General features: G+C 38.3%; 4 protein-coding genes across 4 annotated transcripts; all 4 read right to left on the bottom strand.

Annotated features, from left to right (window-relative positions):
- Nucleotides 1-1,691: 1,691 nt before the first annotated feature.
- Nucleotides 1,692-6,841, bottom strand: LOC146310472 (alcohol dehydrogenase 1-like). Its single transcript, XM_084741765.1, has 8 exons — nt 6,739-6,841; nt 4,301-4,402; nt 3,919-4,060; nt 3,412-3,499; nt 2,939-3,164; nt 2,463-2,723; nt 2,012-2,144; nt 1,692-1,884 (listed from the first exon to the last, which is right to left on the bottom strand). The coding sequence occupies exons 1-8, from the start codon at nt 6,754-6,756 to the stop codon at nt 1,742-1,744; spliced, it is 1,113 nt and encodes a 370-aa protein (XP_084597891.1). The 5' UTR covers nt 6,757-6,841; the 3' UTR covers nt 1,692-1,741.
- Nucleotides 6,842-9,813: 2,972 nt separating this feature from the next.
- LOC146310471 (alcohol dehydrogenase 1-like) lies at nt 9,814-15,940 on the bottom strand. Its single transcript, XM_084741762.1, has 9 exons — nt 15,815-15,940; nt 13,777-13,878; nt 13,409-13,550; nt 12,561-12,648; nt 12,085-12,307; nt 11,227-11,487; nt 10,867-10,999; nt 10,167-10,305; nt 9,814-10,076 (listed from the first exon to the last, which is right to left on the bottom strand). The coding sequence occupies exons 1-9, from the start codon at nt 15,830-15,832 to the stop codon at nt 10,043-10,045; spliced, it is 1,140 nt and encodes a 379-aa protein (XP_084597888.1). The 5' UTR covers nt 15,833-15,940; the 3' UTR covers nt 9,814-10,042.
- Nucleotides 15,941-19,412: 3,472 nt separating this feature from the next.
- On the bottom strand, nt 19,413-24,968 carry LOC146310470 (alcohol dehydrogenase 1). The gene is made up of 9 exons (XM_084741944.1): nt 24,821-24,968; nt 23,792-23,893; nt 22,812-22,953; nt 22,570-22,657; nt 22,188-22,407; nt 21,830-22,090; nt 21,530-21,662; nt 19,997-20,135; nt 19,413-19,889 (listed from the first exon to the last, which is right to left on the bottom strand). Exons 1-9 carry the CDS (start codon nt 24,836-24,838, stop codon nt 19,856-19,858), a joined length of 1,137 nt encoding a protein of 378 aa, XP_084598070.1. The 5' UTR covers nt 24,839-24,968; the 3' UTR covers nt 19,413-19,855.
- Nucleotides 24,969-32,992: 8,024 nt separating this feature from the next.
- LOC146310469 (serine palmitoyltransferase 2-like) lies at nt 32,993-63,115 on the bottom strand. The gene is made up of 12 exons (XM_084742845.1): nt 62,711-63,115; nt 57,196-57,390; nt 54,744-54,898; nt 52,885-53,033; nt 49,915-50,039; nt 47,681-47,774; nt 46,108-46,213; nt 44,097-44,316; nt 42,900-43,026; nt 39,570-39,705; nt 39,167-39,296; nt 32,993-33,865 (listed from the first exon to the last, which is right to left on the bottom strand). Exons 1-12 carry the CDS (start codon nt 62,864-62,866, stop codon nt 33,746-33,748), a joined length of 1,713 nt encoding a protein of 570 aa, XP_084598971.1. The 5' UTR covers nt 62,867-63,115; the 3' UTR covers nt 32,993-33,745.
- Between the last annotated feature and the right edge of the window lie 8,974 nt (nt 63,116-72,089).

Raw genomic sequence — 72,089 nt, 5'->3', positions numbered from 1 at the left:
GATCCACCAGAGTGGATGTTCAAGGCACAAAGGTAACACTATTGTTAGCCTTTGCTTAGTTTACTTTGCGGCTAATCCCCTTCATTCTTCTGGCAGATGGGAAATAACAGACAGACTGACAACAAGACAGACTTTGACCTTTTTTGCCCCCTTGTGCAGACATGTTGCAACAACAGGGATCCTCAACCAACACATAGGCAAATACTTGGAAAGGAGTCCTACAAGAGTCACACAGAACTCTCCAGTGTCTTCTGTTTTGTCTTTTACAGATTGTAAAACAGTGTGACTGTGACTCTTTTACAGTTATTTTATTAGAACTAGTATTCCAATAAATAGCTAGATAGATTCACCCTGCCCTTGATATCCTTCCTGTAGTACTGTAAACACTCCCGCTGCACCATAAACACTGGGCCGAGCAGTGGAAAAATCCTAACAATCCTTCCAGTTTTTCGTATCCAGAACAGCTTAAATTAATTTCAAAAAGTTGCTGAGAATGCATGTAGTTAGCTTGCTTAGCCTTCCTGCAGTTGCCAGGCTGTTTCACAACTGGCCTCTCACACCCAAGTTAAGGTTTAGTGCAGAGTGCTTATCAAAGTTCGCACCAATCACAAAGACAGGCCCTGCCTGTGTGGGCCATATAAACCCGCTCTGCTGATCTTTCCACTGTGTACAATGCTCATTTCCTCCCTCTTATCTTTTCACAGGGGTGAAATGAGTGTAGTGACATAAAAGTGCAGTATAAGACATTTATACAGTTTGTTTCTTCATAGGAATAATAACTTAAGACTGTTCCAACAGGGATTTAGAATCAAGAAATATAGTTTGCCAATATATATTTCAGTTTGAGTTAAATTAGATTACAGTTTGGATTAAATGCTTTAGTACACGCTACAGCCTGTATTGTTGTTTTTTCATTGTGGTCGCACTAATTGTGAAAGATTGAATCTAGGTAACCACAGTAAATCTAGTGTGTGTAAACATGAGCGAGGATAAGGACTTTAAATTGATACAACTGCAATTCTCAGCTTCTATAACAGAGAGCAATCATAAACTGCAATTTCAACATCAGCAGTTATTAGGTAGTTATTTTGTATCATTTCATTTAGTGTGCCTGTTGTTTACCTGCAATATCCTTTCCTTTATTAGAAATTCTTCAAGAAACAGGCACAAGCACTGCTCGGGGACAAATCCCAGAGCCCGTCCTAGCAGAATAATTACAATGCTGTCTACCAAGTTAAACAAACGTTGATAGGATTTAGATGGTTTGAGTAAATCTGAGCTTAAACTATTTGACGGACTATTAAAACATAGTGTAATGGAGCATTCAAAGACATGACAGACACTGCTGTGTCTTTGACATACAACACAATGAAACCAGAACACAAACAAGGAAGCCACAGAACCCATCTGTTTAGACCTTTTATTCTGCTCTATAAACACTTTGGAATGGTTAGCTTTTCCTTATATGAACTCTGCAGATGTTTTTCACAATCTGCACATAATTCACTGAATGTTCCAGGTCAGGCAGATATTCATAATATTTTTGTATACCAGAGTGGAAGATTACTGAATTACTTTGGCGTCATCAAACGCATCACAGTGGTCTTATTGTGGAGAAACATGCAGGACTGTCCGGATGCTGTGGGACAAAAATATCAAAGATGTGAGCAGACCTGCACCTGTTAATTTATCTGTGTTGTTGAGTCATGAATGGTGGAGAAAGTGCAGGAGGAGCGTAAACCTACCATTTGCCGTGTTTCATCAGTTCAATGGCATCATTGACTTGGTCCAGAGTCATGTTATGAGTGATGAACTCATCCACCATTATCTTCTTGTCCATGTAGGCTTTGACCATCTGAGGCACAGCATCCCTACCCTTAAAGCCTACGGTGCAAAATGAAAAAAGCATTGAGTCTTATCCAGGATACAACTAACGGGAGAATAGCTGAACATAAGCCCTCAGCCATTTAGTTAGCAGAGACTCCTAGTTTAGGGGTCATATTTGTCTCACCTCCGAAGGCAGAGCCCTTCCATGTGCGTCCAGCGATGAGCTGAACAGGTCGAGCAGAAAAGTCTTCCATGTTTGTCCAGCCAACAATCACGCTGACACCCCAACCTTGCACACAAGATTCCAAGGCACTGCGCTAGAAGGAGAAAGTCATGGGTTTGTAATCAGAAGGTTGCAGGATCAAATACTTGGACTAACTGGGGAACTTTCACAGCCACTGAGTTTCTGCTTGGAAAGAGAGGGTGAGATGAGCAGTTTTTTAGTTGGTTGCAGTCTGCAACCTCACAGCACTACATCCTATGCAATGATCCTTTAATGATTGGCACTCAGCTCCTCTTTGTTAACTGAGCAAATGGGCTCAGGTGACCTTGATTAGAATAAAGGTGATTATTTGACTATTTAGGTAACACCTTTTCATCATTGTTTTGATCCAGATTAAATCAAATCACCCTACCATGACTCCCACATTTCCGACACACTCCAGGGAGAAGTCCACTCCTCCGCCAGTCATCTCAGACAGCACTTGACTGATGGGCTTATTGTGATCCTTGGGGTTGACAAAGTCGGTCGCACCAAACACCTTGGCCTTCTCAAACTTGTCTGGATTGATGTCAACAGCGATGATCCTCTTGGCTCCTGCAGACTTGCAGCCCATGACTGCAGCCAAACCCACAGCTCCCAGGCCAAACACAGCACATGTGGAGTCCGGTTCAACCTAAAGAAAAACAGACTTTGGTCAACATGGTAGTTAGCATTGAACTTCTTAATGCTCCATACAGTAATGATCAATGAAAAAGTTTTGTGCCCCAAAATAAGTGATTATTCTTTCCAGTCTGGGCAAGAATATTAATTCTTCTTTCTCTTCTTTTTTCATAAAGAAAATCCAAGTTATAATAGATAATAATGATTGCATGAAGCAAATATACACACCTTAGCATTGTTAACTGCTGCTCCATATCCTGTGCAGATTGCACAGCCGATGAGACAGACTTTATCCAGAGGGGCAGCAGGGTCAATCTTAGCCACAGCCATCTCGTGAACCACAGTGTACTCAGAGAAAGTACTGGTTCCTGCAAACTGCAGCACACTCTTGCCCTTACAGGTCAGCCTCGAGTCTGATGGTGCCAACCTATCATGATCACCAGTGGACCTGGACCTGGACCAGATTTTTTGATGTAACAAACCCAAAACAAAATTGAGGGCTGTTCTTGTCCTATTAGAGGCTTCACTGAGTACTTGAAATGGGATTCAAATTTTAAAAAATCTATAAATAAACAAATCTCTAGCAAACAAAACAGCAATGGGCTGGACTGTATGAACACATCAAAGAGAAATTAAATGAAAAGTTGGGAATGAACAAAAAATTGAGAGGAAGGCAGGAGATGAGTGTGTATTGAGCTCACCATGCTTGCTCACACTGGTTGGTCTTTGGGCTCTTACAAAAGCGACATTCTCTACACTGGGCAATGAACAGAGGTATAACTTTGTCTCCTGAAAGACAAAAAAAAGTCAAATGAGTTTCAGACCAATTTTAATAATAGAGTAAAAACAGTATTAGCTGAATGACACATATAATAATAGTGAGCTTGAGACTTTGGTCACTGGTAACTTTGCAAAAAGTCAACTATGAATTACTTAAAACAAATATGTATTTCCTTTGAATAACTTTGAATGCAACCCATATGCATTATCTTTGTTAGTAACTAGTAAACTACTTGTGCTCATAGACTATAGATTCTGATTGTTACAGGTGAGCTGTTCACAGTTTTTATACCAACCTTAGCTAAGCTAAACATGTCACAGCTCTATTCTCAACATGTAGATATGATATCAATCTCCTTTTATCTCACCATTAGAAAGAAAGCAAATAAACATATATACTTCAAAACGTAGTACCATTTGAAACTGACCTGGCTGAAGTTCAGTGACTCCAGACCCGACACTCTCTATTATCCCGGCTGCCTCGTGGCCAAGGACTGTTGGGAAGCCAGCTTCAGACTTACTCTCTAAAAGATGGTGCAAGTCCGTATGGCACACTCCAGTGGCCACAATCTGCACCACAGAGTGTAGCCAAACAATTAAAACATTAAAGACAATTTAATGGGAGTGGCTAGTGAGTGTTCAGTCTCAGTGGGTTCAGTGGGTTATGAGCTGCACTAAGAAAGATTTAACAATATACATCTGTGACTACTGCTGTATGATAAAGTGAGACTGCTGCTGAGAAGAGTCAAAGAAACACATGCAGTAGCACACTGTGTCTCCATGTGTGTTCTGGTAGTGGATGTCTCTCACCTTGATGCGGACCTCGTTGGCCTGTGGTGGGGCGACCTCAATCTCCTCAATCACCAGAGGCTTGTTGGGCCCCCAGGCCACTGCTGCCTTGCACTTGATTACCTAGAGTGACACCACATGAAATTATCCAGTGCGAGGTATGACAAATACTGGGGACTGCCGCTGTTAAACCATATTAGGAAGGGTAACCCAGAGGTCTTCAATGAAGCAGTGGTTCAAATCCCATAAGAGAAAGTACCAATTCTGATGACAAGCACTAATGACAGGAATATCTACCTGGACTGTCATAAAGTTGTTGGACTAGAGTGACACGAAAAAACAAAAAAACAAAACAAAAAAGCCCTCACCTGACATGACATGGAGATAGCACTGAGTTCAAATCAATGAGATGCAAGATGCATGACACAGTTCCATGAGACAATTCCTGTGCAAATGACCTACATGTCTGTTCCAAGGCCCCTTCACAGAGTAAAGAAAAATTGTTGCAAGACTTGTTGAAGAAGGGGTGGATCACACCATCATGGCTGCCATATTCATTGCTTGTGGTATGCCTCTATAAGAAAGACGACAGCTTGCAATTCTGTTGCAGCTTCAGTGACTTCAACCACAAGTCACTTCCTGATGGACATTCCATACCAGAGATCAAGGATATGTTGGGTGCATTGGCTGGAAGTGTAAGGCATACCGCCAAGGCTTCCTCGATGAAGTAAGTCACCCTTTGAACTGGATGAGCTCCCATCATAAAGTGTTGAACCAGTTTATTGATGCACTCACAAAACCTACTGTCCTTGGATATCATGACTTTACCCAGCCATGACATTGTGATGCATCTCAGGTTAATTTGGGCACTGTTGTTTCAGCGTTAGCAGCGGAAAATGAGGCTAATAGCGCACGTGAAAAAACAATTCAGATGCTGATGAACTGTCTCGGACATTGATTGATGAGCATTGATTACGTGAGCAACTGTACTGCTGAGGCCAGTCAAGAGGCAATCAGTACATCCATGGAGACTGTGATAGTGGAAAAAGGGAGACCCTTGCCAGGCTATTGTTGCAGACCACTCCACATCCTGAGACTCGAGAAAGACTCGCTCCAGCACAAATCCGCAAGGCTCAGGAGAAGTATGAAATGCTATCCTCTGGATGACGTACCATACACTGCAGTCTCAGAAATCTGAATTAGGCCTGCACAGAACTCAGTGGGGTGAGTTAGAAGCAGACAATCCTGACTCAGACAATGACTGGCCACAGCTGGTGAGACAACAACCCCAGAGGTACTGACTTATAACACATTCAGACAGACGTTCTTGGTACAGAGAGACTGGATATACTGTGTAAATTATCCATACAGCAGAGAGCACTCCATACATTATACTTGGGTATCAGTAGGTGGCAGGTAGGAATTAATTAGCTCTTAGACAAGAAGGACATGAAGATGAAATCTAAATACTACACATGTAAATGTGTAATTAAAATAGTGGTTAAAGTGTTGTAAATGATAATGAAATAATTATCATATATAACACCATTTGTGACAGTAAACTTAATTCTGCAAGTCCATAATAATATTGTGAAATTATTATACTAAAATATATCGTGTACACAATAAACTGTACAGCTTAATAAGGAGCATAAAATCAGTAAAGTAACTTACTATAATGACCCAAAAATATAATGTGTACAGTAACTATGGTTACACTTGTAACATAAAACAGCAACAACGATTGGTTACATTTAGAGAGTGAGCATCTAATGAAATTAAAACATGTTTTAAAAGTTATTGTAAGAACTTTAATAGCATTATTGAGTAATCGTATTGGTACTTGGTATCAGCAAGTACCCAAATGTAATTACTTGTACTAGATCTGAAAAAAGTGGTATTGTTGCATCCCTAATTACAATAGAGGAGATTTATTAGATATTTTATCTTATTTCAGACTGCAAGAGTAACACCAGATGAGAAAAATTCAGAGAATACAAATTTTCTCCCTTCTTTACTTTTCACAGTTATAATAATACTCTCATTATCATTGTATTTGCTGTCTAAATCAATGCCATATCATAAGCAAACCTTTTGCTGTAGGCCAGCACAATATGCATAAATGATTACAAAATTCCATCCATACATAAGCAGGAATGAATTAATAGTAATTAATTAAAACATACTGCACAGGATGGCACTGAAACACTTTTATAGTGTTGTGATTTATGAGTTTGTTGTTACACCATTCTGCGCTGCAGGCACTGAATCCCTCTTACATTCACAAATCTGAAATGTGAACTGCACCCAATACAGTAGCACAATCAATGAAATTTTATGAGATACCATTTCACTTTTTTTTGTTGTTTTGTTTCATTATTGTGTACACCACCCTTGTAATGTGTGTATAAAAATACATCTGCGTAAACATGAGTACCCACATGTTGAATTATACTTACCTTACCAGCTGTGGCCATTTTTGCTGCAGAGATAAGAACAAAAAAGCGAGAGATGAATTATATGAGGACTGCAAGGACAACAGCTGCTGCACATGCATGGGGAGGAGCCAGGAGGATTGTGTAATGCAGCAAAATGGGCAGGGCTTGTTGTGAAGCCTTGAATTCCCTTCAGTCCAAATCTAGGAAACAGATATCGAGCCTGGTCTGAATAAACATGACTGAATGTGAATTTCTTCTGACACAGTAATTGATAAAACAACCATTTTCATATCACCGTCATACTTTCATTAGTTATAGAGACTTGTGTATGTACTTGTGTACTTATGTACTTATGAATGAGAAAAGAATAGTTTTCCATTCCTTGCTGAGTGAGATAAGAGGGCACAAGGTACAAGGTAGATGAATTTTACAGTATAGAGGTTAAATGAGGGCATACACACATGCACGCACACACACACACACACACACACACACACACACACACACACACACACACACACACACACACACATTTTCACAACAGATGAGGAGTGTGTGGAGCAGGCTGGATACAATTTATAAACGGAGATAACATTACATTTAAAACATTTGAAATGATAAATATAAAATTTGAAATTGGCTGCCAAAGACATTTGAGTGGCTGTTAATTTACCTGAGTTCAGTAAAATATCATGTATGTGTAGAAAACAATGTATACACTTCAGTTTTATATAAACTGAACTACATATACTCTGTTAATTAGCCGGCTTTAGAAGGCCTGGTAACCTGATTTTTTTTTTATCTTTGGACAGAGCCAAGTTAGCTGTCTCCACTTGTCCTTAGTCTCTATGCTCAGCTAAAATAACCAGCTCAGGTGCTGGATAAGTTTTGTGGCTGTGCTTAGAAGGGGAGGGAGAGACGAGCTAGATGCCTCTTACATCCTACACACAGGTGGAGGTAATATTAGTAGTGTAAACATTATATTACGATAACAAGCCTACTGTTGTGGCTCAAGGTAAAGTAAGGAGACAGTCACAATAAAGAAGTTACTTTTCTTTTACAACATATGAGTAGAGATTATCACTGTAAAGGTGCAAAATACACCGTGGGGTTGGACGGTGCACACTGAATGCGGAAAAGCCGATAAGTTTCTAGAGGGAGCTGGTCTTTATATGGTGTAGATTAGTAAGATCACTCTGCATTGTACACTGAAATGTCATCATATTGTTATCTGAATGTTTTTTTTTTGTTTTGTTTTTACAAAGCAGCTTCAGCTGGTCTGGTATAACTCATGATAAAAACTCTCTGGACTTTTAACCCATTCAGTGCTGTGGTGGAAGTAGCCTTGATTTAAAAGGATGACAGAAAATGCTTTCTTGCTTTAGCGTTGATGATAGTTTTTACACTTTACTCCTGCACAGGCTCAATACTAGAAGAGTGCACTCGGTAGATTGCAGATCCCCAGCAGGCACCAGGTGGTGAAGCACCTACTGCAATGCCACCACAACTGTCACATGCAATCAGTGGAGATTCGTTGTGTTCCCCCAACATTAACATGACCCCCACATACTGTGTCCCTAGATGAAAGAAGATTTCATACTGAAGTGGTTATTGATCTCTCTGGCAGCTGATTAAGAAGACTGACAATGGTCGTATTAATCAGAGCTGTTAAAAAACAGAATCACTGCCCCGTAGTTGTACGCCTCCACCTCTCAGTCATGTTGCAGTTTACATCTATGTCTGTCCAGACTCATATAATGTACGTTGAGAAGACTTTGATGGCATTTGATAAAAAGTATTACATTTCTTTATTGGCAGAATGGAAGTTCTCAAAATACATGTGTGATTCCGCTGAATAATTTTCATTGAGAAACACGTCTTCACTTAGAGACTGTTTGTACAGAGGGGAACAGAGGACTGATAGAGAGCTGAACATTGTGATGTCACAGTGAAGTTGACCTTTGACCTTTGGGATATTAAATGACATCACATCGTCATTTTATCCTATTAGATATTTGTGTGTCATTTTGTCATAATTAGCATGAGTTATGGCAAAAAATGTGTTTAGTGAGGTCACTGTGACTTTGACCTTTGACCACCAACATCTAATCAGTTTGTCCTTGAGTCCAAGTGAATAGTGTGTCAAGTTTGAAGAAACTCCCTCAAGCCGTTCTGAGAATGGGATGACCTGAAATCACAATGCCTCCGGCCATAAAAACAAAAGCATACAAGTCATTAAAAAAAAAGGTTTTTCAAGAATTCTGAAGCACAGAGGACCTTCAGCAGTCTTCAAGACAGAGTCTGACCTTTTATCACCCCCTTGTACAGACTTGTTTCAACAATAGGAAGCCCGAACTTGCATGTGGTAAATATTTAAGAGTCCTCCAAGACACAAAGAACCCTCCAATCACTTTCTGTCTATTATTAAAACACTTGAAAAATGAATACACTAAGATTGTAATTCCAAGTTTTTGGTGAAAATTAATTCTGAAATTCCATTTATCAATAAATTCATTAATTACTACTGGTACCAGATGTCACTCAACCACCTGTGGCTCTTATAAATCAAAGATAGAGAGAATTATGTGTGTTTTGAATAGCTTTTTACTATGATTTTGTTGAGAACTAAATTTTTTTTTATATTTTGTCAACTCTGTAAGACATATCACATTCTCAAGAGTGAGTGAATGAGAGATTTATGAAACAAAGGGACGGGTTTTCTTTTGCATTCATTATAAGTAACATTACAATAATTAATTTCAGCCTCTTGTGGTCAAAATGAGTATTACAAAAACAAACACTTTAAAAAATCATTCTGGCAAAGGTTTTTTCTCATGTTCAAGTCATAAACACAGGAGAGAAAACAATTTTAATCAGACTTAGAAAATCTATCACCAGAATTTCTTTCCTAAACAGAAGATTCATGAAGGCCCCACAAAAATACAAAAACCAAAAACATATGCAACAAGCCACTACTTTGACATAATAAAAATAAGTAATTTAATCCAGGATTGGCATTTTATTCTATTCACTTCTATTACTATTGACATACAACACAGTAAAACCAGAACATAAACAAGGAAGCTACAGAGGCCATCTGCTTAGAGCATTTATTTTTTAAACACTTTAACATATTCAGCTTTTGCTTATGTGAACATGGCAGATGATTCTCACAGTCACAATCTGTACACTGATTCACTGAACAGAGATCATTATTTAAGGTCAGACAGATTTTATGTGCGTTATATTATTTGTATGAACTTACTCTGTGATTTAGAATATATTACTGAGTTACTCTGGACTGATCGAAAGCATCACATTGGTCTTATTGTGGAGAAACATTCAGGACCGTCCGGATGCTGTGGAACAAAAATAACTGAGAAGTGAGCAGACCTGCACCGTTTTATCTGCGTTGTTGTTGAGTCATGAATGGTGGATTGTAAACCTACCTTTTGCCATGTTTCAGCAGTTCAATGGCATTATTGACCTGGTCCAAAGTCATGTTGTGAGTGATGAACTCATCCAGCTTTATCTTCTTGTCCATGTAGGCTTTGACCAGCGGAGGCACATCATCTCTACCCTTAAAGCCTACGCAGCAAAATATACACAAAGTCACAAAATAAAAGCGCAGAGTCTTAAAGGTCTCACACTGCTGTATGGTATCCCCTGACAACTGTTTACCTGAAAGAACAACACATCCTCACACATGAACTACAGAAAAGCTTGACTGTCACTTACTCCCAAAACTGTGTCACGTAAGGTCCAAAAACTACTTGTTTGGGTTTAGGCAATAAGATAACTAAGTAATAAGCTGCCTGCTCTAATAACCACCATAAATGTTTCTTTGGTGAGGAGGGTCACAGGTAGGCATCATAATGTTGGTACAACTGACCTGAAAGTTCACAACATGCTTACTAAGCTTCTATTTGATTGTGAGCATGCAGAGCAAAATCTGTGGGCATTCACTTGTTTGAAATTTTTTCCCTTTTGCTGCCTTCCCCTCAAGAAATAATAGGATTTGGCAGGTTACCATGAAGTGATGTAAAAAGGCCTTTATGCTGAATACAACTAGTTGGAGAACTGTCAAACATAAGCCCACAGCCACTTAGATACCAGAAGTTCATCAGTCGGTGGTCATGTTTGTCTCACCTCCAAACGAAGAGCCCTTCCATGTGCGTCCAGCAACAAGCTGAAGAGGTCGGACAGAAACGTCTGCCAAGTCTGTAATTCCAACAATCACGCTGACACCCCAACCTTCCACACAAGACTCCAAGGCACTGCGCTAGAAGGAAGAACAGCATAAAATCAGTGAGCTTGAAACCAGAAGGTTGAAGGACCAGGTCTCGGAACTAGCTGTGGAAATTTTGGCAGGGTAACTTAATGAATGACATTCAGATCTTCTTCAGTTAAGTATTGCTAGAAAAGAGTATGTGAGCTCAGCTGACTTTGTTTATTGTAGTTGTGTTGATAGTTAGGTAACGCCTTCGCATTGTACGTATATGTCCTTACCATGACTCCCACATTTCCGACACATTCCAGGGAGAAGTCCACTCCTCCGCCAGTCATCTCAGACAGCACTTGACTGATGGGCCTATTGTGATCCTTGGGGTTGACAAATTCGGTCGCACCAAACACCTTGGCCTTCTCAAACTTGTCTGGATTGATGTCAACAGCAATGATCCTCTTGGCTCCTGCAGCCTTGCAGCCCATGACTGCAGCCAGACCTACAGCTCCCAGGCCAAACACAGCACATGTGGAGCCTGGTTCCACCTATAGCAAGGGTAGTTGAACACCAAGCCTCTAAATTTGAATGCAAAGGTACATCTTTGGTGTCCCAAATGTACACTTAGGTAAAACAATACAGAAAAGGCAATTTAACCTAACTTAACACAGCCCACTTTAACTATGAAAGTTTTACAATAATTTTTCATGTGGTGTTTCTGATGAAAAAGAAGGTATACTTCTCGGTTAGTTGTAGAAACACGCTGCAATACATTTTGTTCTTAGATGTGTCATATTCTAGCCACTAAAACTTTGGTAGCTCTTTGTTCTTTTCGGAGAATGAACTAAAAAGTACAAAGGAACTGTGAAGTTTCCGAAACTGTTAGCGAAGGCTCACAGTATGGGATAAAACCTGGTGTCTACACTTATATTGAACTTTTGGTGGTGACAGAGTAACTTTTGGTGGCCACTGGCCATTGGGCCATGGTTATGTAGAACCTTCTAAAGTCAAACAGACTTTGGCCAGTACAGATCGATGGACAGATTTTATGACCCATAATGAGTGCTTACTCTTACTGATCTGGACATAATTTTTTTTTATCAGAAAACGTTTTAGAAATCTCTACAACAGTCAGGTATACGCACCTGAGCAGTATTAACTGCTGCTCCATATCCTGTGCTGATCCCACAGCCAAGGAGACAGACTTTGTCCAGAGGGGCAGCGGGGTCAATCTTAGCCACAGCTATCTGGTTCAAGACTGTGTACTCAGTGAAGGTGCCAGTACCCAGAAACTGCAGCACCTTCTTGCCCTTACAGGTAAACCTGGATCCTGCCGGGGCCAACGCCCCAGGACGAGCAGTGGCCTTCCTGAAACGAAATAAAGAATTCTGCTCTTGTCCTATTACAGGATTCACTGAATACTTGAAATATACTTAGGATATTAAAAATACAAGGATCTAAAGTATTTAACCTGTGGTATTGTCAGACTGCACCTAAAGTTTCTTCACTAATAGTGATTTGTTGATGAAAATATTTCTGTTAAATGAGCCTATAACAGTAGGAATACATCCACGAGAAATTTAATGAAAAGTTGGGAATGAAGAGTGTTCATTGAGCTCACCATCCATTCTTACACTGGTTGGTCTTTGGGTTCTTACAGAAGCGACATTCTTTACACTGGGCAACGAACAGAGGGATAACTTTGTCTCCTGAAAAACAGAAACAATGTTGCCATGTGACAGTCAAATTAACTCTAAGGCACTTTTATAGTATTGTAAAAATATATATATATATATAAATATATAAAAATATGGCACAACTAGGCCTCAGTTTATTTACCTTTTTTTAAAAAAAACAAACAATTTTTTTACATTTCTATTAAACTCACAATATATAAATCCTGCCACAAGGAGTCTCACATAAAAACAATAACAAAAAGATTAGAACATTTTGAAGTGGTATGGCATCATGGGAGTTGCACTTCTGCAGAGCTCCTGCAGCCTACCTGTCTCTGCCATGTCTGGGGATGAGGAGGCGGAGGGAAACAACTTATCTATGCTGCTTTTGCTGGTTCGTAAACACTTTTTGATTTGATTTGATTTGATTTGTCTTTTGATTGTCCAATCATCATTGCTTTGCTCACAAGTGTACTCCTCCTTTTTTTTCTTAACTTAATTTACTGAGGTAGGGCAGTAAAGTACAAGAGGTCAAAGCTGTTAGTCAATTTTGAGACCTCCCTCTGCTTGATCACAAGGCAAACTTTTTCAAATCATCTGTTGTGCCTGTAGACTGTAAATTCTCAATTTGATCTGGTTACTACAGTTAAAATTTTAAGTTTTTTCCCACTTTTGAATTGAAGTTTGAATTTCAAATAAACACAGACCACTGTATTGATCACTCTTCTAATCTCACTTCTGGAAAGAAAGAAATATGCATTCACATACATTCCATGTGCCATTTGAAACTGACCTGGCTGAAGTTCAGTGACTCCAGGCCCAACGCTCTCTACAATGCCAGCAGCCTCATGGCCAAGAATTGTGGGAAATCCGTTCTCATGCATGCTATCCAAAAGGTGGTACAGGTCCGAATAGCATAGCGCAGTCGCCACAATCTGCACCGAAGAGAGTAACCAAACAATGAAAGCATGAAGACAAAGAAGGGGACAGGCTGATGAGAGCGTTCAGCCTGGTAAAACTTTTACTTAGTGTTAACATAAAAAAATATTACTAAATGGATCTTACTGGCTGCACTAAATCAAGTTGTAACAGTACACCTTTGTGTGTGAGAGTGTAGCACACTGTGTTTACATGTGTGTTCTGATAGTGGACGTCTCTCACCTTGATGCGGACCTCGTTGGCCTGTGGTGGGGCGACCTCGATCTCCTCAATCACCAGAGGCTTGTTGGGCTCCCAGGCCACAGCTGCCTTGCATTTGATGACCTAGAGGGCAGTGACACCACTGTGACTGGATAGTTTCAAACTGTTTGCCAAGTCAAACAAGGACATGAGATATTTCACTGAGGCAGAGGGGACAGAGGGACAGACAGAAAGTAAGAGACAAGGTTATTTTAAGGTTAAGCTACTCTAAATATTAGCTGTTAATTCCAATAACAACTAATGAATGACTGTTTAAGGACACAAGAAGGTCTACAGTGCACTACACAAAACAAACAAAATATAAAAAATACAATACAAGATAAGAAATAAATAAATAAGAAAATGTATGCAGCTGCATAAACATGTCATTCCATTTAATGTTTATTTGCCTGGGAATAATGCAGAATACATAGAGAATTGTGTGGCAAGATTCCAATGCAATGCATCATAGCATTTTTAGCTACTGCTAATTTCCAATGCCCGTCCCTAGAAGGGCCTTTAAAATAACAAACATGAAATATAAAACAGAAACATGAAATGGTTCTGTATACCTATACCTCCAACCCCTGCACACGATGACATGATTGATTGGCTTTAAAAAATTGCTTCAGTTTGATTTTAAACTGTTGATGATTTTGGTCTGCTTGGAGTTCTCAGGGCACCCCATTTCATGTATCGGAAATATTGTTCAGGCTTCCCAGGACAAGACAATGGCGCAATCTTATGATTGTGTAACCTCTCCAGGAGTTCAGTCATTGATGAACTAACCTGTGACCATCAGGTGACACAGTAACTGAGGTGTCATTGAATGCAGAGATGTTTTTTGCAGGCGAAGCACAATGTGTTTGTGTTTCTGTCCTTACAGTAAATCTTCTTTTCATTGTTGCATGCTGTAAACTGGAGATGTGTACTCTGCAAGTCACCAACCCTAAACTGAATTGGCCTTATGTACCTGGACATGTCCATCTTTGTTTGTTTGGTCAAACAGGCAAAGAGAGAAGCCCCTAACTGAAGCTCAAGTGGTTGGAGGAAGAGCTGGCTGTGGGCTGCTGGGTGATAGTTTGTTTATGATTTCAGTTTTGGCACTTATTATTGTTTTATAATCTTATATTATAACTGGGTTGAAACTGACCCTAACAACACAAAGGTCATAATTTTCACCAGAGCATTTTATAATTTAGTAAAATTGTTTTTTTGTTTTTTTTTTATTTTGTTTAAATAGAAGTTCCTGACAAAGTCAAAAAGTCTTGATGCAATAAACAAATTTTTTTTAGTACTTTTTGTAGCATTTAAAATAAAAAATGGGTCGACCTGATGCTAACTTTACAGCAAAAAGACAGAAATCAGCATTCACATAAAACCTAAAGTGCCACAGTCTGGATGAAAACCTGACAAAGATCAACTCATCTGCCATTTTCTGACACGCACAGTCTGCACATATATCTCTACACAAGATTTGACATTATGGCAGACCAGGCAGAAAAAGTGACATTTATGAGCATCTGTCTCTGCATGTTGCTTTTTCATATTGCTCCTATTAACATTAGCTATAATTGATGTCAAATATTGTGTGGAAACCATCAAAATAATATGTATATAAGACTATATGGTCAGAAGATTACAACATCATCTGCACACATAAGATGATTAATTCAAGTGATTAATTACTGTTACATTTCATATCTGTAACCACATACACAGTAAAATACTGCACAGGAAAGCACTTAAATACTTATTTATAGTGATGTCAGATATCAACTTGACTTTGCACCCATCCACACTCCAGCAACTGACTGTTTCTCACATACAAAAATGTATACCCCAAAGTGCACCCAGTAGCATTCAAATGAATAATATTCATGGCAATTATATTAATGAATCACCGTTTCACTGCTTTTTGTTGTTTCGTTTCATTATCACGTATTGCGCCCTAATATTCTGTGTGTGTGCATGATTATATTTACGTGAATAGGAGTGCCCACATTTTAATTACACTTACCTTACCAGCTGTGGCCATTTTTTCTGCAAGGATGAGAATAAAAACAGCAACTGATGAGTTAAAAAGGGACTACAGCTGCAGCACAGGAGTGGTGATACAATAAGAGGTCCCAGACTTGAGGATTATATATTGCAGTAGTAAAAATCAGTTTGGCAAACTTCAGAGGGGCAGGACTTGTTAAACGTTCACTGAACTCCCTTTCATCCAATGCAAGGTCACAGATAAACAAGCAGGAACCACAGCTGAATTTAAATACCTTTTTACACCAAAATACTTTTCTTTAAAAATAGAATTAATTTTCAACTGTGGACTGACTGTGGAGAAACATTCAGGACCAGAGGCTTGTGGGGCTCCTCGCACACCCCAAACCTGATTTCAGACAGATGGATTTCAAAGTTGAATCTGAGTAGTGGTCAGATTTCACAAATAGTTACTTAGGTTATATGTAAGTGAAATTGCTACCATAGCTTTTTGTTACTTGATAAGGAAAATTATATTGTGGATCAAAATTTTAAACAAATTTCTGACACAACTTGTAGTTTTCAGCTTGTACAAAAATATATCTCTCTTAGGGGACAAATTATTTTAAGTCCCATGTCTCATCACATCTCAGCTTCGCCCTCAACAGAGGGCAGCAGTTATGCATAAGGCCAATGATAGACAAAATCTAGAGGGACACTAGAGCATTACGCACATTAACATACCAAAGAACTTCAAAATGCGTCTCAAGTCAGGACTTACCATGTTCCAGTATTCATGAGATCTCTCGAAGGGCAAAGTGTGAGTCACAAATTCATTCACTCTTCGTTTCTTCGCGTCTGGCTCATGTACTCCTCCACCAGTTTGTGAACACTGCCAACACTCTTGTATCCTGGGAAAAGTGTAAATAAGCTCATTTATTCAGTAGAGAGAAGTAGCGATGTGCACATTGTCAGGTGGCTCTACAAAGTTATCATGTCTGTAAGGAGCTACAAGTCTCACTTCTGGGGACACAAAACGGTCACGGTTACGGGAAGGCCAGTATTCTAAATGGATCTGTCACACCTGACCAACACAAAACTGGAAAAAAGAGAGAATGCAATGATGAGTTAAATTTAACCCAGAATCCACTGGGTGTTTTTTTTATATGATGGCATTAAATAACCACATTTAGAATGTCTTTATATGCTTGTAATACTTTCTACTTTTGTATCTCTTATACACGTATGTATCTTTGGTATCAAAGTTTCACCATCTGCCTTTTTGCCTATTTTTGGAATATCCAAAAGCTAGTGGAAATGACAATGGTCGGGGCCAGTGTACCCAAAGCTTCACAGTGACTCTTGAGAAACATAAGGGTAATGTCACGGACACTCTGTCCATGTTTCATACATTGTCTGTGGGTTCAGCACATCTGCAGCACCACAGGGATGATGTACACTCCAATAATTCTGGCTGGCCCAGCTGCATTACAGCCTGTAATTGCTGAAAGGCCCAGCACTCCCTGCACATGTTGAGCTGGCCTCAGCCTAACCTCAGTTCAACATCTAGAGGGACAAAAAGTGAGGCCAGATTGTTATTTTCTATCTCCGCCTTTCATATTATCTACATCTACAGCTAAACGGTGGCCTGTGCACAGCAAAATGAGATGGATTTCATAACCAAATGACACCATGGTGAATTGTTTTCTCCAACATGTGCTGTTCTGTACATTCTGAACACCAACATTTGTCTCGGCTCAGTATTCACTAGATTTACAGTATACGTGTCACAGATATGTGTTATTTATCTCAAACCTTTATGACATTTATCTTTGAAACGCTTTTCTGGCTCCCACTGTTTTTTCACTGAGGAAATTTATTTTCAGCTTGAACCTGAAACACTGACATTTACAACCTGAAAGACAAATTTACAATTACACACAGAAAGAAACCTTGAACTCTGACACAAATAGTTCAAGAAGACATTTATATCTGTAGGATATAAAAGCAATGCCATTTAGTGCAGCACTGTCAAAAGTAATAATTTAATATATGTATTCTTACACTTTAATAATAAAAGAATTAAGAAAACTATAAAAAAAAAAAAAGCCAGCAAACTTCTGTAAAATTTTAAGTTAGGAAATTGAACTTAATTGTTTTAATTGTTACCTTTGAATTATCTGACCCAATTTTCACTCCTGATAACTGACTGCAAGGTATCTTATAGGAGAAATAAGTAATATTTACTGTAATAAATCATAAAATGACCACAGTATGTCATCAGAGATCAAGGAAACATGCTAAATTGAAATATTCGCTCTTTCAACAACGCTGCAACCAAAGTGTCTCTTCTGGGGCTGCAATAACTTTATATATGCCCACTTCAACCACAGACTGTATATTAAATAGGATCTCAGCCTTTTTAGTATAGCTCCAACATGCTATTTGGACTTGGACATTTTGGACTTTGAAAGCTACTGGTTATAGGCAAGTAGTTGTTTCACTCATATTTGCGTTTGTGTAACTGCTATTTGTGCTATGGAACAATAAAGCTTTGACCTCAGATTAACATGTTCCTTGCAAATGTTTCTTTTTCGTTCCCCATTAAATTAATGTTCATGTAATTGATCATAGTGCAGCCCATAGGAAAACAATAATCTGAATATATACTGGAATATAGTCCTTAGTAGCTGCAGTATTTTTGATAGAGGTTTATCACAAATTATTATGATTATTATTACTTTTCATATAGAGCAGGTTTTGACCATACTCTTCATTAACCCGCTAGTACCCACTAAAAGCAAGCAGTGAGGCGACTGTCGAGGAAAAACTTTCTTTTAACAGGCAGAAATCTCTATACATGACTCACTCACATTTGTTGAAGCAAGAGAAAGGCTCCATTTGTGGCCACAACTATTTTTTTTTCATTAAATTAAATTAGTTTTTTTTCTTATAATAATAATAATAATAATAATAATAATAATAATAATAATAATAATAATAACAACAACAACAACAACAACAACAACAACAACAACAACAACAACAATAATATATATATATATATATATATATATATATATATATATATATATATATATATATACATGTATATATATATATATATATATATATATATATATATATATATATATATATACATATATATATATATATACATATAATATTATATATATATATATATATATATATATATATGCTGGTAAATGGTATATATATGCAGGTGTGCATAGTTGTACAGGTCAGATGAGCATGTTCTCTACCTACGATTGAACTCTGACATCACTGTTTTAATGTGAGATTTAATTGGCTTTATCGTAATAAGGCCTTCCTCTACAAAGATTATACTTTACTGTACTCTGTCAGAGTTCGGGTCTCCATCATGAAACCAAAGGAGAACACAGGACAAATCACTTTACCTCATAAACCGAGTTGTTCAAGGTTGGTATGTCTAGCTGACAGTTGTCTAGGTCAGTGTGATCATGCACTCTGCCTTCAATAGCTCACTGACTTCACTGCAAGATCTGATTGGCTGTACTGAATACGGATACTTAACTGTATTCCATCAACAAACCGAGGAAAAACACAGGAGAAATGATTTACAGAGCAGTCATGTATGCTGTAGCAGACAAAACAGTGTCATTTCAGTTGGACTTTAATACAAATTTCAACACTGCCTGCCAAGTTAAGCAAAGATTTATGTAATGAACCTGGTGTGTGTAAATCTCATCTCCATAACGGTTTGACACTTTTGTCACACTACGCACAATGCAATACAGAATTTAATAACATAACACAGACGGTGTTGTGGAAACTTCCAGTGACATACAACAGAACCAGAACACCAACATGGAAGCCATGCAGAACCTTACAGATGATTCTCACCGTCTGCATGTAATTCACTTAACAGTGCTGATTGTTCAAGGTCAGTCATGTGTCCCGTGCATGATTTGATAGATGTCTTTATTGTGTGCATTGTTATGATCATTCTGTTGAAATTGAACAAAATAGCTGCAGGCCATCGAATGGCTGATGTGTTATTGAAAGCCACACAATGCTTTTATTGTGGAGAAACACTCAGGACCGTTCGGATGCTGTGGAGAGAAAACAACAGAAATTAGAGACCTTGCACTCACTAATTGTTCATCTGTGTTACTAATTAGTGAATCCTGAATGGTAAAGCATGTGAGCGAACACCTACCATTTGCCATGCTTCATCAGTTCAATGGCATCATTGACTTGGGCCAAGGTCATGTTATGAGTGATGAACTCATCGAGCTTCACCTTCTTGTCCAGGTAGGCTTTGACCATCTGAGGCACACCATCCTTACTCTTAAATCCTGAACCATAGAGAACACATGGTAAATATTGTCCTCTCTTGTCTGGCATAATCCAAGTCTCCTAAAGTCCCAACATGCCGTTTGCACATGTTACACAGCACACACCCAGTTCAGACAATGTACATGTGTACATGAATATGGCTCCAAGCTAAAGATCTACAGTGAAGATTCAGGCTGAAAACATGGTGCAAATAACATTATATTTAGTCAACTTGGCATGTTGGGGCTTTAGGAGCGGTATGGAGGCATTTTATGTCTTCATTCTGTTGTTTTTTTTAACATTTGAAAACTGGTCACCATTCACTTCTGTTGTTTGGGGGATTCAGGAGAACAGTTCTCCTGTGCAACTCCAGCTATATTTTGTTGACTATAAAACTAAACCTAACCCTCAATCTGCATGAGGGTCAGTGGATAATGACTAAATTTTCATTTTTGGGTGAACTATCCCTTTAATTACTGTCATTGATGACACCTATATTTACCCAGGTAAAAATGGCAAAAAGGTCTATATGCTAATCTAAAGCTAAAACTAATTTGCCAAATTAGCGAACGAAACCAACAGAAACCTGTTTTCACAAAGGCTAGAGTGTATCCAAGACACGCGTCCCATGTACAATATATACCACGGCACAGGTGGTGCTATTATTACATTATTACTTAAGCTGGGCAAACTCTGTGATATAAAGCCAAAGCTCATGATTTATGTGTTCATGGTAGGTTTGCTTCTGACTATTGCTGTTGGCTATTGACAACTGTCAATAAAGATTTGTTTAAAAGTTCTGAGGTAGGTAGAAGTTTGTTTGCTAGCAATAATGCTAACAAGGCAGAAACAGCCTGATCATCTGTGCCATCCTGTGTGCCAAAACTTCTAAATAAAAGTATGGCTTGTCCATTTTGCAGGGAGAATTGGAGGTAAGCAAATAACATTTTAGTGTCATTTTAGTGCTTCAACTGTGCAATGTCCTGACAATAGCTGACTGAAATGTCAGAGAGCAGTTGATTGGTTCTTGCTCCTCCCTGTACACCACATGGTAAACACTGCCCAGCAAACTTGATAATTGGTCTGACTTGAGTCATGATGCTGAAAATCTGGGTCAGAAATAGCTAAAATCATACAGTGTGTGCCCAGCTTCAGACTGGTCCATACTGGGGAAAAAGCATCCCATTTATTTAGACAGTTCATTTACTGCTCAGCCTTGTGGCTGCACCAGCTATTAACCCATACACGAAATGCCACTTTGCCTTCATTTCTTCACTCTCTACTCTGGTTGGCTCCTATTACTCTCTTGAGAGTAACAGTCTATCAAAAATGGAAAATGACAACCCGTGACTGAGACAGTTACAGTAGCGTCATTACTTAGTGGGTGACGATATTTGATTGACAAGGGTCTCACCTCCAAACAGGGAGCCCTTCCATGTGCGCCCAGCGATGAGCTGAATGGGTCGGGCAGAAAAGTCGTACATGTCTGTCCATCCAACCAGCACACTGACACCCCAACCTTTCACACAAGCCTCCAAAGCACTGCGCTGGAAGGAGAAACAGCACAAAGTCAGTGGGCTTGCAACAGCAGGGTTTCAAATCTCCAGAGCAGCTGAAAAAACTATGGGGTTTAAGAGTTAGATAATACTTATACTTAGGAAAGAATCTTAAATACAGCTAAATACACCTTCTTAAGTCTCTCTATACGCCTTACCATGACAGCCACATTTCCGACACACTCCAGGGAGAAGTCCACTCCTCCATCAGTCATCTCAGCCAGAACTTCATTGATGGGTTTATTGTGATCCTTGGGGTTCACAAATTCGGTCGCACCAAACACCTTGGCCTTCTCAAACTTCTCTGGATTGATGTCAACAGCAATGATCCTCTTGGCTCCTGCAAACTTGCAGCCCATGACTGCAGCCAAACCTACAGCTCCCATGCCAAACACAGCACATGTGGAGCCTGGTTCAACCTAAAGTAGAACAGAGCCTTTGGTCAACATGACAATCAATGGTTGATTGCCTTCAACAATACATGATGGACTATGGCCAACAGTCAAGCATACACACCTGAGCGGTGTTAACTGCTGCTCCAAACCCTGTGCATACGCCACACCCAAGGAGGCAGACTTTGTCCAGAGGGGCAGTGGGGTCAATCTTGGCCACAGATATCTGGTTCATTACAGTGTACTCAGAGAAAGTACTGGTTCCCATGAACTGCAGCACCTTCTTGCCCTTACAAGTAAACCTGGATTCTGATGCTGACATCACATCAGGACGATCAGAAGCCCTAAGAGAGAATTTATTAAAATTAAAAGGGACAAAAATTTTGCATAGCTCATGGTCTATTTGAGGGGGCAATGAATATTTGATATGAATATTTTAAAATGCACCCTCAAATGTGTCTATAACCTTACAAAAACTAGTGATCAGAAGAATAATATGAGCTCACCATCCTTTGTCACACTGGTTGGTCTTAGGACTCTTACAGAAACGACATTCATTACACTGGGAGATGAACAGAGGAATCACCTTGTCTCCTGAAATTCAGACACGTTGCCAACAAAACAATACATCAAATGGAAAACTTTGTTTGGATGAATGGTACAAATATCCCTTGGTCTGCCAACAGGGCAACAGGGAGAAAAATATGAGCCGTCAGACAAATTAAACCATCGTAATCTTGTAACTGACCTGGTTGAAATTCAGTGACTCCAGGCCCGACGCTCTCTACGATGCCAGCTCCCTCATGGCCAAGGACTGCTGGGAAGCCGTCTTTATGCATGCCCTCAAACAGATGATACAAGTCTGTGTGGCAAACCCCGGTTGCCACAATCTGCAACAAAGACAACAACCAGACAATGAAATCACTGATGCATGTTACATCAGCACAGATGGATGTGGTGCTTTCATAAATCCCTGTGAAACCAAAATCAGTATTTAAGTGTCATTATGTCTCACGTCTTCCGTTATGCATCACCTATACCTATACTATACTATACTATACCTATATATGGGCTTGAGGTACCCAACTAACATTAGCTCTTTGAATCCCTCCCCCTGTATCACGCTGATTGGCAGCATTGTATTCCTGTGCTACATTTTCTCCCCTCAGCTAGCAGCAATGTGATCTTTGGCTGTGACCAAACCTTGGACACTGCAGCCGGATACTTGTTGTACTACTACTACTAATACTAAACTGAAGAATAGCTCCCCACAGTTTACAGTACTTTCAAAGCTTCCAAGCTCCATTTTTACCTCTGACTGCTAGCTAGCAAAGGCGTTAATGGAATGCATGAGTGTGCAAATTAACCTATCGACGACACACGTAACCAATCAAAAATATTCTTGTGGTTAACTTCTTAACGGTTAACTAGTGACATCCTTGGAATCCTTCTGTGGAACCTGTAAATTTTGACATTTTTATGCTGTTTTAATGTTTAATTTGCAGGTTAGGTTGATGAACTTGGTGTTAGCATGTTCCACATTAGTTTCATTAGCAAATCTCAGTTTGCTAAATCCCTTACCTGTGCAGCAATTGGTTTCTGAAATCCAAAAAATGTTGAGCAATCCCTCACTATTACAAATCACTTTTATTCACAAACCTTACTCATAAGACATGTCTTTGTATGTGTGTAAGTCTTGAAAGTGGATGTCTAGTGGGTGTCTCTCACCTTGATGCGGATCTCATTGGCCTGTGGTGGGGCGACCTCGATCTCCTCAATCACCAGAGGCTTGTTGGGCTCCCAGGCCACTGCTGCCTTGCATTTGATGACCTAGAAGGCAGTGACACCACATGAGAGCTCACATTACTGGGCGCCGCCACACCAGGATGGGTTAGCATTGGATAAAATGTTACCGTCCTTTTTGCTATGGTTTCAAGATGAACACTTGTCTCTATTAAGCAAATGGGTTTCAGATATTCACTGCACACATTCTTAGTTTCTGTGATACAGCTGCACTTGAAAGCAAACATCACTTGAAAAGCAAACATTTAAAGTCCACTACAATTTATTTGACAAATGCATTTTTATGAGAACAGTGTGATTTAATGTTGTGTTGGCAAGTTTAGTATCACTGAGTAAACTGCTGTGTAAATCATTTGTCACACATTATAAATTAAGTGGTTGAGTTTTTTTGGTCATCTTTTTGTTCTTTTGTTTTTTTTCCACAATGGAACGGAGCAAAAAAATTCTTGGCCTTTATCTCTTTTGGCCTGCTACCCTGTCACCTTTGCCAAGATCCACAGTTGCGCAAAACTGTCTGGATAGATTCAAACAGTACGCTAGGTCAAAGCAGGACATGCTGCTATTTATCTCAGTCAGAGCTGAAGAACCAGAGACCGATTATTTCATTTTATTATTACTATATCATTTATATTCCAGGGAAAAACAACAATTCTACGCTGATTTGGGGGAAATAAACATGCATGTGTTAAGAGAATTAAACACAGCACTTAAGAGCACTAAAATGCACCATCAGGCATCAGTTTGTAGATTACACCAATCCACACATCAGACTCTAAATTAACATCACTTATGATTGTAGTTACCTAAGAATCTCATAATAATCAAATGAAATATGTATTGTTTTGTGATGTACTGTTTAACCACCCAACATACTAGACTTAGACTACACTGAAAAACTCATTAAGACATTTTAGTTGTTCAAAAGAGTACTCCCATGTGGAATTATGTACCTACCTTACCAGCTGTGGCCATTTTTTCAGCAAAGAAGAGTGTGGTAAACTGAGGAGTGAGCTGAAAAAGAAAGAGCTGCGGGACCGGAGAAAGAGGAGGAGAGCGCTTGGACTTGAGGTTTAAATACTGCTGCAAGAAAAGGCAGTTATGTAAACATTCAGATGGGCAGGTACCTCAAATGTTTTGATGGGACTTTGTGTCACTGGTTGTTAATAACTGTGGAAAACTGTTCAGACACTTCAGATATCCCAGGCCATAATACTGATTAACCCCTCTCCTTACGACCTCTCCTCCACATAACCAAAGGACTTAATGCAACTTTGCACATAATGAACAAAATGCACATTTTTTGTCATTTTGCTCAGATGTGTTTGATTCTAGCACAACTCTTACAGTCATTTCACTTTTATCCTTTTGTATTTCACCCATTTATGAAAATTGATACAAATCATGTAATTTAAGTGTCTTTAATTGCCTTGTCAGCATGTTTTCATCTTTTTGGATGATAATGTATTCTTTATATAAGGATTTATATATATGAAATGTAATAATTTCTAAACTTGCTCTCTGCCAGAAAACAACCTTGTCTCAGATTGGGATTAACAACTTCAAACAATTAATATATATATATATATATGTAAAAACAATCATACCTACTAATAACATAGATAAAATAAAATGTGCCATTCCCATGTGCACTCCCTTCTCAATTCCTGGTTTAAAAAAGGTGGGAACACTGCTCAAGAGATGGATGGATAAAGAAATAAATTTTGAAAAAGATTTTGGAGTGAACTGTCCCTTTAAGCTGACATTTTTAAACATACATTTTAAATAGATTGCATCACTTAATGAGGTCACAGGTTATGTTAAAATAAAGTTGTGTAAAGTGTAACCACGTTTGTTTCTGCTCCTATTTTTCATGAGTTGTGAGGAAACGATCTTACACTTTCTATGTACCCAAAGATTTATTTCTCTAAAATTCTGGGCACAAATTTGTTAGAATGTGTGTTAGTGAGCACTTTGAGAAGATAACCCCTCTACCTGGAGGTGTGTCACTCCATGAGGCGTATGGTGGTCACATCAGATACCAAAAACTAACCAATCTGTAGCCCTGTATGTGAAGTCCATAGTCCAGTGCTTATGATAAATGCCTTTTTTTGTCAAGATAAAACTGCATATTACAGAGTGGCCTTTTCCTGTGACCAACTCATGACACGCCTGTGCAATAATCATGCTGTTTAATCAGCATGTTGACATACCACACCTATCTGGCATTATCATGACAAACCATAAGTGCTTGCTAACACTGATTTGAACAAATTTGTGCTCAGAGCCTTTCGTGTGCACAGAAAAAGTCTGAATCTTTTACTTCAGCTGTGTTTATAGATGGAGTGTATATTGAGTGTCATTAATGATTATTAACTCAGACACACAGCCCACAGCTCAGGTGGAGCCCTGGTGTGTTCATCTGTTGCCCTGTGATATACAGTAGGGCTAAAGTCAAACTGTAAAAAGAAAAGAGCAGGAGACTGAATTCAACTCAAATTATTATGTGTTCCATCCGTTGTCTTTGGGAATAAACGAAGGGCTATTACATGTTGAAGATTGTCACATTGCAGTTTTTGAGTGTAAAGTTAAAAATATTCTGTTGATATAAATTTAATTTTAAAAACATTGTCCCAATGTGAACCCTGCATTAATTGCCACTATCCAAAGAAATTAAATTCTTTTAACCTCCCTACTGTTGAATACCGACACATCCTCATCACGTGTGAAATGTTTCTCTTTTTTGTACATGATTAAATGCCTCTGAGGTGAACTAAAAATAAACACTTACTTTTTTTTTTTGCTTTCTGTGCACACAAAAGGCTTATTTCTCTAAAATTTTGTTCATATTTAAAAAAAAAAAAAATCCGTGTTAGTGAGCACTTATAATCCTGCATTCATGTGGTGTCAGAATAAAAGGAAAATTGAAGTTCACAACTAGAAAAAAAAATCATGTCAACACCCCTTCCAGTTGGAGAAACAACTTGGAAAGTCAGAGAAAATTTAGTGTCACGACTTGCTGAATTGTTATTTGTTGATATCAGAAAAGTTATCAACCAAAGATTCACTTTCGTCTGCCATGTTTCTGCTGGGCAGACGAAAATAAAAGTTTGGTTGGCAAAAGTTTGGTGATAACTTTTTTATTAATTCATATTGAATACTATTTTGTTTATATATAATTTATAATATGGCTTTAGGTTGTAAACATCAGTTGCCGTCCACACAGACTGACCTGGATTACTTTGAAAAGTTATGAATGACAATATGAATCTTGACTGAGATGTTCAGAACAACCCATCACCCTGAAGCTGCAAATACAAACTTGGGATGCTGTGTAAAATGTAAATAAAATCTGAATGCAGTGAAAACTGAATTAAAAATATTCATTTAAAGAATGCTGCCTGGGCTGTGGAACATTTTGGAAAAACGTTCTTAGTGAACACAGTTTGCTGCTGCATTTACCAATAGAAGCTAAGACTCTACCATAGAAAGGGAAAGCCAACTTTAGGCCTGAGCTCATCTGATATTGACTGATGCAAAGTGGGAAAGTGTGCTGTGGTGTGATGAGTCCACATTTCAGATGGGATCTTCCGAGGGGCACGTGAATCCATCCACCTGACAGGTGTGGCTAATCAAGATCCAGATGAAACAGCAGGACTGTTGCACAGGTGTGCCCTGGGTGGGCCACAATAAAAGACCACTCTAAAATGTGTAAATTGCTTGTTCCCGCAAAACTTGCGACACCAGCCAAAGACACACCTGTGTAAGGATCATGCTGCTTAATTAGCATCTTGATGTGCCACACCTGTCAGGTGGATGGATTATCTTGGCAAAGGAAAAATACTCGCCAACACAGATTTTCCACAGACTTGTAGGGGCGTAAATCACAAGTATCATAATATATATGTAATAATCAGTGGTGGAAAGAGTACTGAAAATCTGTACTCAAGTACAAGTACTATTACATTGCTAAAATATTACTCAATTACAAGTAAAAGTACTAGTGTTAGAAAAATACTTAAGTAAAAGTAAAGTATTTGTCAAAAAAAAAAACTACTCAGAGTATTAGTTACTTTTAACTGATGATGTCACCATCACCTCTCCAGACTAGGGTTCTAAATATGTCCATATGTCCTGGTTTTCATTGTTTTTTTTTTGCTATCAAATCACTTTATTGGCTACAAAAATGCTGATAAAAGGTCTGGATATTAATTCAAATTGTACTCAGTACTCAACTATGATTTTAAAAGTAACTAAGTAGATTACATGGCATAATGAATGCTTAAGTACAAGTAAAACTACAGACTTGAAAATCTACTCATAAAAGTAGAAGTACCCCCCCCAAAAAAACCACTTAATTACAGTAATTTGAGTATTTGTAATTAATTACTTCCAACCCTGGTAATAATATAATATGATATTTGCTAACATCACAAAATCTGACATGGTACAATTTCGATTCAACTCAGTTCAGAGGCCTGTGATCCATATCAGACAATATCTATATCTGACACTGACATGCAAATTTCAAAATAAAGGTATATCATAAAGATGACAATATATTGTAGACTGATTTTCACCTTGCATCAATAATAGTGGATCTTTGAACAGTGAATTGATGTATTGATCCAGATCGATTTATTGTTACACTCCTACACCTCTGCGCTCACAATTTGACAGAAATAAACCTTTTGTGTGAGCAGAAAAATCTAGATCTTTTACTTCAGCTTGTGAAAAATGTGAGCAAAAAGTGTTGTGTTTATATTCTCAGAGCATAGCTGCCAGTTTATTAAGTATAATAATGATTGGACAGAAAGAAGAGCTGTCTGATGACATATATGCAACAGCTGATCTAGGCATGTAAAAATGAGTCTTGACAAAACTGAGGACAATTCAAAATAGCTTTGTTTTTATTGTTTTAATGACCTACTGATACCATTGACATGAGTGACACTTTACATATTATTAATTTGCTGATATGTTGCAAATAGTGCATTTTCTATGATCAAATGCATGACAATTAGTCAACACAGAGAACACATCCAGTGCTAATTATAAGTATTGTTGAAGACAAAGTAGTAAAAGAAGTCAAATAAGACTGTAAAAATGAACAATCCAAGTTATGACACTTACTATAATCAGAACTCTTAGAAAATCATTTTCTCCAAAAGGCACTATATCAGAAAATAATTATCTCTGATGTGTGGTAACTTGCACTCAGCCTTTGAAATGATTGCCTCTATTACTGTCAGACTCAAGCTGCCAGTAATAGTGGTAACCATAGTTCCCGGGTTACCCTATAGTAAACAAAATATACTGAATAGCTCCTTTTCAGTGAAACAATATAAACTTTGTACAAAATATTGGGACCATCTTCCGTCTTACACCAGCAAAGCTCTTAGACCTTTGTGCATCTCTTTTTCAAGACCAATGCAGTTTGATGATTAAGTTCGTTAAGGGGACATACTGATATTTTCACAGATAGAACGTCCAGGACCAAATTGATTAATACTTTAAAGTATCACAATAGTACATCTGGTTATTGTTCATGTACCAACAGTTTTGATGGTACTGTAGAGATCTAATTTATGTTAAAAAAAATAACATCATTAATAAGACATCAGGCCATAAGGTCATAAGGGGTTTTACATAACTATATTTTGATATTAAAATATGCTCTAAATGCATGTTTTTAGTATCATTTGATGACTTTCCTGTGTGCAAACTTAAAAATACATAAAAAGACATTCTGTATCTAAATTAGTAAAAATGTAACTCTTAGCTTTTAGCTCATGGACAATCGTTTGTAACTGACCTTTCCTAAGTCCCACAGATTTTTTCCTCTGTGCTCCAATAAGTCGCAAGCCTGGTTCCTCGGTCAGCTTTCTCCTTGTTTGTTTCCTGTACTTAGATATGCTTTGTGCTGGGGAAAAGAAAAGAACAACTAGAAGAGGGTTAAAAGAACTTTTTTGGTGAATATATGCCAGGCAAGGAATTCTAGGCTGTCTAGCTCATATAACACGTCTATGAGATAATCTTGCATTTTGCTAACAACCATAATACTAGCTAACTAGCAGGCAGTAGGTAGGTAGCATTCTGCTAACATTAGCTAACTTATTAAGTGACTATATATCTATGTTGCTTTTACAGGTCCCGCGAAAAAATTTCAACATAGATAAGACTAACACATAGCACAGGAAAAAAAAAACTTGACTGAGGTTCCGCTTTGCAACAAGCTAGCTCAATCATTATTAGAGCACAGACCAAAAAGGGGCGGGACTTAGGGTCATTTCCCAGATTTAAGTTTTGAGGCATTTTCTACAGCAAGGAAACTAAATAACACAAACATCTCCCATTTACAGTAACAGACATTAATTAACAAGAAAAAAGAACTTCCCCTAGAACCCAGACAGATATGTTAACTTGCTCTGGAATGAAGTGGATTTTTATGACAACATTCAAAAAAGTCACATCTAGCAGAACAGTGTATATCATTGAGCACCACTGGGCGTGGTGCGGAGCAGCTTCAATGACTAACTCTTACTGTACATGCATTAGTATGAGGAACGAGTGGTTACACAATACTTGTCCGTGTGCATACATGCAGGTGTGAATGTATGCAATCATGTGGGATTTTACAGCTGCCTTCGTTCAGGAGCGTTGTTGTCCCAGAGCTCAGTAGCACAATGCAAAGATAAAACCGGGAGTTCAAAAGACAGATGTGTACATGGAAGAGAAGCCAGGTAAAAGTGCAGGAATGCACACGTTACTACCCAAAACCATGCAAGCAAGCACGCCATCCCATCCCCAGTCACACCGATTAAAGTTATTAATGACTTTTTGAGTCACAGCACAGAGAGCACTTTGTTATACAAGGCATTAAAACAACATTATCAGACACAAAGCAATGAGGTTATTACTAATAAGCACCCAAGAGATAAGGTGGAAATGAAGATATTAAAAACAGCGCTAAATCACATCCAGACTAGTTTAGTCTTCATAGTTCAGATGTTCTCCTGGCAGGCCTTCAAATACAAGTATAAATATCATTTTAATTTTTTTTTTTACACTTCCTGAACTGACTAAACTGTCCCTCTAGGCTTTTAACTAGAGCTTTGATACCAATAAACTGGACTTCATATTGAGATATTGGCCTTTGAATAAAGTAAGAGTAATGTGACAGTCAGAACTTTGGCTTTATGATCTGAGAGTCATGTTAAACTTGATCTGTGAGGCCATCTGTGACGCAAACTGAACAAACGCACCGAGTAAAAACACTGAGTCGAACTGAAAGATGACAGTGATGACATGTAACATAGATGTGGGAACAAGAGGCCGACCAAGTCCACATGTAACAATTAGAGATTAAATTCCCCAATTAAGTCTGATTTACAGTGTTGCTATTCTTATGTTATATTTATGAAAACTTGTATTGTTATTAGTCAGTAAAATACCACTTTTTGACAGGTGATTGATATAATTAAATTACATATACATATACATATATATATGTATATATATATATATATATATATATATATATATATATATATATGATTAAAATATAGTTCTGTTGAATTTAGTCATCTACCTAAATTATGTCCATGGAAAATGCAAAATAATATAATTAGTTCAATTTCAATGTAGACGCAACAAAAAATATTCCAATTTATTCCTTTCACTCCATTTGTCTACACTTGTTCCGTCTTTTTATCGGCTTGACAATGACCTTTGAAGCTCTTTGAACTTCTCTAACCTGTATGAAAGGTGCGCTACAAATAAAATATTGATGAATGATTGAATAAAAGATGCCTTTCAATGTTTGGAAGACTAATAAGCTGACAATTTGTAAGTCCTACAAGACGAGTAGTGTTTTTCTTTTTGTATTTGGAATGGATACAGATATGTTTGATGGATTTTGCAAATGCAATAATAACCACTGACTGCTGGAGCGATGCATCATGGGGTTTTCCTCTGTGGGGGAAATTAACTCTCTTACACTGCAATAACGTGGTTACTGACATGTTGACTAGGTTTTGGATCCGTTTGGCACCGCTGTACTGACCCACAGCTGATGTCAGCTGAGGCAAATGAAGTTCTCAAGCTGTGGTTCATGATGTTTTGTTTTCACTGGGTTTTCCATGGCTTGTATGAATGCTAAACATGCAAAGGAAATTAGCTTACTGTAGAAAGCATTAGACGTTTAACTAGGGCTGCAACTAGCAATCACCTTCATTATCGATTAATCTGTTGATCATTTTCTCAATTAATCAATTAGTTGTTTGGTCCATAAATTGTCAGAAACTGGTAAAATCGATGACGTCCTCAAATGCCTTGTTTTGTCCACAAGCTGAAGATTTTCAGTTTACTGTCATAGAGAAGTAAAGAAAACAAAATATTCACATTTGAGCGGCTGGAATTCTTGAACTGAAATAAGAGAATTTGACATTTTTCTGTCCTAAAAAAATGGCATAAAGCAACCAATCAATTATCAAAACAGATGGTGATGAACTTAATAGTTCTCAACTGACCAATTAATTGACTAAATTTGGGTCAGTGGGGTGTAAAATGTAGAGCTGCAACAATTAAAGGAAAAGTTAAAATAGTTTGGACTTGGACTTGGAAGATCAATACTGCTCTCATGTCTGTACGCTAAATATGAACCTAGAGCCAGCAGGCTGTTAGCCTAGCTTAGCATAAAGACTGGAAACAAGGGGAGTCATTTGTTTAATTGGTACAAAAAGTAAAAATAAGTGTGAATTTGTGGTTTTATGGAGAGTTATGGGCTAAGCTAAGTGCCTGCTGGCTGTAGCTTCATAGTCAAGAAGAAGAAGAAGAATTTAACTGTTATAAACAATTATTCATGTTCTAATCTAACACTAGGAGAAACAAAATGAAAAAGCACATTTCCCAAAACTATTTCTGTCATTGCACTGATCTGCGTAATGGTCTGCTGTTCAGCATCAGCTGATATTTTGGCATCGTTTTTTTTTGTAGTGCTACATCAACACCACTGTGGATGGAAGTGCCGTGTTTTGGCCTGTCTAAGAAACAAGGGTGGAATTACAAGAATGTAATGTGATTGAAATTTCAGTTGTTTTAAAAATATGTAATAAAGTCAGGTTCAAGAAACAGTACAGCCTCTTTAATGACATTAACAGCGCTTTTTAGACTGGTCTTAATCGCTGGAAGGGAATGATGGGAAGTTCTACCTGTTTGAACATACAAAACCTCCTTTAACAAAACTAGACACCACCATGTGGAGCGCATACAGCCACCAAAAACTCTCAAAAGAATGCCAGGTGGATGTCGGGGTTATAATGCAAAAATCCAGTGCTTTCTGCTTTGGCAATAATCACTGAACAACACTGGATGAACAAAGGTTTGTTATTTTGATTGATGTTTAGAGGAAATCTATTTTTACCTTGTTAGACTTCACTTTAGATCCATATTATGAAACAGAAAACCAGAAGCTCAACTTCAGAGACATTTGAAAAGTTGACATTTCACAACCACGATTTTTAACATGGCGAATGCTTCAAGCTTGGCAGACACACACACATACGACTCAACAAAAGAAAAAATCTTAGACACAGAATAATAAAGAAAATGTAACAAAAACTACACAGGAGAAAGCAGAGGTGCTGTTTTTCAGTGTGTTCATCACAAGTTCTGCATGTTTATGTAAGGCAAAGTAGAATTAGATGATATTTTAAAGTGTTGTTCCTTTTGTTGGGGGGGGGGATACATTATGACAAGCTAGTGACAAGGGGGCACCTGTGCACGTCTCGGTCCTCGTGGAAGACTTGTGATCCGCCTTGACCCGGTCTGTATTTTCTGGGGTGGTTCAGGTTCACGCCGCTTCGGGAGACGAGTGACTCATCAGTCGTCAATGTCCTCATACACGTTATCGTCAAAGGGCCGCGCCAAAGACGGCTGTATTCTGTGTCGGGAATACTTGAGCTTAAGAAGGTCTCCTACCTCGCTGATGACACTCAGCGCCTGTGGAGACATTTGTACAATAAAAAAAGCTGTCAGAGTGAAGGGCGATATGTGGCTCGAGGACATTTAAAGCTGCACCAACTAAGATTTTTATGGAAAAACACACCTGTCTTGCAAGATTAAATCTCAAAACTTGAGCAGAAACAGAAAACACAACAAACTTTAAGATGCAAATGAACCAATCTTTCTAATTTTTCATTCCTATTACTTGTGTTTGAGGTAAAGTCACCAGTAGGACATCTTGTTAGGAAACAGGAGGCCATGAGTTCATAGGCGCATAACAATGTTTGTTTTTTGCATGTCAATTCACGCTAGTCAGTACATAGAAAGAGGTGGCGTTGAAGTCATAGAGGAAAAAATGTCAGGTGGCGTAGAGCAAGAAAGTTTGCATACGGAAAAAGTCAACAACTTAAATTAACTTCACTGTGCAAGTTGTTAACTTCTGTCACACAATTAACTTGCCTAAGTAAGATACATATTTTACCAAAATCACAATGGCCTTCATGCATGAATGTTTTTTGTTTATTTTTCTTATATTTGTTCTTAAATAAGATAGAGAAAAATAAGACAAGTCTATGCAGGATTCATTAAACTTGCCAAATCTGTATTTACCCACCTGAGGATGCTGATGAATCGCATTTGATCTTAAATGGGATGCGCGAGTCAGAAAGATTGCAGTGAGCGTATGAAAATGCCCCAGTAAATCCACATGAGGTCAGCAGAGTTAAGTGCTGTGTACAAACCATAAAGCAACAAGCCACCGACATTTGACAGGTGACATTAAACTCAGAAAAAAAGAGGAAAAGAAAATGCCACCAAATTTAACTGACATGGACGAGGAGAGGTTTCTCTCTTGGGGTTGCAGCAGGTGGAGCTGGGTTGTGCAAATGCGCCACCAGTCAGTGGGCTACAGTGTTCAGGATTCTGTGCATCAACGTATCATTCTGATCTTTATTTAATGGATTTTTACCCTTTAAAGACGGGTAACAGATGCAGAAATGGTGCACTGATGCACACACGCACACAGTGGATTTGTTTGAGAAGCGCATGGCGCATCCATAGTGTCCACAGCTGTCCGTTTACGCTTAAAGATGATAAGGTTACCGAGCCAGATTCTTAAAAACCTGTTTGCTGTTTACTCCTAAACGTAAGCGAAAACATTTAAAAGTATTAAATAAAAAAATATTTATATAACATTTTTCATCTGCATAAAATGTAGGCCTGCACATAAGGTAGGCCTAAACTACTTTTTTTTTCAAGGGCATTTTTCAAATTTTGTTCTAACCTAAGACCAAAGGGGAAGTACAAACGTACTGATGAATGCCACAAAAGTTCTTAATTTGTTTACATGAATAATTTAATTTTAAATCTGTATGAACAGATATTCTGGCCACTTGTGAACAAGGCAGAAACCTGTGCTCATAATACAGAAAGTTTTAACTGGGTAACTGTGTTAGCAAAATGTTTTGGTGACCTGCAGAGATGAAGCAACATTATTGTTCATTTGAAGTTGTGTTTCTGTGCGTCCGATATTCTCTGTATATGTCACGATATACATGTACATACACACACACAGCAGTTCTTTCACATTGACGTGTGCATGGCTTCGTTGTCCTTCTTCTTTGCCGTTATGTCTGTTCAATTCTAGAAGTACACTGAAAACATGTTTATGCACACACATTTGGCCAATAAAGCCAATTCTGATTCTAATATGGACGGGTGTGTTTGAATGAGAGGACAAAACTGTGAAAGCTCACCAGCAGATAAAAGAGACACACAAGTCAACATGACACATCAAAGTAGGACAGTATGATACAGAGAGGAAGGCTAACAAAGAGAGATTTTAACATCATGACAGATAAAAGAACTACAGCACTACAATACTCCCACTCCCTGTCTTCACTCAATTTTATTTATTTATTTTTTTCTTGAAGGGCAAGAAGAGGAAGAAGGGCCTGGAAAACAGCCCCGGATACAGATGCCTACTGTGTGGAGACACAGTACGCAACTGAGCCAACTGAGCCACAAGGACACCCCAATTAGATAGGAGACGCTTCGCCCGCTGTGTGAAAAGATCCATATTTATGTTTAAAAAAAAAAAGAAAATAGAGAGAAAACTCTGATGTTTGTCTAGTAGAAGAAGAACCCTCGTTGTTTTGCCAAGAGGAATCAAAGCTGCACTTACGCAGAGCAACAATGAGTCAAGGGGAGGGTGAGAGTGGAGGTCTGAACTTTAAACATACTGTGAATACGCTGTACGTCAACCTGCTGAGTGATCCAGCTCACACTTTACTGACCAGAGTCACTGCACTGGACTTTTCCTGATGAGACTAACAGACTTGTCTTTTTAGTGGCATCCACCGTACCTGTACTGTCCCCTGCCACCGTCCTTCTGACTTTTTTATCTCATGATTATGTTTGGATGACGCTGACGAGTTTGTATTTAATGTGTCTGAATAATCCCATGTGGGGTCATGAGAATGACCAGACATGAAAATAAATATGAATTCATTCATATTATTTTTTTAACCTTTAATTTTATTACTACTTTTTAAAATCATAATTTGGACTTTTTAAAATTTTATATCTCATTATTAGGGGTTTATTACAGAAGTATGAGTTTTAAACTTTTAATTACGAGTTTTTATCTCATAATCCAAACTTTTTAATCTCATAATTAGGACTTTTTATTTCCAATTTAAAAAATTCTTATAAGTAGGAGCCGTTATCTCATCATTTAAACTTTTTGTCTCCTAATTACCTTATTATCACTTCTTCACCATGGGATATTTTTTTCTTTTACTGGCAGAAATGGGGTTCCATACAGAACAGTGTGCTCTCGAGGTAGAAAGCAGGTCATCCTGCCCTAGTTTGTCATCCCACAGATTCTCTCTTATTTTACCCAGCAGCTGGGAAGCAAGACACGTGAAGTTCTTCAACTTCTGTTTATTCATGGGCAAACTGTAACCTTCACTGAACACTTACTGCCACGTCTTACTGCTAAACTTTAATCCCTCTGATCAACACCTGCTGCTCTGAGCGCAGCCACCAACGCTCTGTCGCCTTTGCTTTACCGGAGGGGAATGTAACAAATACATCACCTTTATCTTTATTTTAGAAAGGTTAAAAAATACAGGAGATTTACAGGAAAACATTTAAACAGGAGAACAACAGGAGAGAAGGGTAAAACATGGGAGAATCCTAGGAAAAATGAGAGGTACAGGCATCCAGTGTGGGGATGTCAGACACACAGCTGGGAGGGACTCAGTGCATCTGAAGAGACTCAAAGACATCTCCAGAAGAAGACATCTGGGGACATGAGATGACACCTGTGTCCAATTAGACTCTTTTCCCACCCATTAGACTGCCTTCCTTCCCATTAATGTCATCATGATCTTTTGGCTGCTGATAGTATTCATGTTCACTCAGTATATCTCACTGAATACTGTCTCATTTTTATATCTATCTATATATTTTCTTTTTATACCTTTATATTTCTGTACTTTCATATGTGTACATATATATACTGTTCTCTTAATTCATTTTTCTAATGTTCTCTTATATCATTTTCTTGGGAGTGCCATCATAAGTTTGTTTTGCTGTTGTCGGCAGCAGTACACTGACGATAAAAAATCTTGTTATGCTAACTTGGAAACAGCAGGGCGCTAATTTTAAAAGGAGTATAACTTAGAACAAACATCAACCTCAACTTGTACCAGCATGTACCACTGAAATCAGCCTGCCAATGGTGGAATATTGGCATTTATACCTGTCTCCTACTTCTGGAGTCAACATCAATCATCTAGCTAACAAGCTACATTCTTGAGAAAAACTTGATTTGTGTACAAGTCTTTAATTAGCCATATCCCCCCTGGAACTATAGCTAACAAAAGTACCTGTGGGTGTAGTTCAGTAAGGTTTGGGACTGACCATTCTGACTAATTCCAACATCCCAGAGAGTTTTTCACTGAACAATTATGGCTTCAGCCAGACCTTCCCCCTGTGTGGGGAGAGCACAGTGTGATCTGGCTGCACAAGACTAGTCCACACATCAATATACCTGCAGTCGAAAAATACTGTTTTTAGAAGAAAAACGCAGCAAGGAGGTATGTGTATGCAGGAGCTGGAGAAGATCAGAGGTTAGTAGTAGTTTCACCTGTGAGTAACCGCCATGTTTGTGCCATCCCTCACCGATTACTGTAACCACTCAGAAGAGAAGGTTTAGTGGCCATGATTTAACAGGTTTTAATAATGTATAGCAGTACATAAAAAAGTTCAAATTGTCCTGTTAAAAGGGACTTTACCTTAGATAGGGTTAGGAAATAAACAGATTAAATTAAGCCAGCGTTTCCTCCAGGCTTGGTGAGCCACCGGGCCAATATGATCCCCCACTCAGCCCAAAAAATATATATTATAGCTGAGTATTGTCTTGACTGTGCTTTTGTCAAATGCCATAAGAGAATGTGGTGAAAACTAAATGTCACGCCCAAAAATTACATCCTACTGGTGGGAAATTCATAAATGTTTGGAAGCGGTATTTCAAATCATTATTCCATTTGATGCTCGGACAATGTATATGGGTACTGTAACACTGAATCTTCAGACTCAAACAGACAAATATGAGAATATTTGTTTTGAGAAGATTAGACATTAGAAGATTGGTTAAAAATTATTTGGTTAAAAATTATTTTTGAAATTTACACAATGGAGAGACTTAACTTTTCTATAAAAATGCAAATAGAAAAATTAGGAGAATGTGGTCAAATGGATACATCATTTCACAGAGACTTTAATAGTGTTATTTAGTTTAATGCCATTATTTGGGTTATGTCTGTAATATTATGCACTTATGTAAATGTGATTTATGTACTTGAATGTCTTGCAAACCTGGACTGTGAATGACCTCTCAAATAAAAATAAAATTAAAAAAAATAAAATAAAATAAAATAAAAATAAATAAATAAATACAATGATGGAAGAAAAAAGAAAAGTAAATGTCACTTGATAACTTGCTAATGCTCTCTGCCACTGTGTTTGCTGGTAGAGAAATACTGTTGAACAAACTATTCTTTTCTGGGCGGAGAATATCAGCAAATTCCAACACGCAAATCTTCAGAAATACACACATTTAAAAAAATTAGATGTGCGTTTTTAATTCAGTTGTACACTACTGTAGAGGTACTTTGAATTGGAATGAAATCAAACGGTTTGCCCAAATAGAACAAAAGAAAAAAAAAAAAAAAAAGCTATTTTAATGAACGTCTAAAAATATGTTACTGAGTAGTGAAAGCAGTTATTTACCCTGTCAAGCATTTCTTTTGTGTGGGCGGCTGAGATGCAGAAGCGTGCCCGGGACTCGATGATAGGCGTAGCGGGGAATCCCACGACCACCACCCCGATGTTCCTCTTCAGCATCTCCCTGCCAAACGCTCTGGTGGGACAAACGTGAGGAGACACAGCAAAAAATGATACAAGAACATAATATGAGTCCCATTAAGACATTAAAATAGCATCTTAGCTCAATGTTGACCTTAAAATAAAAGTGTTCAATTGTTCTGAAAGCTGACAAATTTCTGAATGCTGATTTAGAATTGAATGTCAATGTCATGAATAAAGTTTCAAACTATTATTCACCACACTGTATTTATTTCTAAGTTTGTGCTTAAAGTCTACTGACAGCAGCTGGTCAAAGCTCGACACTCACCCTATCTTGGCGGGCATGTAGAGCATCATGGGTACGACAGGTGAGTCCTCGTTGCCATAGATGATGAAGCCCATTTCTCGAAGCCTCTTGCGGAAATAGACTGTGTTCCCTGCCAGCTGTCGCACACGCTCAGAGCCTTGGAATGAGAAGAAACAGAAGAGCTGACGGCAAATACAATAAAAGTCGACAACATGTCTATCAAATGTTTGCAAAGGATGTATTTTTAATGATTATCTAGTTTATTTGCAGTTTGTTCAAGAGAATTGTGAACAAGTTACACAGACACCCTGATGTTATTAATGTGTAGTTTGTGGATATGTATAGGGCTGTGTTTAATGTCCTTTATCTCTTTTCTGTACAATTTCCTACTGAAAGTAAGTGCTGGATTGAGATAAACAGTAAAGGTCTTTGTTTAACTCTGACACTTTATATACAAACAGTTTTCTTTCTTTTTCAGTTTTGATTTTTCTGATTTAGAAAAAAAATAAGTTATTTAGAGCTAGGTTGATGATTCTCTGAAAAGATGAAAAAAGAAGGCTGACAAGCTGAAAACAATCACATTCATGAGTGAGTGTGAGAAAACATCCAGGCACCATGGGGAGATCAGGTTTTTAGTCTCTCTGTAATGTTTTTCTCCCACAGCAGATCAGGAGATTCGCCGAGTTCTTTGAAATGCCACGTTTGCATCAAACACAAGACTCTGTTAGACTGCTCACACATTTGGTTCACAAGTAGTCAGAAAAAATTGTCACGTGCAGATTGTTGCGTTCTTCTGACCATATAAATAATAGAATCTATGCCAGCAACAGAAATGAGGAATGATTTTAGGCTGCAAAAATAGCACAAAGGTAAAATCTTACCTAAGTAAGATCTTGTAATAGTGGAACCAAATGCAGGGTTCCACCAATCAAATACCAGGTAATAACTTCTCAGGCTGGCTGTCATTCCACCATTACCCTTAAAGTGATGCTTATACCAATAGAGTACTTTTTACTTCATGCAATACTGATCATGTGAATGGAAGCATTCCTGAAATAATCCGTCTACATTTATTTGTATCAGGTGTGTAATATAGAGATAGTTTCAAACAATTTACAGTAATTGTTTTCTAGATCTGGAAAACCATCAAACGCAGGCATCACTCGACAGGAGAAGTTTTGATACTATTTGACACTGGGCTGTTTCAGTTGGCACCTTAAAAGTTATCAAGTTCTGAGATCCAGCACTAATAACTTCACCACCATTCATTCACAAAAAGTTAGATAAGCTGAGAAACATTTACTACGTTTGAAAATTATTAGACAGGTATAATACTAAGCTCGTCTATGGCACGGATCAAATACTGATTTCCACCTGGCACAGCAGGTGAACACAATTAAAGGGACATTTCACCGGCTAATCAAAATGACACACAACTCCAGCAAAAAATATAATAATATAATCTAAATATTATCAAAACTGCAACATGCCCAGATGCAATATCCAAATCACAGAAGCTGCAAATTTTCTATGGATATGTTTCTAATAACATGTGTTGTCTTTTTTTTTGACAAAACACCGTTATAAGGAAATACTAGAAAACATGTTTGTTTGGCATGGACCCCAACAAATGTCCCAGCATCATGATTTTAATGGTTTTCTTCTGTGAAAATGATGACGATCAGTCCCACTGACATTGAAAAATATTACAATTGCAATATCTGTCAATATAATCACAATATGATTTTCATATCATGCAGCCCTAGTTTAGGAGAATGACTGAGATTTTGTCAGTGCCGGTGAAAAAGATGCCAGTGAAAGAGAGGGGGCATAGTTTTTATTATTTTATTATTATTTTCTATATTAAATTTACAGCACAATTTATTTATCATAAATATACTAACTACTGTCAATGAGAAAATCAAAAGTCACAGCAGTATAATTCTGTCCAACGCAGTCAAAGCAAAATAATGTCAAATGAATAAAGGTGTGCTGCACACCAAATGAAAAAAAAAGAACTGGAACAAGTAAAAATCAATCCTAAAGTGTATCTAAAGTATCTAAAACTGGTGCTGCTTCAACTGGAGGAGGAACTGGTCTTAGATAAGGCCACCGCGCCACTGAGTCTTTCTTAGATTGCACTGACACCTGGTGGCAACCGATGAAAATTACAGCAGCTAAGATTAGATTCCCCTCGACTGCTTCAGTTGTCACTCTTAATTCATTTTAAATGTTAAAAAAATTAAAGTATCTGATCTGTGTTATTCATTAATAGTTTTTGTTGGTGAGTCAGCTGCTTCATCCATCTTAAGAGTAACATGTTTGACCTTGTTATAAACTGTTCCTTTATCTTTTGAAACCTGCAATGATTCTGTTTGAGCTGGTGGATTACTTTGAAGCACTTGATGCTATTTAAATAAAACAACCCAGAGGAGCACAACAGTTTTGTAGTTTCTTTCTGAGGAACAGAAGGGACTTCTTTTTATGCCTGGGATATGAGGACACCGAGGCACGTCCCATTTTGCTTGTCACAGTTAATATTTTAAGACAAAATACACAAAGAGATGCTTCATCTTTTTTTTGCACCCCCTTTAGGAATTCGCTTCAAGATTAGTGAACAAATTAGCACTTGTTTAATGTTTAAAACTAAGAAGGCATAAGGCCAATAGGGCTCAGTTAATAAAACTTAAAAAGACCAAACAGTGCAGTGGGTAGACACTGATTATATCTGAATCTCAGTCAGGGATCTGTCTCAGGATCAAGTTTAAAGGTACTCTGTGGAATTTTCTTGTAAACAAACCAAAGTTATGTTTACGTTCAGTGTTACTCTCCAAAACGCATTGGGTTTGAGCAAACCAACAAATGAATTGAATGCATTTCCTTCCTCACAGCCAGATGTTGTAATGTTTCAAAACCTGCACTGTTTACACACATTTTCTTCACTGCCTTTGTTGGCACATTGCTGCCACCTGTAGACCAGTGGGAAAGAGAGAAACAATTGGTAGGACTGTGTATTGTATTATCAGCGTACACGCACATGAATGTGTGTCAGAAAAACAAAAAAGGGACCAACTCATTAAATATCTGCCACTAGGTCAAAAACTCCACAGGGTACCTTTAAAGGGCAACTCCATCTGTGTTCTTATCCTGATTTTTCAAACAGAAACTCCAAATCAGCTCTTAGCAAAAATCACTGACATATAGATCACAGCACTGATGCCCTGTCAAAAATAGCATTTTGACATAAAAAAAACATGCAGGTTTTGACCAAAATGTGATTGTTTGGAATTGATTACATAAGGAACACATAAAATAACAGACCCACCCTTTAAGTATTGTTGTACCACTCACCGATCGTTGTGCCATCCTCTCCCATTATGCACTTCATAGAAGTGATGATTTGCTCCACCACAGGAGGAGACATGGAGGTGGCGTAGACCGCACTGTGGGAATGGGAGCGCAGGTACTCAATAAGCTCCTAAACCCAGCAGATACACAGGAGATGTGAGTAGATGTGCATGAACAGCTTCCATCACTCTACAGTCTCTACAACCAGGGAGAGTTTGTCACTGAGGCTTGGCATGGTTTAATTTACTGTGAGAAAAGGGACATGCCCCTTATCCTGTACTTATTGCTTACATAATAGACTGACATCAATGCAAACTACATTTTATAGAATGAAGCTGTTATATCCTGTAACTCGATGGCAGATTTCCTGGAAAAAAAAAGTCACAAAGAGAAAGAAATGAAGTTGAAGGTAACAAAAAGCCATTAAAGATTTTCATTCATTTTAAATTTGATTATATATCTACTGAGACTTTGTTAAGAGTCCTCAGCCTCCTAAAGTGTCGGAATCTTTTCAGCATTTCATGAGACCAAAAAAGTTGTTTATGTCTTGAAGTCAAGATTTCGTCAACTTACCCTTTAGATATCATCATGGTGATGTGTTAAGAAACAAGGCTAGTCTGTCAGGAATGTAGACAACAGGCACTGCAAGGCTGTAAATCCACATTGCTGAGATGACAGGTGTCCTTTTTGTCACATTTAAGACTTTGTCACTTGACACTGTAACCTCTGATCTTAAGAGATTATTTGCAACTGAAACATTCTTCATATGACTGCAGTTTCACCTTGTTTAGTAAGAACTGGTTTACCTAACTGGTTAACTATCCATGCCTTGTCACAACACACTGTTTACACCTGTGATCTGTGTCTGTACATAAGGAAAAATGCACATTCATGCAAGAAATAAATGCATTGTGATTGGAATGTAATTGGATCTGCCTGACCACATCTGGAAGTGGTCTGGCTCACATTGTGTTTGGATTTTACATGAAGGACAAATGATTTTTAATCATTGATCAGATCAATTACTGTCTGAATAAAGCATCTAGACACAAATCACCAAATCATATTTCATACCAGGTCAGACAGATCAGGTCAGGTCAGACTTTTGCATGTCAGTTTTTTGTATGTTTTTTTTTATAACTCTGCCTTCAAAAACAAACAAAATTCCAATTTAATAAATCTACAATTCTACATCCTCACCCTTTTCCCTGCGATGTAGCCCCCTGCAGCGCCGAAGCTTTTGGTAAATGTACCCATCAGGACATCCACATCGCAGGGGTCTAGCCCAAAGTAATCGACCACGCCTCTCCCCCTCGAGCCCAGGGCACCGATGCTGTGGGCCTCGTCTAGGTAAAGATAGGCCCGGTAGCGCTTCTTCAGGGCAATCACCTCTGGAAGCCGCACTATACTGCCCTCCATGCTGCAGGGAGGAGAAGGTGTTAAAGCGAGTGTTAACCAAAGTCTGATGTCGACAAGTTAATTTCTTTCCTGAGAACCCAGGAAATATGAGCTCAAAAGAGTACCAGCTGCTCTCCACTCAAGGTCTCTGTTTCAAAGCTCTGGGACTTTCAACTGCTGAACAGACTTTCAGATATTATTTTAATATATAAAGGTATGTTAAAGGGATAGTTGGGGTTATTTGAAGTGGGGCTGAATGAGGTACTTATCCATAGTGTATTAACAGTAGATACTGGTCAGGACTTCATTGGGTGAAGCAGAGATGAGTACTAGCATGGTAGCTAAGCAATGAAGTGCTGCGGACAGGGTCAGCAAAAAAAGGTATTTTAAAGGTCAATCTGAAAAAAAAAAGATAACTTTTAGTGTATGCTATGTTTAGAATGCTTGACACTTTACTTTGCCATCAGACATCCTTCTCTGACAGGAAACTTTGTTTATATAAGCCAAATATTACTATCTCTAACCCAACCAAACTCCACAGGTGAAATCAGTCTTTCAGGTCGCAGTTGGAGGAGTTGGAGGTTTACTGCTGCCTCAATCTGTTGGATTATTTGGTGAATCTGAACTATCCTTTTAAAAACAGCAAAGTCTTGCAATAACAGAAGCAAATTAACAGATCAAGGCAGCAGTAGACCAGCAATTCCTGTGTTCTGTGAGGTTAAATTGATGATTTCATATATGGAGTTTGGTTGGTGTGGTGTGGCTTCAATTACTGTGGTTTTCTGAAGGAAAAGTAAAGCAGTGAAAATATTCAAGATATAGTATTTACACTGTTTTTTTTTAGGTGGACCTTTTTAAGTGGCTAAAATATGTTTTGTTGCAGACCCTGTCCACAGCAGTTCATTACTTTGCCTCCATGCTGGTGCTCCTCTCTGCTTCTCCGAACTTGGTGTGTGTCGACCAGCATCTACTGTAGGTAACACGCGACTATTGCTAAGTACCTCATACAACCCCACAACAAATAATCCAAACTGTCCCTTTAACTTGGGTAAAACTGTCAGGAAATACCAGAGTGTCATAGATGCAAATTACTATGTAGTCTGGCAGAGTAATATAACCGATCAAAGCTGCTCACTGTGTGTTCAACCAGTAAGAGCTAACCAAGCACTGAATCAGCTCCGTCAACCAGCAATCCAGTCCCAGGAGTGTTGATATTGCAGAACCTAATGGAACCACATAAGCATCAATAGAAGATAAGTGCTGCTACTGGAAGCTGGTCTTTGCATGTGTCTGTGTAAGATCACAACTGACATGCTTGCTTTTTAAAACTAATACAGAGAACTAGCTTAAAAAAGGAAACAATAAAATTGTATTTGAGTGTAATATTTTGAACAGATAAAATACCTTAGCCTTTTTTCTTCAGTAAATAACTCACAGCTAAAATCAGTTCACCAGAGCACAAAATCTGATGAAACTGACTGACTGACTGCTTGTGCAATAAAGTAAGGCAGTGTTCATGTTGTAACTAGGAAGGAAATCCTGGGGATTTTAAAATGGGCAGCTCCTGTAATTGTTCCACTGTTTTTGGTCAATGACACATTTAGCTTGGTTTTCTGTAAATGCTGCCTATGGACTCTGCACTGACAACACCCACTTTGCTGTGCTCTGCACCAACACTTTATATTTCAAAAACCTCGAAACACAAAACTCAGAAACCAATCAAAAGAACATTGCACGATAAAACTTAAAATGCCTTGCTGTATTAAAAGGTTCTGTTTAAACATCTATCAAATGAATAAAATGGATAAGTTACCTGTAAATGCCCTCTACCACTATGAGAATCTTCTTCCACGGTCTGTGAGTCCTGGGCTGCCCATGAACTATGGCTTCTCTCAGCAGTTTCTCAAGGCTCTGCATATCTGACAGGAAAGACCAGCAGAGGGTTATAATCAAAGTGAAAGCTGTGGTATTGTGGCAGAAAACCACAAAGAAATTCAGCTGGAAATTTGTCAGAGTAAGTAGTGTAAGTAGTGGTAGAGTAAGTGAGAGACAATTTAATACAACCCCAAAGTGAAGACAAGCCCACAATACAGAACAATATAGAGTATAAAGTTGCTTCTATTCTTAGCACATTAGTGCAAATGTTCAGGGACCTCATATTTTAGCAAAATATTACAAGCAACCACTTGGTTTTTTTTTCTAGCATTCACCAAAGACACAATATATACTTCAAAATTAGATTGTGGTTTTGGTTTGTTTGTGTCTGTAGCTGACAAGATAGGATACATTTAACAAGATAGTGAACTGACCTGAAGTGACAAGCTGAGGAGTTTTAGCTAGTTAGCTGATGGCTAATGGCTTGATGTGGCAAGGCTGGTTGCTAACCATTAGCTGTTAATTTGTGCAGACTTACAACAAAAGCTTCTTACAACAGCATTATCATTATTGTATTATACAAGCTGACCCAGTTGGATTATCCACTAAATGACAAGAACTGATCCAACCAGATTATCTGTTAAACATGCCAACAAACAATGCTTGTATACCAGTATAGTTGCAGAGGTTACAGTTAGCCTAATGGCTAGTGGCTACTATTTTTTTTCAACTAATTACACGCAATTATTACACATTGTATCTCATGTTCTATAAAAATAGTTTCTATTATACGAGCTAGCTAGCTCTTCTCTGCAACATTTTATATACAACCACAAGTAATTTGTTTGTGTGAATATAATGTATGTGTGTTACAGGAAGAAGATACAGAACACTGAGTGCCAGTGTGACTTTTCTAAAGCAGACATTTTGACTCATATTAGGAAAAGCACAGGTGTTTCTCATAACCAGTGTGTGCAGGCACACACAATACCAGGAATTCAGCCATCAGTCATTTTATTATTTACACCTGTGTTTTTCCTACTGTGAAATGTCAAAATGTTGTTCATGACGGTCTATTACTTCAGAAAGCAAAAACATATGGTAGCTTATTTTTTTTTTATTTTAAGGACAAGCATTTTAAGCACCAAACATCTGTGTGACTTCTAAAACACGCAGCCATCTGGGCTGGTCGGGGTTTCCAAAATACTCAAATTATAATACAAGACTTAAAATGGAACATCAAATGCAGTGCTACCTCTAGTACAGTGTGTGTCTGCTTTGAAATGTGTACATATGGAAGGATAAGTATCATTATTGCTCAAGCATGCTGATATAGTATCAAAGTGATCTAAGTGATATAGTACGGGATGATAAAAGTAAAATAAAAACTATGGAGACAAAAGATAAAGAAGCAGTGAATGAAGATAAAGTCAAACCATTTAAAGTGGGGGACTAACACTAAATGCAGCTAGGAGACATATAGGACGACATATTTGTTATCACAGACTCACTGTTGTGTTTGAAGACTCTGATGGTGGAACCAGAGAGTCTGGCTCCCAGGACCAGAGAGGCATGGTTCAGCTCATCACTCAGAATCAGACAGCCCTGCAGGACACCAGACAGATGAATCATTTATACACATTAAAGTTGGTCTGATTTGTATTTACGCATCTGACTTTGTTATGGCGGAGTATCATTTTATGTGCTGTGCTGAAATAATTACTCTAAGAATGCTGCTTTATTGATTGCACTCTATTTGAGGGATGCCAATAAGTGAAAATGTTCACTTATTCAGCGATATTTCCAGTAGTGGAATTAAGTAGGGGAGACCCAGGTTGATTGGCACACTGTTCACTCTCTGTCATATTTCTCTGGCATAATTTAGGTTAAAATATTCCAACCAGCAGCAAATGAAAGGTTAAGGTCTCATCTATAAATAAATATGTTGTATGTACACAAATGTTTTTGAGGAATTCATCAGTAGGAAAGTCTAATTACTATTTTCATTGACCATTCAAAATAATCATTAACAAATGACATAAACTTTGTTTATAATCATTCAAAATACCCCCAAAAAATATACATTAAAAATTCATGAACGAGAAAACATCTGTGATCAAGTCCAAAAAAATAGGGCAGTTATTCATTTGTTACAGGTTAGAATATTCTATCATAAATGATGTCTTACCATGTTAACTAACCCTGCTCATATTCATGATGAGATTATGTTAGCCAGCTACCACCACTCATCACAGGCTTTCAGATCTTTTATCAAAATGTAGTTGATACCTGTCTATTAACTAGAACTAACACATTTCCAATCTCTCTATCTATCGTTTTAAAATATGTTTAGTTCACAGACCAGTTTTGAACTCTTTTTTTGTTTTTTTACTTAATTAGGGCTGAAACTTACAATTATTTTCATTGTTGAGTAGTCTGCCAATTATTTTCTCAAATAATCGATTAGTTGTTTGGTCTATAAAATTTGGTTTATAAAAAAAGAAAAGGGTGAAAAATGTCAACCATTGTTTCCCAAGGTCCAAGATGACATCCTCACATGTCTTGTTCTGTCCACAACCCAAAGATATTCAGTTTACTGTCATACAGAAGTAAAGAAATCAGAAAATATTTTGAGGAGCATTTGAGGAGCTAACATCCAAATATTGGGTCATTTTTCTTTAATTTTGAACTTTATTTTCTTAATAAATAATTACTCAAACTGATTAACTACCTAAGTAGTTGCTGATTAATTTAATAAATGCTGGATAATCAATTAATTGTTGCAGTACTACTTTCCAAAAAAAGTTTGTGACAGTAGAGTGCAGATTTTGTTTCTGTGACCTTTAAAGGACCAGAAAATACCAATGAACCTCTGTCTCCCCCCCACATTCAAGTTACTTAAGTACTTGAGCATTTCCATTTCATGTAACTTTGTACTTCTTCCCTTCTACATCTCAGTGGAAAATATTACACTTTCTGATCCACTACATTTGTCTGGCAGATTTAGTTACGTATTGCTTTTCAGGTTAAAGCATTCACACCCTTCCTGTCCAGAGGAAACCATGTATCCCCAGATTTGTTAATTTTGAATTCTTCTGATAAACTCATGGATTAAGTGTTCCTTTACAGACTGGGAAAATTTTCTCACTTCTTAAGCTTAATAAAGTATTTAAACCCCTCATTGGCAGGTTAGCTTAAAAATGCAGTCCAGTACTGATCATTCAGGGGAACAAAATGATTGAACGCAGCAGGCTCACACCCTCCACTACTGGTTTCCTGTCACCAGTGGAAACCAACTATGCGATGAAGTATCTACCTGCAAAACAATATCAGCGGCAACGTGACAAAACAGCCTAGTCTGAACTCTTTGTTATTTTTCACTCTGACATGCAGTTGAGCCACCAGTTGCCTGTGCCAACAGGAAGTGTTTCTCCTGATATGAGGCCTGAGTGTGGTTTTGTGTCTCTGTGTATTTGGCGCTACTGGTGACCTGTGATTGTGCGGCGTTATGGAACAGCTTTGTTAAAGCTCAGTGTACTCCGTGCTTTTGCCTGATAGAAAACTTATTTCACCAATGCCAAATATACATGAGCGCATGCACTAATAGAAACTTCAAATTCACATAATATAGAGAGTGAATGACAGTGAGACAGAAGGCAGCATAAAGTAAATCTGAACAAGTCAAAAGATTGGAGATAAGAAATAGTGGGGAAAGTGTGCTGCAAGAGTAAATCAAAGCTATTACCTTGCCAGTCAGTGCCGGTATGTTCATGGAGTTGGTTGCAAACCCCATCCCAAAAGCCATAGCTGACTCCACGCCCAGGAACTTAGCCACCAGCTTCTCCATCTCCTCGTGTCTGTCCAGGTTACCTGAGACACAGACACACAGAAGACTTCCATAAATGCACACCAATCACAGCTTGATCAAAACCTGTGCTTTTCTGCTGGAAGTGAGAACATGAGAAGATTGATCCCACTCTCACATCTGTCCTTTCAATAATAAAGGTGGAGTAAGTGGTTCTGGAGAAACGTTAATTCACTGTTGAGTCTCACTCCCAGGTTGTTAAATACCGATGCTCTGGGTTGGGGGCTCAGACTGACAAAAACAATCAACCACAGACATTGGAAGCAGGGAGAAAGAGCTGGTCTGGTTGTGTCCACAGTTCAGAATTACATATCGATGCTTCTAAAGCTCACTGCTTAACAAGTTGTGGTTTTATAGGGTGTACGTGCTAGAAAATTTCTTTGGTGGGTGCGGTGACTTCCTGGAGTCTTGTCGTCACTGGGACAAACAAGATTTAATATCTTAAATAGTGATCTTTGGCAGTGTTGGTTAGCAGATTTTTTTTTTACAGAAAGAGCCAGGCTAGGCTTGTTTCTCCCTGCTTCCAGTCCTTATGTTAAGCTAACTGGCTGCTGTCTGCACTTTCATATTTAACATTAAGACATGAGAGGTATCAATCTTCTCATCTATCTCTGCATACAAAATAAAACATGCACATTCTGCAGCTAAATAATGCCAGACAACTGTTGTCTTTCAAAGCACCTAAATCATCAAACATCCGTGAGCTAGACACTCACGGAGTCAAGCTGTCTCAATGTTAGACTATGTGTATGTTCTGCGCAGCATTATGCACGCATTAACTTATTAGATTTACAACTGACATCTTTCACGGAGCACACAGTACTGCACTCTTCATCAACATGTAGGCTGGCCCTCTTGGGGGAGGGGTGTCAGTGGTTTCTACTCTATCAGTAAAAATCTGCTAAGCGCATGACCAGTTTCACCTCCTCTAGGCTGATCTGGATCTTATCAGACTTGCTCTGCAGACTGACTTAAGAAACTATAGATAGAAGTTTGATATTTATCAAGATGAATGTTAAAGAGTTCTACTCTCTGAGAATCATTTGTGGATGATATTTCTGACAGAACATTTTGGCTATTTTCATTATTTTACTCTGCATTTTGTTTTAATCTGACTTTTTTGTCTTAAAAAAAGAGTGCTACAGTACTGTTCACTGAATTACAGGTTAAAGAAATGGCCTAGTTCAACCTTTCGAGATGTACGCTTACTTTCTGTCTAACTTGCCAAGAGTTCGATAAGAAGATCGATAACAAATATGTACCTGGAGCCAGCAACTGATTACCTCATCATAAAGACTGGAAACAAGGGGAAACAACTAGCCTGTACAGTTAACATCAACGAGACAGTGCGACATCAAACAAACAAACTGACAGAGTGTTACATTATCCTAATGGTTGTAGTACAACTTACATTGGTGGCATCTGAAATTCCATACCAATATGTTATTTAGTATGTTAAAAAAGTATGTCAGATTTTTTTATTATGTTCAAAACCTAAATAAACCAGTAGTATGCCAGGTGCGTACTATTTCTGGGGAAATATTCCAGTGCAGCACGGTGGTGCAGTGGTTAGCACTGTTGCCTCACAGCAAGAGGCTGGGGGTCTGGGGAGTTTGTGGCTGGGGCAGGGCCTTTCTGTACGGAGTTTGCATGTTCTCCTCGTGTCCGCGTGGGTTCTCTCTGGGTACACCGGCTTCCTCACACAGTATAATAGGTTAATTGATAACTCTAAATTGTCCATGGGTGCGAATGTGAGGGTGAATGGATGTCTGTCTCTATATGTCACCCCTGCGACACACTGGCGACTTGTCCAGGGTGAACCCCGCCTCTCGCCCAGTGTCAGCTGGCATAGGCTCCAGCCCCCTTGCGACCCGTCAGGATAAGCAGTTATGGACAATGTATGGACGGATATTCCAGTATGTAAGCACTGGACATCACACCAGCATAAATATCCTCATTTTAAACATAAATAAGTTTTTACTTTGCTAGGCAAAGAATAATATATTTTTAAAATTAGCTTATCACTGGCATGGTTTACTGGGGTTGCGCATCTCCAACCAGCAACTACTGCTTACTCATGCAAAAGTACTTTAATACACATGCTGGATATGTAGTGCACAGTTTGCGATTTCGGACATAGATTGTCAGTGACTTCTGTACTAATGATCTTTATTTACAGTCGTTGCTATAGCTCATGTGCAGAAAGAGAAGGAAACGAAAATAAACTCATACTTTCAAAATAAAGGTTTCTGAACATGAACATCTGAACAATCGGTAAAAATACACAAAACTTAGACTCATAGACACCATTCTCTTTAAAGACCTATTTATCTTTAAATTTAAAAAAAAAAATCCCAGTGCTATCAGAAATAATACAGCAAATCAAAATTGTTCAAGGTATTTTAACAAAGTTAGAAATTCCAGTATCATGACTTTTGAAGGTTGCCATTTACAGAAGAAGTAGTGTTTCCACCATAGTGACCAAAAAATATGACGTGAAAAGTATCTAAATAAGCTTCTTTTTACTGGCTAACATAAAACTCACTGTAACTTTTCCTGGGGAAACATAAACACAGGCTCTTTTCATCTGATTTCACGAATAATCAAACCTGGTGGCAGGCATTAAAAATAAATATACAGAAATAGCCGATCTTCTCCCTCATTTGCATGTGAACAGGTGGAATTTATCCTGTTACTTTCCACTGCACCACCAAACAAACTGGTCTATGATGTTTTGTTTGCTGTGGTGAAGTCATCCCTGCTCAGTCCTGCTGCTGAGTTCCAGGTAACAGAGGTGTGTGTGTGTGTGCGTGTGTGTGTGTGTGCATGTGTTTTGGTGCATGTTTGTACCAATCTCCTGCCTGGTGCTTGCAACTCCGACGCCGTACTTCATGGTGACCTCGGCTGCAGCGTCAGCACACGGCCCGGTGTTCTCAGCGAAGCCGAGGTAATTATACGAGCCCAAGTTAATCACATCCTGCACTACCCGACCTGTGTACCTGGAAGGGAGAGAGGAGAAGATAATCAGACAGAGGAAACAATCAATGAGAGGAAGCTAATGTTGTCGCAGGCTTATTGGTAGACTTAACAATAATGACTGGTACAGCTAATTAAAAACTAGATTCAAGAGGACAGCAGGGATTCTTATTTGCTTTTAAAAATCTTTCTGATCTCGAGTGGCATCTGCCGCATTGTCTGATACAGCTGTCAGCCCCCTTCTTTCACAGGCTCTCCATGTTCTGCGATTTTGTTTTCTGCTCTGCTTGTCGCAGTGTGGGATGTCTGACTTCACACACCTCGCTGCCCCTCCACTGAACACCTCCACTGCAGCTGTCCCCCACACAACAGCGAGGAGTCAACATGACAAACGCTGGGTTGGAGTGATGAGAAAATTCAGAGGATTCACAACACCGTTTGTATCACAATTATAAATAACATATGAGAGAAGGAGAATGAAAAGTGAAATTAAAAATATGACATGTCAGTCACATATGAAGAGGAAAAAATAGATTTGGACAATGTTTGTCCACTGAGAGTAACGTTTATGATAAGTACAAACATGATTCAAATTTATCTTGGTGAGATTAAGTTCCCTGCATTTTTATTTGTGTTTGTGACTTTAGACAACATATGAGACTTGGATTTGGGTTGAGTTGTGTTTCTGAACACGCATCAGATGCAGTAAAATAATAATAACCAATTGGATTCTGTATGAAATTGGAAAAAAAGATTTTTCACTTCAAATACATGGACATCATGGAGGTTGCAATGAAAGGACCAGTGTATAGGATTTAGCACCATCTAAAAGTTGAACACAGCTCACCCCGCCTTCCCCTTCCAGATATGTTAGACAAACTATGGTGGCCGCAAAACTTTAAACACATTAAGCCATCTTTAAAAACATTATATTCCATTATGTCAATAAGTCCCTGTAAATCTTACACACTGGACCTTTAACACTTGCTGGTTTCAGTTTCTTGAATGTGAGGATGTGCTGCCTTTGACATTTTGTATAGTTGTAAATTAAATATCTTTGAGTTATGGACCATAAGGTGGACAATAAATGAGATCTGAAGATGTAGTGGACATTTTTCACTACTTTCAGTGTTTCTAAACATCTAAAATAAAATGTGGGATCTAAGAACTGACTAGTACACCAGAACCATATTGATGAATTAAACAGTTTCTACAATAAGGTCATAATAAACTTCAGAGCTGCAGCTATCAGTTACATTCATATAGACACAGTGGGACTCAGGTTTTAGATCCACAGCAACCCCAGGCCTCATGTCACTTTACATACTGGGACTGGGAGAAAAAAATATATTATCATTTATTTATTTAAATATTATTTGTTTATTTTATTGATTAACTGTTTCATCAACATTTTTCAAAAATTTCTGACATTTTATGGACCAGTGTTTCCAAAAGCCCAAGGTGAGCCCAGCTGATACATCAGTATCAGTGGTTTTTTAATGCCTAATATCATTATCGGGATTGACCTCAAAAATACGTATCGGTCGGGCCCTACTTTTTTCTAAAGTGAAACGTGTCACATTTCTTGGTGTTTGTGCAGTAGGAGATAAGAGTGTTAGCACAGTAAGGACTAATCCTTGACTGGGACCATTAAGCATACAACACACTTCCCTTTGCTATTGTCCCAAGGCCACAGATTACTGTGTTTATATAAAAAAAAAAGTCTTTCTCACTCAAAAGTCCAGTTGTAGTCATGAGAGGCTCGTTCCATCAGGTCCATTTTGGCCCCCGGGACGCTGCATATGGGCCTGTTCCAGTTGTCTCTTATCCGCATGTAGAGGTTTCTGGTATAAAAGTTCTCAAAATCCTGGTAGAGCGGCACAAAGTCCTACACGAGGATGAAAGAGAACACAATGAGGAAGAGTAGATTATAAAAACTATTTCAAGTATAAAACTACTACTACTACTACTACTACTACTACTACTTCAAAGAACGACATGCCATTCATACTTATAGAAAGCTGAGCTGGGAGGAATTCAGTCTCTGGAAGTATAATCTTTAACATTTCATCACATGACTCAGGGAGTTCATTTTCCTTGGTTCTTGGAGGAAACATCCGTGGGATATCCTCGGGGTGATTTAATGACTTCCCCACGTCTGTCCCACTCACTTCCTTTCCTCAACAAACCCCAAATACTTAAAAACAATGGGCTTCACTATCATATGTTACATAACAGGTTGAAAACAATGTCAGTGGCCAAGGACATGTTCCAAATGTGCTGATAACTCCACCATTAGCTGTGCGTTGACAAAAATGCATTCTTAAGAGCAACTGTGAAGACAAGCAATGACATCTTAGGGGAATATTTGAAATGTCACATTAGCCTCAGTGAGTTTGCATTTGATCAATTCTTTCTGAGCTGCCAAGTGTTTCAGAAGATACACAAACATCTTTCTTGTAATCTATTTCCTGTCTGGGGTATCATTTCTCTTGACAAGATTACGTCAAATGATCTGAGGTTTTGTTTGCCAAATGTATGCTTCCGTTCCCCAACGCCACGCTTGAGTCAACACTGGTTGAAGTGTCTGAAATATGAGAGCCAACAGCTTCTGGTGTTGCGGGGAGCGGACAGCACTTTGGTTCAGTCTGGTCAAGAAAACAACAAACAGATCAGGTATATTTTTCCATTCGTTATCACTCTCGTTTCTATGAGGACAGGGCAAACGTTCAGTTGCCAGGCAACATGTAATTAGAGTTCAGTCTATCAAATCAGTTTCATTTGACACCTGAAATACATGTGGCTTTCTTTTCCTCGACGGCACTGCAGCGTCACTGTGCAACCAAAACAATCACAACATCCCAGTCATTATTCTGTGGTTAAATTTTAGGCAAAATCCGCTGAATGCACAATGCATGTACCAAGGTCGCTGTACTTAATTAAGACTAGATTAAAAACTAAAACTAGGTGTGAAATAAACATTTTAGTTAACTGAAATAAAAATAAAAACTACACGAAAAGCAGCTATGACAATATTGTGTATTTGGTCAAATCTGTCAATCCATCAAGCATCAGGAGGTGATTGTGTGTTTAGACTGGGATGTCTACATGATTGTGAGTCAATTGCCTCCACAAAGTGTTGTGTTTGTATTATAATATTTATTCTGAACATCTTAAATCTTGCCGCTGATGAATATCCCTTAAATTATAATAAATAAAACTAAAACTAATACTAAAATTAAATTAAAGCTCAAAAAACAACTGAACAGAACCAAGCAAATCCACTTTGGAAACCAACTGAAGAAAAGGATTGCATAATTAATCCAAATATTTTCAAAACTGCAATATAGCCAAATGGCAGTTTTGATAAAGGTAAAATGTGTGTACTGTAGTGCCGCGGAGATGCCCTGGCCTACAAATCTTTGTTCTCTAGATGTAAGAAAACATCATCATTTCAAATAGTTTTTTCATTGAAAATCAAAAGTAATGCAGAAATGATTATTCCCACTAATCGTGATTTATATCACAATCACAGCATCTGTCAAAATAATCGCAATATGATTTCTTTCTTCTTTTTTTTACTATATCGTGCAACCGTAACTGAAACGAGCCTGGACTGAAAACAAAAATTAAATGAAACTATAAACTAATGAAAAATACAAAACTATAATAACTGTGATGTAGTGAAAATAATCCCTTCGTTCAGTCAGGTTAACAACACAACAAATGGATCACGTCTATTTTTCCAGTCAGGCAACATGTAATTGGAGCTCAGTCTAACAAATCAGTTCCATTCAACACCCGAAACAAATCTGGTCTTCTTTTCTTTGACAGCAATTTTACTCCTTACATTAACACTGCAACCAAAACAATCTCAACATTTCAGTCATTATACTGTGGTTAAGTACGCTGACTGGATAATGCATGTGTCTGCTGGTGCAAATCATAACGACATGTTGTTCAACTGACATCTTTATAGGGAATCTGTTTCCAAGAGTCCTTGGCACAAAAAAGGTCACATTCTGGTTTGTTAACAGACGAATCCAAACAAGTTAAGATGAGTGATGGCTTCTCCAGACTTGCCTGCTCACTCTTATAAACTTATACCAATTTCTATTCTGTTGCTTGGTTGCATATAATTGTTGTTCCTGCGAACATCTGACATTGTGAAAGCTTTTCTCTCACCTTCTGCTCCTCCTTCTCCCGAGCGATGTGGCACCTCTCGATCTTCCAGTGACGGAGGAAGTCGCGCAGGTAGCCAAAGATGGTCAGGATGCCGTAGCCCATGTAGGTGAGCACCGCCACCAGCATGGGCGTCTCCTCGAAGGACTCGATGAAGGGCCGGTTGTACAGCCTGCCATGATGTGACGCGGCGTGGACCTGAGCAACATTAAACCAATATGTTTTTATCATCAGGGAACCAGAAAAGCTACCAAACTTAAACATCATAAAAAACAAAATACAAGGATTGAAATACATTAATTAAGAGAGGATGCTGTAAGCTATTGCATTGAGTGTTATTACCCTCATTGTTTAATATATAATAATATATCTGTAATGGCTCTTAATGATTTGACAGATTTCTAAACCAGTTAAATCTGTTATTCTGGCACAGATCAGGGGAAAAACTATAGGGGAAAAATAATAGTGTATTTTAGTGCATACTACTATTTATGTATATTTGTGCTATTAGAATGTTAGGATGTTAAATTTAAAATATAAGAATTTTACAAGATAATTTAATTAGCCTACATGCTATATTCTGGTACAAACATACAGAATGTTTCACTTAAGTAGAAGTAAAAATGCCACATAAATCAAAATAAAGTCATGCTTTTAGTCTAGTCTGCTTCATTTGCAGGTTCCAGCTCAAAATGAGATGATCTGCTGCTTTTCGTTGTCATTTATGACAGGAAAAGAAGGGTTTTTGGATGTTGGACAAAAGAAGCGATGTGAAGATGCCACTTTAAGCTCTGGAATATTGTGATGAGCATTTTTCACAATCTTTTGACATTTTATAGAGCTGTGATGAAAATCTTTCCGATATTTTTGACATTTGATAGACCAAACGATTCATCATCAAAATACTCAGCAGACTATTCAGCAGACTATGCCTCAAAAAGCAGTAGTCAGACAGCCACGTGGTCACTAACACATTCAAACCACTCAAACAAACTGATGCTACTTGGTTGCACATTGTGACAGATGATAGTGCCCTAGAGTCAGAAATATACAGTATATCTGTATGTATCTTGCACAATCACTTGACCATTATTACTGATGTTGGTGGTGTTTGTGCCTTAACTGGACAGTTAACAGTTGAGACAGATGTTATGCTGCAGCTGCTGAACGCTAATTGTGCTGGGTAGCTTAATCTATAATAATGCATCATAATTTATGAGTTTGTTAGCTGTCAGGTAAATGTATTGGAGTGAAAAGTACAAAAATGTTGTGTAGAGGATTTATAGCATATCATAACGATATGCAGCCATATTGAAATAGCAGGGTAAACACAGGTGTTACCCATGATACCAATTAATGTCTTATTTGCTTTAGTGTTGCAGAGCCTCTCAGGTGAGCCAACATGCACAATAGCAGCAGCCTGACTCTAAATGTAATAGAGCCTTAATTAGTATCATTGGTAACACCTGTGTTTACCCTAGTCAAAATGGCTGCTGTGAAAACATCTATTGTACTTTAGTGCGGTACTTGAGAAAATGTTCTTATTTTCCACCAGCAGGAAAAAACACATAAGTTACTCTATCCCCAAGCATACAAGTTTCCAAAGTCTACAATAACTTGTACATTATTTTCCTATGCAAACGCATTTTCAACAACTAATACCTCAGCTGGAATAAAGTTTCATATTTGTGCCTCCGTCTCCTTTTGTCCTTATGAGAAAAAACACAGTTTGTCCTTTGTTATCGATGGCTGAGGTTTCTGTAACTCGCTTGAAGGTGACTGATGTGTGGCCAAATTGTAAGCGGAAGATGATAAGAAAGCCAACACAGTGTAAAGCTGTGGTTCAGCTGTACACTAACTATGCAGGGAAGACAACACCGTGTTGCACAGGCCAGGGAGGAAAGATTTGACTGCCAAATAAGGGAAGAGCTGGTCGCGCTGATGTAAATCTGTGCACTTGGAGCTGAGTGTCCTGCAATGCAATAATAAACTTAACATGCAGACGATCTTTCATAACAAAAATTCAAAACTTTTTTTCCTCTGTCTTCATAAGCGGATGGGCAGAAACTCGCTACTCACACACGTTATGCAATTTTTGCCTTCCCATCATGCTCGTCTCTGTGCTCATGGCTATTAGGCACTACATGTGACTGGTCATGCTTCTCTCTCAAATACCTTACAGAGCAGCACCGCTGACATCCGCATGAACCGTAATCAGCTGAGGTTCAGTCACCACCAGGCGCCCAGCTTCTCAGCCAATCCAACTCAGTTTACTGAAACATCATGGCTGTTTCTCTGGCACCACAATGTCTGCTGGTGAGAGCAGAGCTGCAACGATCAGTCGATTAACTGTCAACTATTAAATGAATCACCTACAATTTTGATTAGTTGTTTTTAAGAAAAAAAGTTGCTCTACAGCTGCTCAAATGTGAATATTTACTGTTTTCTTTACCCATCTGTGACAGTAGACAAAACGAGGGACTTGAGAACATTTTCTTGGGCTTTTGGAAACACTGATCAACATTTTTCTCCATTTTCTGACATTTTACTGACCAAAAAGCTAAACCATTAATCAAGAACATGATCAACAGATTAATGAAAATAACTCCTAGTTGCAGCCCCAGATAGGAAACACCTGTCGGCAATGAGATATAGATATATATATCTTAAGTAATTTCATATTGCTGACTTAACTATTTGTCATATAACTTATTTTGCTTAATGCTGTTTACTTTTGCTATTGTTTTGTAAAGCATTTTTTAATCAGTCTACTATTTTTATTTTGTCTTTTAAGCACTTTGTAACCTTGTAGTAGTAGTAGTAGTAGTAGTAGTAGAAGTAGTATTACAAATCATTATCATTATTATTATCATCAATCATTATTATTACAAATCAAAGTCAAGCACTTAGAGTTTGATATTTCAAAATTGGTGACCTGTCTGTAAGTTGACTTTGTAATAGGGATTAAAGGGTGACTGGTTTCACAATAAACCACACTAAAATTTCTGATGGTTAGTTTAATTTTATTTATCATTAAAACCATGTTTGATTACCATGCTTTAAAAAACTCCTGCTAAATACTGTCCAACATCAACCAAGTCTCCCAGAAGCAGACGCAGCACGCAACATGGGTTTGTTTTGCATCAGTTACAACACTGATATTGCAAAGGGCATGATGCTATTTCAAATCGGTGAGAGGTTTTCAATAGGGATGCACCGATACCACTTTTTTCAGACTGAGTACAAGTACAAGTACTTACATTAGGGTACTTGCTGATACGAGTACATGATATATTTCAGTAAAATAATTTCACAACATTATTATGGACTTGCAGAATTAAGTTTACTATTAAAATGGTGTTATATATGATAATTATTTCATTATCATTTACAGCATTTTAACTAGTATTTTAATCACACATTTACACATGTAGTATTTACGTTTCTTCTTCATGTCTCTCTTGTCTAAGAGTTAATTAGTTCCTACCTGTCATTGTTTAGGGGGGACAGGTATGAGTGTGGTGCCATGTGTGCAACAGTTTCTTTGACCCCGCTGTGAGCAACGAGTGAAGGTGTGTGTCCTGTGCTGTCAGGCCGTTTTGGTGAAGAATAAGTACACAAAGAGAAGTTGTAGCAGCTTATTACAAAGAAATGAGGGTTACAGACTGGTGGCAGCGGTGTTTTTTCTTCGTCTTCGGATTAATTTTCAGAGGCATTCAACTAGTTTGCACCCGCCAGGACTTAGTGGACAGCAGCTGGCTGCGGTCAACAGGTGGACTCTATGCATTTATTTCAGTTTTACATGGAATTTTACAGGCAGTTTCCAAAGTCGCTGCGGTCATTCGTGGATGATGTTGAGGACAGCGAGTCCACACATCCAAAAAGGAGGGTAAGCATCAGCAAAAGCCTTGAACTCTGCATCATGGCAGTTCTTTAGATGTTTGCTTGTATTGAGCAGCTACTTGTCATGACGTGGTGTCGGAGTAGTTTTATGAGTAGGAGTATGAGAGGCCAGAATTGGACCGATGCCCGATGCTGGTATCAGTATTGGTGCATCCCTAGTTTTCAGTGTGAAATTGGGTGAAATTATTTCATTCTGTGTAGCAGTACATTTTGAACATTATAAGCTAATTGTAAAAATATCATGATAATATTGAAAACCATGATAATTTTGGTCACTATAATCGTGATTTTCATACCATTTTTCTCTACTTGGCAACATCCCATAAAACATGGCTGAGCTAATATCCAACTTTGTAATTTCGTTATCTAAAAAGCTAACTTTTCAGTTGGGTAGCAATTTATTAAGAAAGTAATACAATTGCAATTTCAAGCAATTTATCCAAAACTAAAATACTTTTAAAATCTTGAAACAATTACCTTCAAATAAAGTGTTTTCTATTACTTTCAGCGCTGGTACAAACCCTGCACGCAACATATCCATGAGTCTAAATGCTAATGCGTGTGTGACAGCATCTAGTCAAACAGTCAGAGGGGACCTGTTAATTGGGACAGTCACAGAGGGATCACCCAGGCGTGGAAATTTCATTAGCCTCTAAGGAAAAAGCTGCTTCACAGCATGCATGCAGTCTCTGTAGACAGCTTTAAGTGAACAGGTGCACTGCTTCAGTGTCTCACTTAACTCATCACACTTTCAGTCTTAGTTATAGGCTAAAGGGAGTTATCCACTTCAAGAAAATCCCACACTGTTACAACTCAGTGGACTAGAGCCTACATACACCCTGAAATGAAATATGTAGGTAAAGGACACAACCTGCAAAACTTCATCATCCAGGCAGATATCTGAACTGCTACAAGTTGTTTGACTGGCTCTGGTGGTATGTGCATCAGAACACAGTGAATAATTCAAAGTATTTTGGAAATTATTAAGAACTATATTATTCCCAATTTTTGCTTATGAAAAAAAAAACACCACATGAGGTTGCAGCTTGACCTCTTACTAAATTCGGCATACATACATACACTAAACAGAATTAGAATTCGATGCTATGTCAGCTTTCAGAGTTGTCACACCCGCCTTTTTTAAACAACCTTATTAGAAAAGGACTAGTGGGGCGTTGGGGCACAGTATGAGCCCATTCATAAAGTTGAGATTTTAATAAATTCCTCAGCTGCTTGGTGCCATTGTGATTCGGCCGAATTAAAAAGTATCTCGTCATGATTCAGGAAAAGCTTTTGATTTATGCTTGCAGGGACTGTGTAACATTAAAAATGAGCAAAAATTCTTAAAACTATAATATTTCTTATAGAGTTTGGTTTTCAGTATGTGCACGACTAATCGAGATAATCAGAGCTCGATAACTACAAACTGTCAGACAATCCGCAGCAGGACTCGGTCAATACATTCCAGCTGTTACCGTGTTATATCCTAATAACGCAGGATTTAACGAAGATGACAACACTGACAGCATCGTCTGGGTGTTTCCGGGGTCCACACACAGTAGATGCCTCCCCGGCTTCACCAGCCTCTCCTCCCCGTCCCATCCCCGGGCCTCACCTCCTCCTCCTCCTCGGGCTGGCAGTGGTGCTTGGGCTGCCGCTCATGGCAGCGGTGGAGGCTCTTCAACAAGCCGTTTCTCTCCGGTTTTAGTCCGTTCTTGACACGCTGACACACGTCCCCGTTGGCTGGCTTGGTCGCGGGGCTTTCGGTCATTGCTGGCCAACGATTGTGAAGCCGCGACGGTAACTTGCATGTAGGAACACGGTGCCTGCCTGCGGTGCAAGGCGGTGACAGTATCCGAGCTGGGAACGCTTTACAACCACACTACAAACTCTCTCACACGCTCACACACATACCAACACACACACATAACACACACTCTGTGGAACCTGAAAATCCAGACGCTAAATACCGGAAATAAACGCCCATAAATAATATCGGAGCCTGCAGGAGGGGGCGGGGCCACTGGCTTCACATGTACAGAAGGGAGTGGCTTATTATTAGTGTATATGAACTTGATTTACTCTCGAGTGGGACACAGGTTTTAATGTTTATAGTACTTAATAGTGCACTTTGGTTCAAGCGTTTCCTGAAGAAAATTACAAATTGTTGAACTTAAAAAATATTTACATTTAAAAAAGTTAACGCCAGTGTGGAAAAGATGCTGTAAGTCATGATGACAAACGTTTTTGAAATGATGAGTGTTAGTATCTCAAAATAATTATACTAAGTCATTATTTTGAGAAGACTTTATCGTTTTTAATACTGTTTCATAATTCTAAGATACTCAAGTCATTATTTTACAACTATAAGTTGTTATTTTTAATATTAATACAAGATTTTGAGATAAGTAAGTCATTATTTTGATGCTTCTCGTTATTTTGAAATACTAGCAACTAAAACTAAATACCAAATAATAATAACTAAAACTAATAAGTAAACTAAGTAAAAAGTCATTTTGTTCCTAAGTTAAGTATTTTGAGATATTAAATCAGTATTTTGAGAAAGTTTTGTATTATTTTTAGATACCACGTCGTCATTTTAAGATACAAAATTAGTATTTGGCAATCCTAACTCAGTATTTCAAGATAAGTTAATCTTTATTTTGAAATACTATTATTTTGAGAAAAGATCTTGTCATTATATGGTATTAAGTCAGTATTTATCAAATTTGTCATTATTTTGAGATACTAATTCATTATTTTGCAAACGTTTCTCACTATTTTGCAAAACTAAGTCGTTATTTGGGGATCATTATTTTGCAGTAAGTCATTATTTTCAGATTCTGAGCCAGTCTTGATTAAGTGGTAATTTTTGACACAAAGGATTTTAAGATTATAAGTCATTACTTTACAATCCTAAATCATTATTTTGAGATACTAAGTCAGTATTTTGAGAAATTCTCTCATTATTTTGCAGTACTTAGAATAACATACAGGTTCTTTTTTTCATCACATGAGCAGAAATGGGCTTCCACATACTTATTATCATACTATGTCAGAGATATATTCTTGTTTAAATTCATAGCTGTGTTTTTTTGTTTAAACTCCAAATGAAATTTTAACACATACTTTCATAGGACATAGAAACTACAACTTCTTACCAATGAGAAAGCTGTTCTGGACCAAAGACAAATAGTTTTTTGTTTTATGTAATGTTGAAAAATCTTTAGAAAAATGTGTTTCAACTCATAATGGACAAGGCAAGTTCCCCAGTGGGTGTGCAGGAGGAACTGAAAGTAAAATCACACGATTTAAACAACAGGTACTGGAGTTGCCTTATTTTGCATCAAAAGTCCCATGAGGTATAAAATATAATTACTTATGCTACTGCGGTACTTAATTGAGCATATTTGTCTAAGGACCAGTGTGCAGGATTTAGTGGCGTCTGGGTGAGCTCGGCAATTGTACCCTCTCCTTCCAAGTTTGTAAGAAAACCTACACTCATGAAAAATGTGAAACAAAGGAGCCAGTATTTGTTTTGCCTGTTCTGGGCTACTGCAGAAACACAGCAGGGCAACATGATGGCCCCCATGTCAGAGGACCCGTACCCTCTGTAGATACAGACATCTTATTCTCAGGTAACAAAAACACAACAATTATTATTTCCACGTGATTATACAGTAATGAAAACATAATTCTGAATGTTATTTTCAATTATTGCTACATTTGTATGTGAGAAATGTTGTGTAGGTAAATGCAAGGTCACTCTCTCAGAATTACATAGGGAAAGTTTCTTTCTAGACTGCAATGCCTGACAAGACACATTTACAGTGAATGAATTTATTTGTGGTACTGAATCTTGACTTTAAGAAAACAAACAAACAAACAAACAAACAAACAAACAAAGAGTGTTCTTGCTGTGGTTTAGGCTGAACATTACAGTCACAGCCTAAGTCCTTCTCTGGGAAATCCCAGTTTAGCTGCACCCCCTAGTGGTTTCTGGTTGTAGTTGCACTAAAATGTGTACATTTTCATTTAAACTACTAATAACAGAAGCAAGGCCAAACTCTGAGAGAGTCAAAGGGGTGTATGCACATACATAAGTAGAATAACAATAGACAAAAAAAAAACCAAAAAAAAAACCAAGACAAATAAAACATCAAATTAGGAGAGAGAGAGAAAAAACAAAACAAAAACAAATCTAAGACCCTGCTGTTGTATCTTAAATGTTTTGTAACATCAAATAATGCAATTTAGAACAAAGGGTAAATTCATATTACCATGCATATTACTACACATATCCCTATCCACATATACCCGTTCATAATCATAATCATATATCATAGATTTATCATAGGTATAGATTTCACACACACTTCACACTGATTCAAAGTGTTCCACCCACCTTCCAAAATTTAATTCTGTTCCTGATTTCTATAAGGACATTTTCATACATTCAATGTTTAGATGCTGTCTGTCTGTAGCTCTAAATATAAATTCTTTTCTTCATCATAATGATGTTGTTGTTCACGTTTTTTCCTTCTACCTCATTATTTAAATCAGCACACAGTATGGTCAAAGAACAACAATAAAAAATATAAATTTGTTTTATGAGGAGAAATTTGAATTTTAATAAAAATATTTTTGTGCATAGAAGAACATATGTTGTGAATTCTAAATGGTCAATTACAGCATTTGAAGTCCTGTTATTTCTGTATAGCAGACAGTTGTCATGTATAATGGACCATAGCTATGGACACAGTTCTGATCATATGCTCTGGAGGAGCGATAAAATTGGTAACACTTAATAGTAAGTGCTGCAGAGATGACATGTTTTGTAGGTCAACCCAGAGGCTAGCATTTTCACTGGCTTTTGGATTGGTACAGAAATTGAGTAAACAAAAGTTTGTTATACTGACATGTTTTGTTTGGCAGGCTTTCATTGGCTAGGGCCCCAATGACAGGTGGCCAGCTGATGTGGTCGACGATGACTCTGGGTCCTGACGATAGGCAGCCACCTGACTTGGTTGGTGAGTGCGAATTTGGGCCCTGACGACAGGCACTGCCTGTCGTGGTCAGCTACAACAAGCCTCCAGACCCTGACAACCAGTGGCTGGCTGTTGTAGTCACCAACTAAGACTGTGGGCCCTGACAACAGGTGGCCACCTGTCATAGTCAGTGATGATGACTCTGGTCTTAAACCACAGGCAGCTGCCTGTTGTGGTCAGCCATGACAACTCTGGATGCTGACGAGAGGCGGCCGCCTGTTGTGGTCAGTGACAATGACACTGGCCTGAAATGACAGGCAGTTGCCTGTCATGGTTGGCAACAACAACTCTTGGCCCCAACAGCAGGTGGCCACCTATCATTCCCAACAGTGGGCTGCCTGTCATCAGGGCCCAAAGTCATTGTCGGCAACCATGACAGTCGGCCACTGGTCATCAGGGTCCTGAGTTATTGTGACTAACCATGACAGGCGACTGCCTGTCCAGGTTGGTAACGATGACTCTGGGTTCCAACAACAGTTGTCCGACCACTGCGGTCACTGGCGATGACTCTGGGCCCCAGCCACAGATAGTCATCTGCTGTGGTTGACATTGAGTCTGGGCCCGGATGATTGGCAGCTACCTGATGTGGTCAGTGATGGTGAATTGGGACCCCGATGACAGGCAGCCATCTTTCATGGTTGGTGACCACTACTTTGGGCTCCAACTACAGGCATCCGCCTGTTGTGGTCAGGGCCACAACGTCACAACGTCTCTGGGCCCCGATGACAAGTGGCCACATGTCGTGTTCCATGACCATGACTCTAGGCCCTGATGACAGGTACAACTCTGGGTCCTGATGACAGCCAGCCACCTTTTGCAGTCAGGCACAACGACTCTGGGCCCTGACGACAGGTGGCCACTGGTTGTGGCTGGTGATGACTCTTGGCCTTGATAACAGGTTTCCTGTTGTGGTGTGTTACAAAGACTTTGGGCCCCAACAACAGGCAGCCGACTGCATGGGATGTATGTGGAGAGGCTCTGTGTGTTTTTTCAGCATGTGCAGGAGGAAAGAGACACAACATTAGTTTTTTAAAGTGGCCTTGAACTGAGCTCTGTGGTAATGGTATAATTAGTTCTCAGGGGAAAGAATCTGCTCTCTGCTGGTTCTCCTACTGTCTTGTCTCTCTCTCCATTCTCCTCCGCCGTGTTTTTCTCTTTCTCTTTCCCTGTCTTATCTCTCTGTAGTCCTTTCCCCTTTTCCTCTTTTTTCCCTGTGCCCCTTTTTATCATTGTCTGCCTGTCTTTAAGGTAGAGGTGTGACTAGAATAGCTGTTCTTTCCTTTGGGAGCATTTTGTGGAAAGCCAACTGACACATTGAAGTTACAGACGAGGGGGGAGATAGAGGACAGCATGTGATGACAGATATGTAGAAAAAGAGGAATGTTGAAATCTGAAGAAGACAAGTGGTGAGAAAAGGACGGACACCAAAGAATTGATCATTAGAAAGTGGAGACAGTCTTGTGATGAGATCACACCAGCTGTGACCAACATTAGTATGATGATATTTTGACCCATGAACATTTCATAGTAATTATGACCTTATTACAAGAGTATGCATGGGTCGGACCACAACTATCCTCAAACTCAGCCTTGATTTTGATCTGAACTACACATCTGTAAAGTTTCATTGCCAGAAGGTTGTTGATTCAATCCCCAGACAGGCAAGTTAAATGTGGGTGAGCAACAACTCACCCCAAGTAAGACAGTGAAGCTGCAGATCACCAGCAGCTTCAGTGAAGCTGCAGATCACCAGCAGATAAGGCTGTGGTTGTAATGGGCAGCTAACTGTGCAAATGTGGTCAAGATGTTCCTGCAAAGAAGAGGCTTCCTCTCAGTGAAACTTTGCTGAATAATAGTGCATTCCATGTTGAACATCTCAACTGGAACATCCTCTGAAGTGGGATTTTGAACTAGGAAAGTCAGAGGAACCTTGCCAACCCCAACCTCAAAATTCAAGATGGCTGCTCTTCTCTCCGCTCATCAACAGCAGTGAAGGCTGTTCTGTCTTTTGTGCCTCATTAAATCAGTCCAACAGAGCACTGAACAGCGTCTATCTGTCCACAGATCATCAGACATAAACACCTTTCAAAATACTCAAAACTGCTTCTGTGGTACTTCACACAACAGTATGTGTCTCCAGCACCACATTTTGCCACTATGAGAGACATACAGACTTACAAGGTGAAAACAACACCAGCACCATTGTTGCGGCTGACAAACATATACATCACATATTTACCTTGAACATGTTCACTCTACCCCATTTGATCCACTTCTGCACTCCAGAGGCTGTTACTGTATGCTGGTGTGTTGGCCCAGAGGCTAGGAAGAAGGATTCGATCAATACAGACTTTGGATGTACCAATACTAAAATACTAGGTGTGAACCTGCTGCCAACAGCTTTGATTAATATTCATATAAAATTATATTCTTTATGCATTAAAAATATGACTATCATGGAAGATTTAAGGCTTCTCATTGACAACCAGTGTAACACTGATTAGATATTAATTATGTGCAGCCATCATAAGTCATAAGTGAAAGCAGATGAGAGGGTGGGGGAAAGCTGTGTAGACGTCTTCACATACTGAAATAACTTCTTTTTTTTTTCCCTAAATCAACACGTAAGATGATGCCAAATTCATTAAACTAATTAACCTTTCAGGTTATACAATCAAACTTGTAGACATTGTTACTTTCTTCTGTGTTTTGTCTATTTTGTTTGAAGTGTATTAGACACAGAAAAAATATAAGCAGGGATTCTTCATCATATGCACACTTAAAGGGCAATGTCATATGCTGCCACAGGATGGCAGTCATGTATAACAAATAATTAACAACAAAAGGAAAGCCTTAAACCTTAGGCTGTGGCCAACAAATCTTTAATGCCCACAGGCTTTGAATTTCTGACCAATAATTGTATGAGAGTTGTGTCAACCATAAGCAGACATGTTACTTTATCAAAGACCCTAACATGCTTAAAAGTTTATTACGATTAAACTCAACTACAAGTTATTAATTGGTGTATTTTTTTATTTTTTTCTAAGCTGCTCACAGTCTGTTTTACAAGCACAGGTGTATTAACATTAACATTAACACTGTCTCTGTTCTATGAAAGTGTCACAGTTAGTCATGACAGTGAACCAGCATGTACAATGCAAGGACCCTGAAACTGAAGCAGCCAAATGAATTTCAGCCATCATTAATTTTTATTACGCACATCTGTGCTCTATAATAAGGAGAATCTTTCTTTTTTAATTGGTTACACCACTTAGGTGTGAACTATCCTCTATAAACACACAGACTAAGTGACAATGTGAACAAGCGGTACGCAGGTATTCAAATCAAGATGGGGGATAAAGACAGAAATGAAAACTCAGTGGAGGCAACCAGTGGACAGGAGAGGAATGGCAGAAATGGGAAAATCCCTGAAGAGAAAGTTCAGAAGTTGTGTTTCAAGTTCTGAGACTGAATAGAAAAGAGAGGGAGACACCATGCAGTCTGTTCAAAATAATGCTGTAGGTTTGTGTCACACAGCCCCTTTGTTGCTGAGGAACAACAACAAAGGGGCTGTGCAACTTGTCTTTCCATTGAGTAAGTTTCTTCCAATTAATTAATGGTTATAATGTAACAACATTTGATTACGAAATTATCATGTAACATGGATATATTTTTGAATGTTTTATGTGGAACCTTCCATGCATCATAAAAAGAGGCACATTAAAAGGAAAATTCTGCCGATGACCAGTCAGTGTTGGTGGTAAATCAAGTCAACTGAAGCAATAACATCTGCAGTGTGATCTATATTGACAGATAAAGCAGAGTTCTGCAAAATCTGTTGCTACAGGCTGTTTCAGCTTGGATTTCAAGTCTCCACCGGACATGCTGGACAAGTATTATGTCACTTAACATTATGTTTTAGCAAAAGTAATAGAAGTTTTGGTAATAGCTATAGGCTAGGGTGGTGATACACCGCAACATAGTCATAAGCTCGAACACAATCCATCCTAGTGCATGTAGGCACTACCGGCACAGATCCAAAGTATCCATGATGGCTGACACAGTGAATATAGTGCACACCGAGGAATTCAACTGACTACATTTACTATCACCAGTAAAGTGCTGAATTCTCCCTTCAACTTCCAACCATGGGCTGTGACATGTGTTTAACATCTGGGGGGCAAGAAATGTATCTAAGGTAGTTAGTGAGGAAACACATCAGAACAACAAAAACCCCACGAAAACCATCATTTACAATGATGTGGCATATGCTACAATTTTATTTGTCATCCTTTGCTCGATATAATTACTTCGTTATTATTAATATGTTTGAAATTATGACATTTCGAGTCACTCTGCCTGCTCTGGGCGGGGCACCAATAGAACAGTTAGCTCAGATCTGGCTGCTGCCAAGCATTCATAAAGTAGGAATCTATTTACCTCAGTAAAAGAAATGAATTAAAAAGTAGTTTAGTTTGGACTTTTCAAATCCAATTGGAATTTGTCAGTCTATGGTAATAAGTTTTTTTCCTGCTTTGCATCAATCCATCCCAACACCCACAATAGATGGTGCCAGTGCCTCCAACACATAACTAATGAGAGAATCACTGAGGAGTATCACAATAAAAAAGAGGAACAAATAGTAGAGGCACCGACAAAAACATTGTTTGTATTCAGTATATGTTTGTATTTAATTGGCATTCATGGCCCCTTTACATCTTAAAACCCGACAGATGACATCAATTCTTAATATGAGACAAACACATGGAACTGGGCTGTTCTAGTTTTTCCTCTTTTTCATGTCTTTTCCTCTAGAAAGTGAGTGTGCTTTTATTTGTAGTATTTCTATAGATCAGTGACATTTCTCAGTTTCTGTGAAAAGATTCTTGTTTGTGATTCCTGGTCGCTGCAGAAGGAGCACCTGCTGTGGTGCTTTCCAATGCTTCTAAAATTCAAGGAAGAACCAGTGTTAGTCTGGTGTATCTATGACAGGTTTGCTCAGTATTCATTTCCAGCAGAATTTCAAATACAGTTTTTAAAGGATAGCACTTTAGAGTGCTGGTACACATGAGAAACATGTGGAATCAAATTACAGTATTTCTTAACCCAAAGCAGCTCAGCTTGGTGTGTCCACTAAGGCACAGTGTGGTACAACATGGCAGCTCTGATGACAGTGATTTAAGTTGTGTGTATCTGCAGTTCTGCATCCAAGATAAAACCAGTGTTCTTCCTGCAGTTCAGACATCTGTTCTTCATATATTAATGGTGCTATGTTTACACTCCATATGAAAAAAAATTAAATTCTATTCAAATTGAACAATTCCTATACTCTTCCTATAATCTCTTGTTAAAAGGTTAAATAACAAACTGGATCTGTGTTTCTTTAGCATGGACATTTCTACATAAGATTCAAGCATGAATGAAATTCTGCTCTAACATTCATCATCTAAAATTTAGATGTCAGTCAAGCTAATGGTTAGCTAACAAAGTCACTAGCATTAACATCAACTTAAATGTATTAGATGGGTCACCAAGTGTTATTTGGTAACAGAAATTTAGAAATAGCTCTGCAAGTATGCCTTCTCTCAGCTGAGAAAAGTATAAAATATGGCCTAGCTTGACTAATTATTAACAAATATGCTTTTATCAATGCGTTTTATTATATAAACATATTACATATATATATATAATTCCTCCTTTCTGTTCATGTGACCATTTTGTGTGACTCTTCTGCTACTCTGTCCTCCTTTTCTCCTTCTTCCTTGCCTGTCCCTCTGAAGCCCCTTAACTTGCTAATGAGGGCAGGCCCATAATGTCCCCCCTCTATCAATGATAGATTATAGTGATAACTTTAATCAATTTTAATAGTCAGAACTTTACTGATATTAAAAAGCTGATCTCTGTACCTATAGCACCCCTGAGAGCAGACCGTTAGATGTGTCAGAG

The sequence above is a fragment of the Lutjanus erythropterus genome, chromosome 18 (genome assembly GCF_056507025.1).
Source record: "Lutjanus erythropterus isolate fLutEry1 chromosome 18, fLutEry1.hap2, whole genome shotgun sequence".
Taxonomy (NCBI): Eukaryota; Metazoa; Chordata; class Actinopteri; order Lutjaniformes; family Lutjanidae; genus Lutjanus; species Lutjanus erythropterus.
This window is presented reverse-complemented; position numbering and strand designations above follow the sequence as displayed.

Bases quoted from the DNA above. Each gene is read 5' to 3' on its own strand.
- LOC146310470 (XM_084741944.1), bottom strand. The intron at 22,954-23,791 runs GTGAGAGACACC...TCTTTGTTGCAG, and splicing joins CCAATGAGATCCGCATCAAG to ATTGTGGCAACCGGGGTTTG. The intron at 22,091-22,187 runs GTGTGTATGCTT...GTTCTACTTTAG, and splicing joins CAGCAGTTAACACCGCTCAG to GTTGAACCAGGCTCCACATG.
- LOC146310469 (XM_084742845.1), bottom strand. From the start codon at position 62,866: ATGACCGAAAGCCCCGCGACCAAGCCAGCCAACGGGGACGTGTGTCAG. The intron at 53,034-54,743 runs GTGAGAAAGACT...TCTCCCTTCCAG, and splicing joins GACTACAACTGGACTTTTGA to GTACACAGGTCGGGTAGTGC. The intron at 39,706-42,899 runs GTGAGTGGTACA...TCTCATTCCAAG, and splicing joins AGAGGATGGCACAACGATCG to GCTCTGAGCGTGTGCGACAG.
- LOC146310471 (XM_084741762.1), bottom strand. The intron at 11,000-11,226 runs GTAAGGACATAT...TCTTCCTTCTAG, and splicing joins TCGGAAATGTGGGAGTCATG to CGCAGTGCCTTGGAGTCTTG. The intron at 10,077-10,166 runs GTAGGTTTACAA...TTTGTTCCACAG, and splicing joins CTGCTGAAACATGGCAAAAG to CATCCGGACGGTCCTGAATG.
- LOC146310472 (XM_084741765.1), bottom strand. The intron at 4,061-4,300 runs GTGAGAGACATC...TCTGTGGTGCAG, and splicing joins CCAACGAGGTCCGCATCAAG to ATTGTGGCCACTGGAGTGTG. The intron at 2,724-2,938 runs GTGTGTATATTT...GTTTTTCTTTAG, and splicing joins CAGCAGTTAACAATGCTAAG to GTTGAACCGGACTCCACATG.